The sequence below is a fragment of the Camelus ferus genome, chromosome 14 (genome assembly GCF_009834535.1).
Source record: "Camelus ferus isolate YT-003-E chromosome 14, BCGSAC_Cfer_1.0, whole genome shotgun sequence".
Classification (NCBI taxonomy): domain Eukaryota; kingdom Metazoa; phylum Chordata; class Mammalia; order Artiodactyla; family Camelidae; genus Camelus; species Camelus ferus.
In genome coordinates, this window is record NC_045709.1 from 13,215,311 (window position 1) to 13,287,399 (window position 72,089).

The window sequence follows — 72,089 nt, forward strand, 5'->3', positions numbered from 1 at the left end:
TAAGTTTTTATTAAATTGAAGTATAGATGATTTACCATGTTGTGTTGTTTTCAGATATACAACAGAGGGATTCGGTTATACATAAACATATATCTATTCTTTTTCAGATTCTTTTCCATTATGGGCTATTATAAGATATTGAGTGTAGTTCCCTGTGCTGTATAATAGGTCCTTGTTAGTTATATATTTTATATATAGTAGTGTGTAGATGTTAATCCCAAGTTTATCCCTCCCCCCTTCCCCCCTTGGTAAACATACGTTTGTTTTTTATGTCTGAATCTATTTTTGTTTTGTAAATAAGTTCATCAGTATCTTTTTTTTTAAGATTCTACATATAAACGATATGATGTTTGTCTTTCTCTGTCTGACTGACTTAGTATGATAATCTTTAGATCCATCTATGTTGCTGCAAATGGTATTATTTCATTTTTTATGGCTGAGTAATATTCCATTGTATGTATGCATACCACATCTTTTTTTATCTATTCATCTGTTGATAGATATTTAGGGTGCTTCCATGTCTTGGTTATTGTAAATAGTGTTGCTATGAACATTGGGGTGCATGTATCTTTTCAAATTACAGTTTTCTCTGAATATATGCCCAGTAATGGGATTGCTGGATCATATGGTAAGTTTATTCTTAGTTTTTAAGGAAACTCTCCATAGTGGCTGCACCAACTTACATTTATTTTTCTCCAAACCTTCTCTAGCATTTATTATTTGTAGACATTTCGATGATCCTTTAAGGTTTCAAAGCCACATTTCCACTTTGTTGTGAACTGCAAAAAAAACTTATGTGCCATAATTTAAATGTCACTAAATATAAACAACAGAATGTTTATTCATACGTTTATTTTTAAGTAATGCATAAAACTGTACAATAGTGTATAGTTGAAAGTGCAATATTTTGATAAAATATAGCTGTACATGTTTGTTTAAAATTTTAAAAAATCTGTTTGCACTAAATTAATTCTTCACCCCAATGCCAGATCATTGAAGTAAAAGCACTTCCCCAGTGTAACACATTGGTCTTGCAACAAGTACAAAAATTATTCAAATTGCCTAGCAGCCTTGAACATATAATTGAGTAGTCACATTCATGAAGTCCATTCATAAAAAAGACTTCTCATGTGATAGCCATAGATCTCTGGGACTCTGTGAATAAAGAAACTGCTTCTTCTGCCCACCCTTGTAACATATTAAGTACTCCCAATTTTTATACAAGTAGTGCTGTATTACCTACACCCTAAAACATGCTTGCTTTCTTTGATCTTTATTTTCTTGGTAATAACCCACTGTTTTCAAATCTTTAGTAGTTTATACCAAAAATACATATTCATGACAAACTTTGTGAAATGGGAAGAAGCAGAGAGGAAAAACAAAATGTGTCAACCAAAATTGCATCATCTAGACATAAGCAGTGGACAGTTACTTCCCTGCAGCAATTCTGTGCCATAGAAGTGGGGCAGGCATCTCCCATGGACAGCTGTCTCTGCCCTAATTGTCAACCTCTAATCTTATACCTAGCTAAAGTAACATGAAAAAATGAGGGGAAAATAAAGAATTTTTCAGGCAAACCAAAACTTGAGTTTATCCTTAAACCATACTGGAGGGACTTGTGTAAAATGTACCTTTGTAGGAAAGAAAATTATTTCAGATGGAAGATCTAAGGTGCAAAAGGGAGTGAACAAGAATAAATTTAATACATGTTTGGGAAAATATAATCATATACTGATTGTATATACAGCACTAATAATATCTACTTTTCCATGGGAAAAAACTGAGGTGAAATAAAAATGTTGCTTCTCATCTATAAACAAACAAACAAAAATAACAAGGATGAATTTCTAAAGCATTATGTTTTGTGAAAGAAGGCAAACACAAAAGGTTATGGTCATCCATTTTAAAAAATCCAAACTTGTAATGGCAGAAAGTGGATCAGTGGTTTCTAGTGGCCAGGATTGGCAGAAGGAGACTGACTACAAAGAGATGCAAGGAAACCTGGGATGATGGAAACGGTCTACATCTTGACAGGAGTAGGTTGCATGCCTGTATCGTGAAATACTAATTCACTGATCCTTCTCATTATGCAATGTTGCCTTACACCTTAACGCTACACTTTGTTTATAAGGTGGACTGTTCCTGGTGTGATAGAAATGCACGGTACTCATGAGGAAGATTAGGTAATCTTGCCTGTAATTTCTACTGATGAATGTTTGAGGCTACTCCTTCAGACTTGCAAATTGACACAACATTGCAAAATGCCTATAACTCAATAAAAAATGTTAAAAAAAATTGATAACACCAGTGATAGTTTCAACACATGCAAACCTGGGACCTAGATAACAATACATATGATGGGTCTCTGATTTTAGCTTTAGGAAGCAAAGCACAGCTATGACTACATTGTTTTTCATTTCAAGTTTGCAGTTTTCCAGGGTCATAGAAAGAATAGCATGACTCCAGATTCTTACTAAGTAAACAAATGTTCAAATATCGTAATAGAGAATACTGGCCAAAGTGTACTCTAGAAAGGCTCAAGTAATAAGATTTAAGTGAGTGAGATTTTAATGACAGTTTATTTTTATTTGATTGCCTTCATAAATCACTCAAACCATTAGTAAATAGTTGACAATGATTATTTGATTTTACTGCCCAGAAATAATATGTAGCCCTTTTTACATCTAAAAAAGTCTTACATTCATTTTTGGAGACACTCAGGGATCTGTTAGGCACTACTTCTATAAGCGGTAAAAGAAAAAAAAAAAATCTCTATTCAGGTTCTCTGGCTGTTTTAACCAAAGAATTTCTCACAACCAGGGTGACGGATGCTGTTTCAAACAGGAAATTGTGTGGGAAAAATAGAATATGTTGAAGTGGCCTCTTAGTCACCATCAAAAGAGTCACTTGGCCACTCTGAAGTCAGAGAAAAGAAAAAAAACTTCTAGATTGAAAAAAAAAAGCTCAGAAAATCTAGTATAGTGCAATACTATGAAATATTGCCATGAGCCCCCTCCAAAAATCTGTGCAATAAGAAAAGATGACCAAAAGAAGACATTACCTTCCTCAAACATTTGTCTTTTTTCCATCTTTCATTTTTTTTAAAAAATTCATTAATTTTTTTATTGAGGTATAGTTGATTTACATTATATCAGTTTCAGGTTCATAACACAATGATTCAACATTTTTATAGATTATACACCATTTAAAGTTATTATGATATATTGGCTGTATTCCCTGAGCTGTATAATATGTCCTTGTAGCTTATTTATTTTATGCCTGGTAGTCTGTACATCTTCTTCCTCAGATATTTTGTATTCCAACACAGAGAATACTATATGAAAAAGAGTAATGCACACACTCTATCAAAATATTTGTTCTGTCAATTATTTATTTTACACTTTTCCATGTTACAAGAAGAAGATGCTGACCAGGCTGAGATTAGGGGAAGATTATCTAACCAGAAATAAACAAAAATTTTCAGTTTTATTTTAATATAAAGTCTCAAACCATTTAAAATTTTAGTTCAATTCTGTTATTGTTCACTGAAGACTAGTAAAGAATGGAAGGATAATTTATGATTAAGAATTAAACCAGTTTTAGAGTTCATGGCATTGCTATGTATCTAGTTGACTCATTGCTGAGTTTGCTACGATGTTTGTTCATTTCCTCTACTTGATGCATTTGCTCATTTGCTGCCCCTTCTCAATGAGGAAAAAGGTTTTTAAAAGAATCACTTAATTGCTGAGAACCTTCTGAGATGAAAAAACAAATGGTAACTTCAGGAAAGGAAGTACTAAGTAAAAATCATCATGTATGTTTGCAATTTAAATCATCCCTATGAAATTGGACAAAATTTATTCAGGGAGAGATGGCATGGATCTGTAATATATACCCTACCAAAAGTTCTAAAGCCAAAGACTCTCCCCACAAGGAGTTTATCACACATAATCATTTATGTTCATTGCATATTTAATATGTGCCAGTCGACATGCTAAGCACTCTATAAGCATTATCTCATTTGATTCTCTCAGTAATCCAATGAGATTCATAGGACAATTTCCCCAGAATTACCGTTTAATATGATAGAAAGAAAATAAAGGCATTTAAGTCATCTGTATGCAAACCACATACACAGGCTAAAAATTAGGGTGAGGAGATTAAAAGATGGAACAGAGTAAAATTAGAGGGATTGTTATTAAGTCCAGAAGATGAGAACTGAAGTTTGTTACATATGGAAGGAAAAGCACACCGTTTCTCAGAGTCCATCATTTACAGACTATCTCATTCCCAGGCATCAGATGCAAGACTTAAAAATGTTAGCCTCATTGGCAAGGGCGGAATTTCACTTCTGAGGTGTTGTGACCTGCTAATCAGGATACCAAGACCTCTCAACTCATCAGCGAGTGAATTGATGGACTGCTTTCTCTTCATAATGTAAAATCCACTCAATTAGCACAAGTTAATGGGCAGTTTTATGATGAGATAAAATTCTCATTTCAGTTGGGGTAAGCCAAAGAACTTTCTCTGTCTTTACGAAAAAGAATAGATGGTAAGATCAGTCTCAGTTTAAATAAATTTACTAGAATCAGGGAGATTGCTCCAGCCCTGGGAAGACCGGTAAATCCTTTCTTCATTTTCTTTAGTGAAACATGTCAAGCGCTGTATATCCAGTGCTGGCAATGCCCCTGGGCAGAACAACCAGAGAATCTTAGGGAAAAAAAGCCTAAATGAAAATCCCTTTTCTCCCTGATGGCCATATTGTTTTGGTTCATCATTATTTGAAACTCCACCTTTGGATAAATTTTATCTTTTGAAATCTGTGTGTCAGAGTACCTGCTTTCCCTTGAATAATGAAAAAAGGTAAATGGAAATTTCCCCTAATCTCTAGCTAATGGTATTTCATACAACATAATTTTAGATGAAAGATTATAGAATTATTTTTATTAAATTGGATCACAGAGTGAATACCTAATGATGGATTCAAACCCTTTAACCAGCTGCAGCCTTGGCCAGGCAAAACTGGTAATATGGGAAGATTCATTTAAGATCTAAGAGGGAAAATAAATCTTTTTTATTTTTAAAATTAGAGTCAATTAGCAGAATGGAGGCAGAATTTCTGCCTCTAAGCTCCCCAGTAGGGGTAAATTGAAGCCGTGTCTCTTGAATCTCTGAGAAATTGGTGTGGATGGTGCACATCCCCGGCTGTGAAGCACAGCTTGGAGAGAGGGACTGTGTGCTGGCCTTGCCCACGTTCCCTACGGGAATGACGACAGACCCCATGTACGGGGTGAAGACAGGGTTGATAAAAATTCAAGACTTATAGTTGGTAGATTGCTCGGAGGGTAACTGTGAATCACACGTCTAGGCTCAAACTTGTATGTCTCACAACAGTGTGGTGATGCCTGCACACTCAGTCTTCACTGCTGTTTTCCAGACATTTGTTTCAAAATAGCTTTCATTTATTCAGCCAAGCCTTTAACGTTATGTTCTTTACTTACTTTGTCTCATTTAATCTTTCCACAACCACAGAGTATAATACCTCAGAGCAAGGTCAATTTCTAGAAATTGACATGTGACAGTGTAGACAGTGAACCTCACAGCTTAACGACTCCATCAGTTGAGAGTTGTGTTGTAAATATCTTGCTATTAGTTATAGTTGTAATGCTGGTTTGCATATAATTAATACTTATTGATTTATAATTTATATGTATTTAAGTGTACCCATTTTAAGTATAGAGTTCAATGGATTTTCATAAAAATATATACCTGGGTAACCCAAACTATTATTTATATACATAAAATATATTACATATATATAATTTTAAAAATATTTTACATTATTTATAAGATTATATATATTCATACATGTATATATAATATGTGTGAAATATATATATATATAATTTCCATCATCACAGGAAGTTCCTGAGTAGCTTTGTGGAACTGAACTCCTTACCCTCAGCCTAAAAGCAGTATCTCTTCTAATTTATAATATTATAGCTTAGTTTTGCCTGTTTTGGAATTTCATATAAATGGAATCACATATCCTCTCTTATGACTAGCTTCTTTTATTCAAGATTATATTTTTTGATATTCATTTCATGCTGAATGTTTTTGTATGAATATACCAAAATTTGTTCATTCTCTTGTTGATGGAAATTTGGATTGTTTCCAGTCTGGGTTCATTATGAAGGTATGTGTGTAATTCTTTGGTGACATGTATCTTTAGTTTAACTTAGGTAAGTGTCCAGGAGTCGAATTGCTAGATCATAGGGTAGTTAGGTCTTAGTTTAATTATATAAGCCACTGCCAAACTGTTTCCTAAAGTGTATCATTTTGTAGTCCCATCAGCAATGTGGGAGAATTCCATTTCCTCTATCCATGCCAACACCTGGTACTCAAGACTTTTTCATTTTAGTCCTCTCTGGTGTATGTGACATAGCATTTCATGGTAATTTTAATTCCCTTGATAACTAATGGTGTTGAGGATTTTTTCTTGTATTTATTGGTCATTACAATGTCTTTTTCACTTGAAGATTCTGTTCACAGCTTGCTTACAATCTGTGTAAGAAGATATCTATCCTTAAACCAGGGTCACACACATAGTCTCTATTTTTCCTACAAGCTTTACATTTAGCTTTACGTCTAGGTTTGTGATGTGCGTCAAGTTACTTTGTGTGAGGTGGTGTTGAGATTCAGCTTTACTCATGATTCTCCAGCCGTTCTAGCATCATTTGTTGAAAAGACAATTCATTACACATTGAATTACTTCGGTACCTTTGCTGAAAATCAGTTTACTACATATGTGTGGTTCTATTTTCAGATTCCATTGACTTCTTTGTCTGTCTTTGGGCCAAGACCACATCGTCCTGATTGTAATAACTTTATTATAAGTCTTGAAATCAGGTAATGAAAGCCTTCCAACTTAGTTTTATTTTTTTAAGATTGCTTTGGCTATTTTAGATCCTTTGCACCATTAGTATTCAGACAAATACTGAAATGTCCAACCAACATGAGCAGTCCAGTTCCCTTCCGTAACTCTTTTTCTCATCTGCAAATGTACCCCTGTCAACCATGCTCACCAGCTGGCTTTTCCTCAACCTGTAGACAAATTTGTTTCACAAGTCCTGGCTCAGTTGTGGACTGAGATTTGTACTCACTTCATGGATTTCACACGCAATTAGTTATCTTGGGCATTTCCAGAAATCATAGGACTTCTGGTTACTCACTAACTTGGGATTCAGCACACTGAGATTTGGGGCATTACTGTTAGTAGTAAATGTGGCCACCACTATACTTATGATCCAATGGTTCCTTGGGTATCTAACTTACATCTTTCCAGGACCACTGCATACTTTAGTCATCTCCAATCCTGCATCTTATACATAGTCAATCACAGATTCTCATAATTTAGGGTTTATTTCACTACATTCTGGAACAGTTTGGTATCTGGCACAGAAAATCTTGCCCATTTTCTTCCTTTTCTCTGAATGAGTATTCTTTTACATGAACTAAGCTAGATTTAAGGTCAGTTCTTAACAGTATTGCCTTTGAAGTTTTTCTTCTCATCAGCATAATGCTTTTACCTCAAAGATGCTTTTAAAGGTAATAGTTCCTATCCATTTGTGACACTACCTTGGGAACTGTCTTTGAAGCACCACAATATCAGCCTTCTATGTGAGAAATAATCAGAAGTTTTATAATTAAATTATTTAATCCCAAAAGTACAATGCAAAAAGATGTTGTTGTATATCAATATGAAAATAAATTAACGTGGATCCTTTGTTTGTGCGTGTGTGCATGTGTGCGTGCATGCTTGTGTGGGGATGGTGTGTGTGTGCATTTCACTTGATTTTGACTTTAAATAAGCCACCTCTCAAATTTCAAGCAAAACACAGTGGACTGAATAAATCCATTTCTCATACTTAAATTCTGTTATTCTAATACCACTTGAAAAATATGTGCCATTCACACAAACTAGAATTTTTATATTTTTCTTTCAGGTAAAAGACTAGATAGAGACTGGATAGATGCATATAAAATTAATATGGCTGTTTAGATATGTTTTATATTAGCTTTATATTAATTGATCTGACTATGTGTACACACATATTTAAAACATTTCTTCTGTCTTATTTTTATCAAGCTTTCTTAGTACAGCTTGAGTAGTGAAAGCATCATTTCAAATGTGACTGTTAGATGAATTAGTCAGTTAGATATACTGGTTGTTCTGCAGTTTTATCCAAGCAAAGTGCGGCTGTATTGTACATACTCATAGGGTTCCCTCTTTCAAAGAGTTGTAACCATGATGGAATCATTACAGGATTAAGTGGCTCCATGGATTTCTCACTGTGAGAATTTAAACCGCTAGAGTGTAGTGAGATGACAAATGGAATAATAGCTCGTGGATGACCAACTTCAAAGACACAGAAGGGCACTGGGGATCTAGGTGGCATAGCCATTATATGTTGGGAAAAACAGCAGTAGATAGACCTGTGGGACGGGGGATGACTTCATAGCCTGACAGTTGCTCTAAGGGCAAGATCAAGTCTATATGACCCCAAAATATCAGATAAGAATAATAAAAAAAAACAAAACAATCAAATATCCAGATGTTTAATTTACTGGAAACTGCAATTTCTGAATGTTTGTCCTTACAGAGAGTTACAGACTAAACATCTGGAAAAATTGTGCACTGGTTGTCTTTTTTATATATGTAATTTGGTGTCATGCCAGAGACGTAGGAGCGCCGTTAACATCATCTTTCTCCCAGATGGTGAACAATCACAACACATCTCTCTTGTTTCCTTTTCAGATAAGCTAGAATATGCACTCTCTGGTCACAGGCGGTAGTGACTCTCACTCAAATATCGTGTTAATTGGGAATGAAAACATGTACCAACTTTGCCAGTAGAGGCCAGCTCATTTTCTTGAGAACTGAAAATACCACATAGAATTTTGTTCTATTCTTACATGCAATTTCAGTTGTTTCCCTGAACAATTATTCTGTATTGTAGTGTCTTTAAGTGCTATCCTTGGACCAGTAGCATCTGTATTACTTAGGAACTTGTTAAGAAATTCGAATTCCAAGCCTCACTCCAGATCTACTGAATTAGAAACTCTGAGATTGGGAACCAGTCATCTGTGTTTTAATAGGCCCTCAGGTGACTCTGATGCACCCTAGAATATGAAGACCGTTGCTGCAATAAAAAAAGTCTGCACTCTCAGAGCTGCTTCTCGTCTTCACGTTAATTACACTTGTAACTTTTTGAACCAAGAAAAATCACTTATTTCTTTATTACCTCTTTTATGCCTCCAGACATAGGCTGTCAGGCTTTTTACCCAATTTAAACTTTTATGCCTGGCTAACAGCCACATAATAAGACGATTTTTTTCCCCTTTTCATTCATCAAGCATTTTACTTCCTTCCACAATTTTTGTTTTGTTTTCTCACATCTTTTGGACATTTGGGGAGTCTGGGCTTGAAAGTATAATTCCAAATGTAGGCTCTTGCTATAAGAAAGTGCTGAAATTCTGTCAAATATACTTCTATTTTCAGCAAATCTCTGAGTACTCTTTTAAACCAATTTTAATGTCAATATTTTACCTATCTCACTGTAAAAATGCTCAAGAAATCATCTTTCTCAGGGAAGAAGTTGAGAATTCTCATGCTGAATTTTGAGCCCCATTCTTGGCTAAATTATTCATAATTTCTAGAGTTGGTCTCAAAAAGATGGCCACACCAACTACAAGATGTAAATTCTTCTATCCCTCTAGAATTGTAGACTTACTCATCCTTGGTAGTCCCCCCAGATAGTATTTATTCAATCATTGAAAATAAATTAATCTTGATCTAAAATCTTGCCCTAGATAGAAGATATGTGTATTTCATATCTGAGTAATGATGTACTTAGTTCTTTCTTAATATGAATACAATTAAAAACACTGTAAGACTTCTGGTAGCACTCAAGAAAATAGCTTTGGATTTTACCTCCATAGACAGAGTATTCACAATAGCAGAACTGTTATTAGTTCTGTTATAAGATTATATTTAAACAAATCTGGCAAAATGAGGGCAAGCAGGCATAGTCTTGTGGTAGACACCATCACAGCTCTACATGATGAAAACCAAGGCTATGTCTCATCCCCTTTTGTTGTTACTGATATGACAACACACTGCAGTTTGACTGTGAGATAAGAAGCAAGACAGCCTGAGTTCCAGTCCCCGGCTTCTGACTTACTTGCTATGAGGTGTTACATGTAGCAGAGACCAGAAGTTGATCCTCAATAGAGATTCATTCTTGTTTTCATAGTAACAGAATCATTTTCAGCTAGATACACTGAGCCCAGAATAGGAAGACTTCTCAGCCCCTTTTCAGCCAGATGTGGACATATGTGATCTTATCAGCTGAAGTAGTGCATGATTTCCCAAAACTATTCTTCCCTTACTTTATTTTTCCTTCCAATTTTAAAATGTGATCATAATTGCTGGACCTCCAGCAGCCCCCTTTAACCATGAGGTAACCTTGAGACTAAAAGCCTTATATCATAGGGTAATAAGATACAAGGCTCTTGGATTCGTCACCTGTAAAGCTCTATAGCAGCCTTGGAATTGAAAGAAAAACATAACCATAAAGGCTTCAGAAAGAAAGGCATTTTATCTTGTTTAAGTCAAAGCATTTTGAGTTTCTCTTTCAGTCAATCCTAATCTCAACTAATAAACAAGGCATAGTATTTAATCACCTTGAGCCCCAGCAGTCTTACTTGTGAAATGCAAATAATATCTTATTCACAGAGTGATTTGGGGAGATATCACGATAACATATGTAAAAGCACTTCAAAGCAATACACAAATATACTTATAGTAGCAATTTGATTGTAGTAGAAATTCAAAGCACTGATACTTTTTTTTTAATGTTGGTAATCTTTTTACCTAAGTAGAAATATATGCAAGAAGATTCTTGGTCAATAATTGTTAGAGTGGTTTAACACAAAATACATTAGAATCACAGTCTTTTCATTTAATTCATGTTTTCCAACATTTCAGTGGACAGTTTTCATCAACTATTATCTAAAGGTAGGTTCTAAACATTTTATGAGATTAATTTTTTTGGATAACTTATCTGGGGATATTACAGACGCAATTCAAATCGTCTTTAGTGGCCCTGTTGATTTTTTTTTATGTCAAGGCTGTTAACTGATAACAAATGTTCTTAACATTTGGGGGCAAAAATATTTTATGCCATGATAACAGAACTTTGGGGTTTTGATTACACATTTCTTGAAGTGCTTGAGAAGAATCAAAGTCCATATGGGAGAAAACTCTGTATTTAACCAGAGGTACTCCTATGACCTACCCCTACCAAAACAATGCTTCTGTAGTTGGACTCCAGTTTTCATGAAACAGAATTTCATGCCCTACAAAGCTGCTTATGAAGCAGAGGAAGCTCTTAGTAATCAATAATGTAGCACACAGGCACTTATGGTATTCATCACAGAAATCATCTTTGATTTGATTGCAAAAATTTCTGACTCATTAAGCATATAAAATGCCCAGATTCATATCCTGTGACTTGCATTGCTGCATTCAGTGAGATCATAAGAGCGTGTAGGAAGAGGAAGAAGAATTTCATTGAGTTATGATCCAAGATTACAGTCTCTTTTTTGGGGGGGAACTTTTTTTTGACATTTGTGCTCTGTTTTGGTTACATCATTTTAAAAGATATTGCTCATTGTTTTATCAAGAATTCATGAGATAAATTTCTTATTACATTAACTGCTATAAAAGCATTTTTTCCTCAAGATAAGAATAGATGTATGTACCGATTTTATACTAAATATTGATTAAATACATATTTTAGTTATAAAAAAGGGAATTCAGCTTATTCAATACCTTTTCTTTATTCTTAGATGCCAGGAAACTCAGAAGTTGAGGTTTAATACTAAACTGACAAATAACTCATTTCAGTTTCTGAATAACATCTAATTTGCTGTTCCTTTAAATTAAATTTGCTTTCTTTTATAATGATGGTATAGTCTTATAACTTAATTAATTTTACCTATAATTTAAATGTCTTCTATAGACAGAATACTGATTAAAAATTATTTGTGACTGAAGTAGATTGAATAAAGATGTCATGCAGATTATTGACCTTGAAAAAAATATTGATAAGAAAAGGGCAGAGATCATTGGGATTTAGTTTCATCTGAAATTGAAAGGAATATAAATCTTAAAAAAAAAACAGAATTAAGTTCCTAATATAGAAACATATAACATTGCTTTGGTTTTACAAAGATAAAAATTTAAATGAAATATAAAATTCTCACCTAGGAGGAAAAAAAAGGAACTGACAAATCCTGACATATTTTCAACTAACTGTGTGACCCTGGGGATGCCAGATAAGCTCTCAGTTTCCCCAACTCCAAAATGAAGGGTTTGGACTAAATGATTTCTGATGATTTCTCTACCACCAAAATTCTCTAACTCCATTAGATTATGTATTTCTGTAAGTCCGTGATACAACAAACGTCTCTAATTCCATGACACAACAAAATTCTATAACTCATGATACAACAAACCAGAACTCCATGATACATACAATACACTTCCATAATAGCATAATTCAACAAAATCCTCTAACTGCAAGATACAAAACAATTCTAACACCCCATGCAAAAATAGCACTTACACAGGGATCCAACCAGATCAAGCGTTAATGTCTCTTTCCTGTAGAGATCTAGGTTTCTCCTAACGAAATGTACACAGTAAGTTGCTTCCCTACTCACCAGTATTTTGGTTAACTGCTGTTCATTGCCTTTGCTCATGTAATGATGAAAAAGAATTTTTCACACAGGGAAAATAAGATACAGTTATTTTCTAGTTTGAGCATTACTTGGAAATAATAGCTAATTAATCAGATTGTCCAAGATTAAACACTAGGAACAATGATTAGTCAGCCTGGATTAATTTAATTTTCTGTTTTTACTTCTGAAAGGTTGCACCTGTCATCATTTTACAACAGTCGCATAAAAATCCTCTTTCTCTAGATGGTGGAAAATGCATTCTTATATGTAATTCACTTATTTTTTACAGGGCAGAAAGATGGAAAGGGATCAAATAAGCACACACATCAAAAAAAATACTGTCTATAATAGAATTAATTTCAAATATTTAAGTTGAACTTTTAAATGGAGATTGAGAGCCTCACATTTAAGTTAATCTCTTTATTGTATTTTCTACAGTTGCTCCACCTCATACCCTTCTCTCTTTTGTTTAATGTTTGTTTCCCTTAAAATATAATCCACAGTGTTCAGCCTCCAATTACTCTCCAAGTGAATCACAGGGGTGGTTCTGATACCCCTGCTTTATTTATTTATTTATTTATCATTTATCGTGTACTAATTTAACAAATAATTACTGAGAATTTGATAGGACTTCAGAATATATGTGATAACAATGTATATTTTCCACGCTCACAAGTTCATAATTGTGTAGGCTTTGTATCTTAGAAAATATTGAGTTACTGTAAGCAGCTTTTATTTTTAATACAAAAACAAGAATACACATACATTATAGTGTCACAAAATGACTTAGCAAATAAGTCTTGCATATCAGTAAGGACTGCTAGTTTGTAGAATGATGAATAAATTATATAATAACTTCGAAGAATTGTTCATCAGTGAGTTTCAGATGTAAATTAATCACTTACATGCAAAATATAGTATAGTGTTACATATATTTAATTAGAAATTTACTTGCCAAACTTCCCATCCAGCAGTTCTATGTATAATGTAATCAGAAGTGGAGTTGGAGCCCTTTTTCTTAGGTGTCTTTCTTGTTCCTCTATACCCCAGTTAACACATTTTTAAAAAGCTTCATTGTTGCAAACAGACATTTCTTGTGGACATTGGGTTCACCTCAGTACAGTTCCCAAGTGGCAGAAACTCTGAGATCAAGCACACTTGCTTTGAACAGCAGCCTCTGCCCACCACACTCTGCTTCTCCTTCCAACACACCCTCCTCCAGGGCTCCATGACTTAGCCTCAGAAGACAGTTCCCTTATACAGAAGCCTAGAATTTAGTTGAAACATCTGAACAGGTAGAAATCAGAAAGCCTCATGCAAGTCCTGGTTTCCCCACTCAATTATTTTATGGATCTGGGTCCTGATTTACTCATTTGTGAAATAGAAATAGTCGTAGGGCTGTTTTGAAGATCGTGTGAAATAAGGTGTGTAAATACACTTTGAAAGACTATAAAGAACCCAGTGAAACTTCAGACAGTGCTGCTATTTGACCATCAGCTCCTAAGAGCCAGGGTCTACATTTTGTTCCATTTCTCTTTTATCTTCACAGCCTCAAGCACAACGCCTGGCCCAATATAAATGATTAGTAAGAGCTTCCTGAGGGAATGAATGACCTCCACAAATAGAATGGATTTCTCCAACTGGAGCTTCAGTCAAGAGAGATAAGGTCTTGCTGTGATGTGATATGATCCCAAAACTCTTAAGAGTTAAGCTAATGTGAGTCCATTTCTTTCTCTTGCAGAGCTTTCTGCTCATTGAGTGACTCAAAGATCGCTTTCCTCTGCTTGAGTGGCCTAGAAACCTATGCTGTTTATAGCTTGTGATTCCTCCATCTAACAAAGGCCTCCTCCTGAGAAAGAATGGCAGTCAAAGAGGGCTTTTTATGTGCCTCAGTTTGGAAGTGACAGTAACACATACCACTTCCACATATATACCACTAGACTGTAACTAAGTCACGTGGACCCGCATAACAGGACGGGGGTATAATGTCCTATATACCAAAGCAGAGAGGACTCACAGTGGTGAATAATTAGAAATGTCTGGCCACTAAGAATGATGTTCATGACAATTTGCTAGGAGTCTTTGGAAGAAAACACATGGAGTTATGAAGAGGCCTCGCTCCAATCAACCCTAGTTTCCTGGAATGATTGTTTTGTAGCTAAACATATTTCCACCATAACTGATAATACGTAGTTTCTTGGCTCCTGAGAATAGGGGACAGCATTTAAAAAAATCAAGTAGAAGAAATAAAAAGGGATAAAGTATTCGTCTCCTTAGCCAGGGAATGAAAAAATAGCATCCCAGAAAATTTAATGTGTGGTGCATAGTTTTTATGGGAGTGCAGACAGCAAAGGAATGAAAGCTGTTTATATGTTTTGAAATGAGAATATCAATGTCCAATTCTCTTTTGTTTTTACGAGACAATAAAAATGCAATCCTCGTTCATTTCGTGGGGAAGAAGATGGGGCAAGGAGAGACAATGTTAGGACAAAAATGCAAGTTAACTTTTACTGAGCACCTTTCCAGCTACTTCCACAAGTGCTGGTTTTTGCTCGGTGACATCATTTTTCATTTTATTTTCCTTCAGAAGAAACAAAAATAATCTAGGATTTGAATCCAAATCTGTCTTTCAATTACGCAACATTCTTTCTCCATAGAGGGTCTATGATGACATCTCCAGCCTGGAAAGTGACACTGATCTGGTAACAAGAATTGTCCTCCAAGTTTTGGAGACAGCTGAGTCATACATAGTTGGCCAAAAATCAAGGATATAATTCAAAGTAAAGACACCTTGGATCAATTGTACTCAGTAAAATTATAAAGGATAAATCAATATTTGGAATGAAGACTGATTTTTACAAAAGAAATTTGATTTTTATTTCTATATAAAATGCATGTGCAAATAATGTACAATCAAGGTAAAAAAAATTCACAAAAATACACAAAGCTGATAAATGCTCTGACAATCCCCCTTCAGCAAAAAGATAAAGCCATCCCAATCTGTCAATAAATCTGTAAGAGAAAGCAAAGATTCACAGTAGGGTCAAATGTTAACTGCTTCTGTCAAGTACATCTTAATAAAAATATGCCTTACTTCAAAAGCTAAGGCAACCAGATGTTCTCACCTTCTATTATAAATCACCGGACAGACAGGACAACCCGGGCTCATTTTAACATTTCACTTTTCTAACTACATGCTGATTAGTTCCAGAATATGGATTTTAATGTGAAGAATTTATTTGGGAATTCAATATACAAAGAGAATACAGAGCTAAAACTATTCAAAGACTGCCAGTATCTCTGTAGGCACTCATGTATTCCTGATGTGTATGTGTCGTATACACATGTATGAGTATCTGATAAAATTTTCGGATCATGAACTTAATGGTAGTCAATGCTGTCTCCTGTTTGAAATACTAAATACCATTTTTGGTAGTATGAGCCCATTTCAAAAGTCAAAGATACAGAACTCGATTCTTCACTTAACACTAGGAAAACTGTTCCCTAAAGACAGTCTTTCTAATACCATCCATTCCCAACCAATTTTTTTGATCTTTGGCCCAGACCAAAGTGAAGTTTTATCTTTGTTGTCATTCTTTGAGTAACTAGCATAAGAAATATTTTCCTTAAAAATTACACGGGAGAGTCCCATCTGTAGGGCCATAGCTAGAGATGGAGCATGAACTTCAGAATCATCAGTCTAATAGATAACGCTTCTGGTAGCCTTTAAAAACATTAGCAGGATTATTTCCACACCAGACAAAGATGGGTTCCCATCCCAGCCCAGATGAAGGAACGGGTGACAGTGATCCTTGCACTGAATGATCTTGCCAGATGAGTAAATCAGGACGGCAAACCATTGGCCGGCCAGCAAACCATTAAATTGCCTCTCTAGGAAGATTTCAGACCAAGAATTAGAGAGCAGAGAAGGGCAGGGTAGCATAGTGGCAAAGAACAGAAGCTCTGTTGTCAGAGTTCCTGGGTGCAAACCTTGACTCATGGTTAACATGCGGTGAGACCTTTAGCAGGTTATTTAATTAACTTTCTGTTCCTTAACTTCTTCATCTGTGAACCGTGGATAAACATAATATGTAGTGTGTCAAATGGTGAAGAGTTTGATAGTCAAATGGTGAATCTCAACCAATATCGGTTTTACTAATAAGGTAAAAGACAGAGGCGACAGAGAGCAAGCATGCATTCTCTCCAGGGAGATGTCTAGGACGGTCAGTGTCGAGTCCCAAGTGTCTTTTCTCTCCCATATATTTCAGATTTGTCATAGAAGTCACCACTGATTCATCTCGTTTTCTCAACAGATTCTGCTGGGTCTACATTTAACATATATTTAGAATAAGATCACTTCTCATCACCTTCATTTCCGATCCAAGTGACATCGTTTTGCCTGCACTGACGCAAGAGCCTCCCAGCTGGGCCTCTTCCCTCCTTATGCTCTTCCTCCTCTACATTCTAATCTCCACACGGCAACAAACACATTCTTTAAAAGTGCAAGTCAGATCACATCACTCTCCTACTAAATCCTCCAGTGCCTTCCTATAACACTGAAATGGAACCCAAAGAACTCAGGAAGCCCTCCCTGCCCTGGGTACCCAGCTCTGACCTCACTTTGTCCTGCTTTCATCCCTGTGCCCTCTCCTGCAGTACCCTGGCCCTTCTGTGGTCTACCAGCATGCCACATTTGTTTCTGCCTCATGGTCTTCGGATCTGTTTTTCATTCTGCCTGGCATGCTTGGCTCTCCATCATGAATGTGTATTTCCTTCATCTCATTCTTGTTTATGCTCATATGACACCTCCTCCAGGAAGCCATCCCTGACTACCTTAAGTAATACCGTCCTTCCCTTCACGTATTCTCCTGTCTTTCTGTATTGTTTGCTCCTAGCATTTACAACTCCCAAATATTATTTTGTGTACTTTAAATTTTTTTTTCTTTGTCACTCCACTGAAACAGAAAGTCTCTAAGAGTCAGGGATATACTTATTGCCAATGTCTTCTCAGTGCCTAGAGCAGGACTGAAAATATAGAGGTATTCAAAAAATATTTGTTAAAAAATAATTGTCAGTTTTTTGCAAAAACATAGAAAAATTTGAAAATAAACAAAACACTGCTAGCAAAATGACTTGCAATGAGTTCACAGGAAATTTATACTTTGTTCTTTACACATCTCAATATGTTTAAAAATTTATTTGAGCTTGTATTAGTTCATAATAAAGAATAATTCCTTGGTTAAAGGCCAAAAAAGAGGGAAAAAAAAAAAAGATCAAGTGGGATTTATCCCAGGAATGCAAGAATGGTTCAGCACCTGCAAATCAACGTGATTCACCACGTTAACAAAAAGGATACAAATCATATGATCATTTCAGTAAATGCAGGAAAAGCATTTGACAGAATTTAATATGCACTCATGATAAAAACTCCCAACAAACTGGGTTTAGAGGGAACGTACCACAACCTATAAAGGCCAGATATGACACACCCACAGCTAACTTCATACTCAATAGTGAGAAACTGAAAGCTTTTCCTCTAAAATCAGGGACAAGATAAGGATGCCCACTTCTACCACTTTTATTCTACATAGTACTGGAAGTCCTAGCCAAAGCAATTAGCCAAGAAAGAGAAATAAAGTCAATGGAATCAGGAAAAAAGAAATAAAAGGCTTATTTGCAGATGACAGAATGTTATATACAGAAAATCCTAAAAACTCCACCCAAAACTGTTAGAATTAATAACGAATCAGTAGTTACAGGATGCAAAATCAATCCAAAAATCAGTTGCATTTCTACACACTAATAACACACCATCAGAAAGAGTAATTAAGAAAACAATCCCATTTGCATCAAACAGAATAAAAATGCCTAAGAACTGAAAAAAAAAAAACCCCAAATGCATCTAGAAGTAGCTTTTGCCATAATGAAAAATACTAGCTGATTGGATACAGCTAGTTGTTCAGCAAACAACCGAAGCATTAGGGAGCGTGCAAAAAAAGGAGAAGAAAAGAGAGAACCTCTGATATTTTCCTCCTGAATAAATATGTATTAAAAATAACATTTCCCCCTGTCTAACAGATACTCCTGGAACTCGTGCTAAGGGGAGAATCAATGGCTCCAAAACAATTGCCAAAATTTCGGCTGATTTGATCACAAGCAATTCAGCAAATTTTGATCTCTGCCTGGATGCCAACTGCCACCCTGGGCACGAAGTGAGAACACATGGACCCTGAGCTCCAGTCACACTCAATGCACAGGGGGACGCAGGTGCATAAACAGCTATGAAATCCTGCTAAGGTTTGAGACATTCACCTGCTGGGTGGCTTCCCTGAGGAAGTGAGGGGACCCTTCCAATCCTTATTTTGCTCTGAAGATAGACATACACACTGTGCAGACATCACACAGACACCCATCACACAGACACCCATCGCACAGACACCCGTCACACAGACACACACCACACACATACCCACTCCTTACTGTTTACAGAAAAGGCAGCGTGGCAGGCAAAGATGGGAAGAGAGAACAGGACGGGTCTGTTAGAGTCATTATTTCCCTCATTAATTCCCCTTTGGAATTCACATTGCTGAGACATTGTTCGTGCAAATACAATTCTTTGCTTCCCAAGTTCTCTCTGGCCTCCTGCCACGCTAATCATACAGGAACACAGGCCAGGCTCAGCTGTGAGCTAATCATTCCATGTCCCACTGACTTCCGTGGAATTTCCAAAGAAGCGAACCAAGGGTACAGCTTGGCTAGTTGGCAGATGAAAAAATAATAACCATAAAGCTTGTTGCAGATGAAATGATGAAGTGGAGGCATCTTTGGCAAAATAAAAAATGACATTTAAATGCTTCCTAGAATTAAGATAACCATTTAGTGTTCAGAAGATAAGCAACATTTTTCCTGGAAAAGGTGGAGGCGCCTTCTTTTCTGACATGTTCTGGCCTTTGCAAGTTACCCTCATTTATGCAGATAATAGAACACACTCAGAGAGGCTACATGGCACAGGTAATTAAAGCAACACTGGAACTGAACCCAGATGTTAGGATCCTAAGGCTAGCGCTCACATCCTGCACATGCTGCCTCCCCACTTCAGTATATGAGGTACAGTTTTGATCTGCAGTCCACTTACCCAAGAAAAGGCATATGGGCCATACGGGGGTGTATTAGGTGGATGCTGGAAGCTGAGTGAGAGGCAGGGACTTCAGCGAGGTCTGGAGGGGAGAGTCCACAACAGTGATGTCCTGGTTCAGACAGGCCTGTCATCAGCATCATCGTCATCATCATCTACACACACTGCCACAGCCTCTGTCACTGTTGTAACCTTATTCTCCTCAGATCATCCACCCACAGGTGTGAAAGTGACACCTGTAGAACTCTTACTTGGCCGGGTCACCCCTTGTTTAAAACCCACTACCTACAAGATTAAATTGAAGCAAACTGACAGGGCTCCTCCGCGGTCGGCCCTTGCTTACTCTCCAGCCCCTCTTTCCACTGCCGCTTGCCTTGAACTTGATGCTCTAGGTTTAGTTCACCTTTGGAGGAGGCCTCCCTTATCCCCTTTGCTGTGGGACATGATGCAGAGGGCCGGTGACTCGGGTTGGTAAGATAATTTACCAGAGACTGACAGAGGTTCAGGAAGGTTTAATCAGGAAGGTTTAATTGCAGCTCTAGGCCACAGCGGACCACACAGAGGAGAGGTGCAGGCGTGAGCCCCGAGGGTGGGCGTGCAGGGCCTTTTATTGGGAGGAGGGACGGTGCACACCAGGAGCAGAGGGCGCACGAGCAATTCCCGCACAGGCACCTGGCTGTGAGATCCGCCAGGGCCCTCTCCGAGTACTAGGATTTACAGTGCTGATAAGGGCAGGGCGTGAGGCCTGTCGGCCTGGGGTGCTGTGAGACAATCTGTCTCCTGGGGCGGTGAGCCCTGCCAGGGTAGACACACACCAAGAGATTATTTTTATCTTGCAGAAATGCAGGTGTGCGAAGTGGTCCCACAGTGGGGAGTGGGGTTAAGGTGCCAACGGCTCCAGGCACACAGAGAGCCCAGGGGTGGGGGTCTTATGAACTTCAGAGCAGCTTCAGAGTGCCAGCGGGCTCCACATCCCCCCCTCCCCGACAGATGGGCAGTGACAAATCTTTGGAACATGGGCGAAGATCTTTCTTCTTAGCTGGGTTAAGTGACCATGTTCGGAGTTCCTGTATGTTACTCCATCACTATCCTTAACAAATGGCATTTATATCTTCTACAAATTAAAGTTTACAGTAAGTGATCACGACACGTTAGGAACAGCTACTGAATCTGGCAGTTAAAAGCATCAGACTCTGAAGCCAGACTCCCTGGGTTTGAATTACAGTCCTGACACCCATTAACTGCGTGACTACTGTGCAAGTTACTTAACCTCTCCATTCCTCAGTTTTTCTATCTATGAAATAGTAATATTCTATAGTGCTTTAGGGAGGGTTAAGTGAGTTAAATGACTGTGTTGGCTGTCAACCTGGAAATCTCATGGGTTGGAACAGACTGTTCATCTTTCTTGCTATAGATCACACTGGTTAGTGTCAAAATATCTTTGGATAGTATTTTATATGTATATAATACATACATACACACATAGCACTTAAAAGAAGAGTGGCTGGCAAATCTGTGTTATATAAGCTATAGAAATATTTGTGATTGTGACTATAATTAAAGGAACATATAACATGTATCTGACCTCAAGGAGCATTAAAAGAATTACTAAATAGCCAAAAAATATGTGTAATGAGAAAGGATAATAATTGAATTCAAACCACAATAGCACTAAACGTACAGACTAATAGATAAGAAGTCTTTCTGCATTCCCGAAAAGGGGCAGACCGTTTCAGATCCAAGGGTGCAAGACATCAAAAAGTTCCCGGAGGTGATGGGGCTGGAGGGATGAGCGAGATTCAGGGTCTGTGCTCTCGATGGGGCGCTACGGGCATCTGGCACAGAGCAGTCCTCTGTCCTCCGCCGGGTAGAGCTAGCCATACATCATGGCATTGCAGACTGGGAGCAGTCCCAACTCCCAGGCACTTGCTGCCAGTAGCACCCTAACTGTGACAACCATAAATGCTGTGCACATTTCCAAACACCCCCTAGCGGAGTGGCACTGCACCTGGTTAAGCCTTGTACATGGAGAATAAAAGAAATGGGCAATCCAGGCAAGAACAGCATGACCAAACGGACGAACATAAGAAGGTCTGCAAAGGGTTACAGATCAGGGGATAGCAGAGGTATACTCTGATGAAGACAGCAGGGACCAGGATGTGATTGTGGGTTGGGAAGTTAGCTTGGCGCGCTCTGCACATTCTCTGCCTGTCTCTCAGCGGCTGGAACTGAGTGGGAGGAATATAAGCTTTAGAGTCAAACCACCGTGGGCTTGAATCCTACTTCTACTGTTTTCTTGGTGTGTAAGTCGTTTCATCTCTCTCATCCATAAAATCAATGCATAAATAGATCAGCATGAAGAATTAAGAGGTACATGAGTTAAAGCTCTTAGCAAAGTGACTGGAACGTATGATGTGCACCAAAAATGTGAGTTTGCTTTCTGAAGTTCCCCTTGTTCCGCCATCACTCCAGGTTAATAACTTGCACCTGGATAACTTTCCTCTTCATTTTATTTTTACCTCTAACTACACACACCTAATTATCAAGTTTCGAGATGGGGAAAGGATGCATTTTGCCGAGAGTGTCTGCAACAAATTATAGTTTCAAGTCTGAATGGTAGACTCCTAGGGGGTGCTGCTCTTAAGGGGGCCGCTTGAGAGCAGTTTATTTAGAACACTCATGACAAAGCATCACGGAGAGGCAATTATCCTGCGCCTTGAGTCTGCTAAGAGGAAGAAAACGATTACTTTGGCAGTCTCTATTTTATATATGGCCTATCATAAATTTTTTTCCTTCAATTTCACTGAAAAGAAAATCTTGAGAGGCAGATTTTTAAAACCTTCTATTTTGAGGTCTTCTCAACAAGTAGAAATGTACCTATAATTGGCTGTGCAGCTTCCACCCCTCACTTAATGCGAAGCCTCCACCTCAAGTGCATCTCCCTGCTCCTAGTGCGTTCTTTTAGAGGATGCTTTGGGCGCCCACACTTTTCTTTGTATCAAAGGGAAGCTGAATGATGGGTACAGCTTGTTGAATTCTGTAAGCAGTGGAGGCAATGGAAAGCAACCTGGCTGCTGAAAAGAAAAACAGAAAACAGCTCTTTATGTATGTGAGGGATGCAGTTATATCCCAGCAAAATGTCCAAGGCTAAGAAGTCTAGGAACATAACCTTTCTGTCACTGTTGGAAACTCGAGCTGATGATTGTGTGGGGACTAATATTTCAGGTTTCTGAGTAAGTGGCTGGAACTTCTGTGCCTTTCAGCTGCCTGCCTGTAGGGTATCACTCTGCTCTTTGTGTTTCTAAAAAAGAGAAACTCAGTGTCATTTGCTCCTGAGCAGCACTGGGCAATGGGTTATTGGGAGAAGCTGAAGTGGAACTTGGGGATTAATAATGCCTTTCATTTTCCCTTCTGTTTAATCCAATTCATTCAACTGACTTATTTAAAATTGTGGAGCTTTGTTCATAAATTTCTGATTGGATTTGTGAATTGTATTCACACATGCAAAGCTTATTTCTAGGATACATTCTGTGATTCACATATTTCATCTATAGCTTTATCTGGAAAGCCACAACTCATTAATAGCAGCAAGTGCGCTGTTTTGGTTGAATTGTTTCCCCTGCAAAAACTAAGATATGTTGGAACCCTAACCTCTAGAACCTCAGAAGGTGAACTGATTCAGAAATTGGGTCACTGCAGATATAATTAGTTAAGATGAACTTTTTAGGGTGCGTCATAATCCAACATGACTGGTATCTTTATAAAAAGGGAAAATCTGAACAAAGAGGCAGACACACATAGAAAACAGAAGGCATTAAGAGATACAGGGAGATCACCATCTCTAAGCCAAGGAAAGAGCGCTGGGATGGATCCTACCTTCGTAGTCATCACAAGGAACCAACCCTACTGACACCTTGCTTTCCAGGCTCCAGAACCATGAAACAATGAGCTTCTGTTGTGTAAGCCACTCAGTTTCTGGTACAGCAGCCTTAGGAAATGAATACATAGGCTTATACTTTCAAATGGCTGTTTCTTTCTTTAGAAACCATATTGTATCATTGATACTGACTTTGTCACTATAGATACTTATTACAAGAACAGCTTCGGTTGAAAAATCAGAAGACACCATTATTCTACTGATAGCTTAATTTCAGTAGGTTTTAAAAGCAAAATTTTTGCCAGCATCTGTATCTGTTCTTACTGATCCTACACTGTACCACATTCAAACTGTTTAAGCATCTTCCTAATGTGGTTCTTTAGTTTCCACCAGGAGGCACTGAACAGATCAAGTCCTTCACTTCAGATTTCCTCCTGCTTCTTGGCTGGGACAGTAGTTGTGCCAAATTAGATTTCAGATTTCTGAGCACCCCTGAGATGCACCTGTAGCAATGTGCCCACCTCTCTTGCCAAACCTGACCCCAAAATACCCACCACGCCTTGACTTTTCTGTTACCCGTGAGATTCCTGACCAGTCTTCCAATTTAGGATTTTGAATTCCATCTTAATTCCTGAAATCTAAGCTCTACCTATTCATCCCTCTCCTTCGGGTCTACTTGCTTCTCCTTGCTTTTGCTTTACACACAGCTGATTTTATCTCCAGATTCACCAGTCTTGGCCTCAGGGATCCTCTCCTCTTGAGTAGGCACCATACAAATGATCCAAGGTAGGCTGAAGTTTGTGAGTAGAGAGCAGTAATGGGGGTTTGTCAGGCATTAAACAAGGGATGAGTATTTCCAATGAGACCTACAAAAGATGGTGGAAGGAGGTAGATACTGGCCAACACACCCTGCTTCCCATGCCTCAGAGCATGGAACTTAACTATGAAGGGCAGAAAGCAGGTCTAATTCATCTCTGTACCCTTAGTAGGTCAATGCCTGAATAAAGGATGGACGAATCTCAGATACACAGATATGAAGCAGAATGAAGAAACAGAAAGGGAACTGTAGACTCTTCCATTCCTGTCATCCTCCTTTCTTACTGGGTTTAAAATCTATGCAGGGTGAGACAAAGGTCATGATGAATATGGAAGTGGAGAGAGGCCAGAGAAGGTGGCACAGTGGTAGGTACCAGCTTTTTGGGTTTTGAACTAGACTGACTTCCCAGGGCCCCAGTTGGCAGTGTAGTGCTTCCTGGGACTTCCCAAGTATGGTTTGAGATACATACACCTTTGCTGCTTATTATTTGTGTAACCTCCAAAAACTTACCAAATCTCTTTGAAAGTTACAGCTTCTAAAATCTAATCTTCTTAATCTTCTTAATCTAAAGTTCCAGCTTCTGATGGAAAAATAGTCTTGCCTTCATAGACTATAATGAGGGCTAAATAAAAATGTAAAACTTAAAACATAGTGCCTGATACAAAGTAAAATCTCAATAAATGATCTGATGTCCATGTGCACTTTTTCAGGAACAAAGAAGTTAACAGGGTTCATTCCTTTACAAGACTTTAGGTTTAAGGCTCAAAGTGCCAGCTGAATCCCTCCCAAATATCAAAACAAACAATAAATTATTTACTTTTTCAATAAATATTTTTTTAAGCTGCTTCTAACACGATGCCAAAACTGAGAACGTTGAATAAAACAGTCTGGCAGGTAATATGGATTTCTTGCAGTGGTCACAAAGGATTAAGACCTCTGCAATTCACTCATTTGTTTAGTCATGATCTCTTATGTGTCATTCCTCCATAACGTGCACAGCTAAGGATAACTTAGAGCCCTAATCTGTCCATACACTTATCTAGAAAGTCACAGAAGTTAGCATCTCCACTTAAAACACCAAAATGTTTGTGGCGCTGACATCAGTTTTTTTTTTCCTCAAACAGCTCATCAGTTGTAAATTGTGCATTTAAGAATTTATTAAATCCAGGGTTACTCAGCCAAATACTGACATGGCGTATCATCATCATATGTGCTTAATAACAGCTTTACAATGCTAACAAGTTCTGCCAGAAAATCAGATTTATGCAAAAGGACTGCTCTCTGCATTTGTCTGCCAACCTTGGCCAGTGTTCTGCATCCAGACAAAATTACCACAACACCCGTCTATATAGCAAAGTTGGTAATAGGGCCATAAATCTGCTTTTCAAATGTTCACGATTCTCTTTGTAGTTCTAAGTACATATACTTACTAAAAGAGTCTAAGTGTGCTTATGTAGTTTATCTAATGCTCAGTTTTTCAAAGTGAGATTACAGAAATGTTCAACAGCAAGCCAGGAGACCCTTTCCAGAGATATCATTTTTTCTTTTTGGAAAAATATTCCAATATAATTCTAGGGAAAATGGTGGCCAACATGCAATGACTTGGTGTGGATTCCAGTCACCTAGATCTAGGAGCCAATCTCACTGTAACTCTGGACACATTAACTTAAATCTTGCCTCCACCCTAAACGGTATAAAGAGAAAAAATGAACATGGCAGTTTATGAAGACTAAGGATTAAGTGAGATAACATATGCAAATTTCCTAGCGCCACGCTCAACACTGAAGTTTTGACACGCATTTCACGTCCATGTAATTACGTCAGTTGGTAGATTTTGCTGTTTTTGAAATGTATAAATTTTAGAGAGCCCAAGGAAAAGAAATGACTCAATCACACCTCATCTCCAGTATTTACCATTATCCATAATATAGCTAAAGATTAATACGTATTTGTTAAAAAATTGGGATAATGTTTTACACTTACAAAAGTGATTAATTCATTTCTGAGACAGGGCAAATTCCCTGCTATAGGTGTGGTGAGGAATACGGGCATACTGGCTCACCCAACATGCTGGCTGAAAAAGTTACCAGGTACGAGAGACACAGAGTTGAAATTTTCGAAGTTTTCGTTCTTTCACAGTCTTTTAATTATACTTACTATCACAGGCAAGGCAATCTGGAAAGAAGCCCAGTTTCAGTCATGATCTTATGCTTTTGTAAAATTTACAGTTTAAATCAGAAATGTGATTCTGTGTTTAATAACTGCTCTAATGTACAAAATGCTTAGACAGCTGAACACCTAACTCTGCCTGGGAGGGGTGAGGAGAGGCTCAAAGGCTTTTACACTTGAACGAACCTGAGGTTTTGCAGGCAGAGAAACAGAAAGTGAAGACAAGGAGGCATAAGAACATGGTGCCTCTGAAAATGGACTGGCATTTGGAAATACATTCTCATTTCTAAGAGCTACAGCCATTAACCATCTTTGCCCTTTTTTGCTTTGTTTTTTGTTACATTTGTTATACACTCGCTCAACAGATGTGCTAATTAAGTGCTTTAATAATGAGTAGACAATAGGATTTATGGTAAAAGAAAATGTATTTTCATAAGATATTACGTATCAATAAAACATTTAAACTGAATACTTCAAAACGTTCTGCACAAAGTTACAGATCACATTTATTTAATAACAAAATGTCTAATTCTTTAGGGAAACGTTTTTAAGAACTTACCGCAATAAAATTTTCAAGCCAAAGAACAAAAACATTAAACAAATTACGGTACAGGACATCATAAACACAGTGGGGCAGGATTTTGTGCTAGAAACAGAATGGAGGGAAATCTAAATAAAGCATACAATTCAAGGAATGGATATTCATAAATTTCTGGTTAATGAATTTAATGTTGTGAAGGACCAGGGATCTTTAAGCATCAAATCTTGTATATAAAATTAAAAAGCTCCCCAAACATTAGCAGTATACTTTTCTTCCTCAGCACTTTTTTTTTTTGCTTACAATTCAGAATCCTGCTGTTCATCTGTCAAATATATGAACAATTCTAGTTAGTTTCTTAAACTTAACCATCACCCTCAGATACTGATTCTGCTGCATAATATTTTTTCCCAATGAACCAAGGGCCTATGCATGCTTAGATAAAAACTGATCTTAGAGATACTTTACTCATGAATAATTCAACAAGAATTTATCGAAAGCCTACATTAGCAGGCCTAGAAAGAGCCAGACAGACACAGGCCTGCCTCCACAGCTCACCATCTCGAATACGGCAAGTCAAGCACTGGTTCTGAATCACCGTGAGATGTTCGATTCACCTTTCAAGATTTGCAAAGATGCTGATGTCTTCTCTACGGGCACAGTCTTCCCTTATGCGTATCATTCTTTGGGTTCTCCTAAGGGGAGTTTTGAAATCTGTTGACAAGGCTTACGCTTCGCTTTCTCTCAGTGCCTTCTGCTCCTTATAACGACATCAAGAACTTTGCTGTCACTCAGTTCTTCCCAAAGCAGCCTTTGCATCTTCGCCTGCAGTCTGGCCTTTCCTGACACTGTTACAGTTTCCGGCTCCCCATCACTTCTGGTTTCTTTCTTTCCTTCCTACTAGAAGACTGGGCAGCTGGGCTTCCCCATCTTCCCTTCTGGCTTCTCATTCCTCCAGTAACTAATCTTAACGCCTCCTCAAATGTTGGGTCTGCACTAAGTGTGATTAGTTAGCACTTCAATTAGCACTGCCTTGAGCTCTGCTGTGAACTTCAGCTCCTCCTACAGTACCTCCTCCCTGAAAGTTATTTAGAAATATTATCCTCAAAGAGATGAAGGTTTCTTGAGGATTCCTGTTTTCAAATTATATCAAAAGAGATCGATAGAGGAATGCGTCATTCAGCAACCGACGCTTCTACTTTTACTTTCCATTCTCACCTTCACAAGCATTGTATTCTGCAAGATCACAGCTAAAGCTCTTCGGTGTGGGTATCAATTCTACACGTACGGGCCAGATCAAACACTCAATTCTTGGCTCTTAGATATGAAATTAAAATTTATATGAACACATGACATTTGAAACTTAAAAACAAGATAAATGATAAAAACTTAACATTGTTAAGTATTCACTGACACAATCCTTTATCATCAACGATATATAATGAAGAATCAACTATTTTTGCGTAAGTCAGATGCTCTCAAGCAAAATGCCCTGTGCAGATCCATAATCTTTTCACATTTTTAACTCAAAGACAAATGGAATAATATTCAGTAAATTTTAATTTTCAAATTTTCTCCAAAACAATTTATCAGATGCATCCTCCAGTTATGAAACACAGCTGGATAACCCACTTCCCCCCAGTGAACAACCTGCGTGTGCTGCGAGGCAGCAACGAAAGCCCATGCTCTCCTGCGGCGATGACACCTCGGTGCCGACGTGTCTCCTCTTCACGCGAGGAGTGTGAATCACAAGAAGGGACGGAGAGTCACCCTGCATTCCTGCATCTACTACTGGTGTTTCCACAGTGCTTTAAATCCTGATTCCAATTTTACAATGATAATAACACCAATATTTATTTGGAAAGGTAACTGTATATTCCAAGCAGCAGATATTAACAACTTCCAACACGATCTCTAGGAATTATTCGCAGTTCTGAACCATGCTTTAGAAAAACATTTCCTATACAAACAAATGAAACAAAAAGTTAGGTATTTAAAAAGTGACATGTTATCTTAACATTCCAACAATGATTATACAAAAAAACACAGGAGTGTAAAGTAGGTACAAAGCTCAAATACCATTAAAACCCAACTGCAGGCTTCTTAAGTCTTGTTCCTATTTCTCTCACGTAGTCAACAAGCCAACAAATGTCTGAAAATTTTAAATAAGAACACTACCCAAGGAAATACTAACAAATATAATCATCAAATGACAACATAAATTACTTTAACCATCAGTCCTTGTTTTCCATACACAATGAAATACTCAAGGACAGAAAAAATAATAAATCTAAATTACCACAAGTGACAACAGTTGAGAAACCCTGAGCTATTTTGGGTCTGGATTCTTCATACCCCATGATGCACACAATTCCATTTTCAAGGGTAATACAACAGGCATCATGTTAAAGTCAGCAGTAATTCAAATTAATACAGACTTCTGAACACTTCTAGAATAAGAAAAGGCAAGACCTATGAAGCTAAGTTTAAAGACATCTATACAACAAAATGGCTCATAATTTTCAAAAAATAGCCCTTTGTATTTAATAAAATTATATATTTTAAAACCACCAATTAATGTGAACAAAAATTATCATCTGAAATCCCTCTTTATTTGCTCTGTGGCTAACTTTCAATCTCAGGACCTAAGAGGACAATATAACTTTGTAGAAGTATTTTAAAATACAGTAACTTAAAAATAACTACTTCTCAAGATTGAGGTAACATAATATTAAACCATGCTTACTTTCAAAATATTATAATCGGATTATAAGCTACGGAAGGTACATCTAAAGGAAATACACAACTAGCTGTTAAAAAGGTTAAGACTGCTTTCCCCCTTCCTGCTTGTTAGCACTGTATCATGTTAACAGTTTGAAACGCTGAGTATAGACTAAGCCCCTTGAAGTTTAAATGACTGTGCTTCTTTAAAATACTACTAGCTAGCACTTACTGAATGCTGACTGTGAGTAATGCCAACTCTGAAACACTTCTCAGTCCTACCTCACAACTACCTTACGAGGGAGGTCAAAATCATTCCTGTAAGAGCACATCTTACCTTCAGACTTTTTGTTACAAGTACTAATACCTTTAATGTTTGTTAGTTAGGTTTTCTCTTTCTCGTAGCCAAAAGCATACATAACTGATACATACAATGAAACAAATTATTCAAACACATTTGTAAACACTGCTATGTAATGTCTCAAACTCGGCTGTTATCCTGGCAAAATCCTACCAAGTCTAATAAGGATGAATTAAATATTTAGTATTAACTGACATACAGCCTCACCCATACCTTCCACGGGCTTCAGACACTCACCGGCAGTCTGTGCAGGATTTATTCCTATTCCATCTAGAAAATATGTTGTAAAATCATCTAAGTTATTTCTGAAGCTAAAATGCTTTAATAGTAACAAGAAATGGGCCAAAATAGTGATACTGTGTATACAGGCACAAGCTAAACAATTCAACTGAGAACATGAATGACAATCTTTCAGGTAAGTTATGCTGAAACCTCTATTGCACATTTACACACATTGCTGAATTAGACAAGGACATCTGTCAACACAATGATCTTGACAGAAGGTAGTTTTTTATTCTTTTAGGCCACCCCAGTGAAAAATGAAGCCAAAACACCTTAGGTATATCATTAATCATTTAAATATTGTTTTGAAGCATTGAATCTTAAAGCTGGAGAGCCCACAAAGTCATTAACTTTCACTGACACTTGATACAAATTTACAAAGCACTTTCCCAACAACTATCCGTTTGTGAATCTAAAACTTTCCAGAAAAGTAGGCTAGCTCTCTTCCAAACAGAGACACACTTCAGTGTGACAGCTAGCACGCAGAATGTCGGAGAATTCCGGGACACTCTGATACGTCTAAACAAACCCACACTACTGCCCATTTAAGGCCGTCTTCTTTCCTTAGTCCACCTTAACTGAACGTGAACCACTCGCCAGGACCTGTGAATACTGCTTTGTGTTCTTGAACGACAGTTAAGCCCTCCCTGCAATCTTTATTCCTTGTCTTACTTCAGTATCTTCTCACAGGGCTAGCACCATCACACCTAAGTAGTAGTAGTATCGTAAGATATTCAGAATTTAATGTATAAAATACTCATTATTGCAAGCCTATAAGAAATTGTTTTCTATCAGGAAAGCAATAAGACAAGTACAGCAAAGGTACATTCCTGCTTACCTGCCTATATTCTAAAAGCATTTACCAATATAATTTATTAAAAAACAAAACAAAACCCGTTACATAAAAGTCATTATTTTCAGTAATAACTTGACATGAAGTTATAAGGACACAAGATATTATAAAGTGCTGTACTATATACTAAAAGCATCCCCCCCTCCCCAAAAAACAACAACAAAACTGAAAGACAATTATGGACAATAACCCTGCCTCAGTGTTTACAATTGTGTGTAACATTTACGGTGAAATAAATTTTGGCCTTTTTGTATTTAAATCAGTTTTAACTGATTTGCTTTCTTTGAAACAATTTCTGTAACTCTAAGGTAAGAAACAGTTTTAAAATGAATTCTTACCATTGGTAATAATTGCACTTGTTGCTGCAGGAACTTTAAACTAGAGTAAAAGAAAAAAAAATATACAATAATGCTAATTACAAAAGATGGTCAGCAAGGATAGGGCACATATAATCAATTCTCTAATTCTAAAGGTGATTAATCTTTTAGGATAAGTAGCATCATCAAAGAAAGTACTATTAATTTGCTTTATTTTAAAAAACATTGTTCTCTAAATATGGCATTTCATTGCATCTTGGACACCACAGATTATAAAACGGATTTATTTTATGTACTGCAAAAAGAGAAAAATGGTCAATAAATCTCTGACTCAATGTTTACTCTTTCATACTTAAGACATGATTTACTTTTGTCGTATATAATGCTCAGGCGTAAGCAAAAATAAAAGCAAAAAGCTGCTTAGAATATTCCTAAAATTTCTTTGTAGAAATAGTACTGTTCAAATGTTCTCTCGTGTTTAATAAGAGGCCAACCAAGGCTCATACTCCTTCCTCAAATTCTCAAATGCTATGTTGACTTAAATCTCGTAGGACTGTAACAGTCCAATTATGCCACCAGGAAATAACTCCAAGTACGAGTGGGTGCAGGTGATGTCAACCAGACAGTTATGTGACGGCCACAGTGCCAGTCCTGATGGGAAGCCCATCTGCTTTCAGAGGTGTAAAAAGCAGTGCTTTGTGAATCAATGAAACGTGTTATGGGACTTATTGGAAGCTAAAAGGTGGAATTCTCTTAATGCTCTAGCAACTGGCAGTTGTCAAAGTGTGTTCATGTCCTCGTTAGTTCATTCAATTACTTGTTGCAGGCTCAGGTACCTAAAACACAAATAATTTTACTGTCCATATGACACATTTTTAACTGTGTCTTCTTACAGTTTTAAAAATTTTAAATAAACCTAAAGTAACTTCAAAATGTACTTTAATAAATAAATTTGAAAATACTTCAAAGATCTTATAGAGGTTATAATACTTATGAAAACTCTAATTAAACACCTAAATTAATTATAGGAAATCTCAGATTTCTAAAATTTGAGTATTACAAGGTTTCTAGTTGTTACTCTTAGTTATGTCCATTTTAAGATAAACTGTGCATTTTCTTATTGGCAACGTATCTTATGACATTAAAAATCAAAAGCAACTGTAGACAACTTTTTCCTTAACCAGCAGGGAGAATCAATGGTCAAACTGAAATGCGGGGAAGCATCACTAGTGATGTCCATGCAGTAGCCGCTACTTCTGTCCTATGTCCAGTACTGACAAGCTTGCTCCTGGACGCAAGTATACTGGGTGCTCCTCAGTTTTCATTTATTTCTACCTCAAATCCCATGTGTCTTACAATTTAGGAGATTAAGAGGCTCTTCTCAGGCTTTGACAACTCATTATTTAAATAAATGCCCAGTCATGTTTTGGGGAATTTTATTTTACTTTTTATTCAGAGAATTTTATTGGGGATTTTAGCCACAGACTTTTGGTTTCTCGTCAACTCCTGTTCTTACTAGAAGATTCTACAATGTCATCTTTGAAAGGCCTTCTCACTGTTGCGTTAAAGTCAGAACCTTTCTAAGTTTGTTAACACTCGTGACTTATTATAATTAATAAGGTGCGTTAAAATCTTAATCGATACATGTGGTTGTATGAAATTCGTTCATTTTCCATTGCACGTCTGTTAGGATTTTCATAGGTTTTTACTAGAAGAACAAGATCACAATGCTTTTGCCTTATAAAGGACACACTACAAAATAATTACAAAATTTAATAATAAATATTAATTACAGCATAAATGGATCTCCTTCTTCAATTGGAATCTGTGCGATCTGCTGGGCCCCAAACCAGGGTATTTCAACCAAGTGATCCCAGTAGCAAAAAGTTATGATGATGCTGGAAAGAGATTTGTTCTCCATCTCTTTTTACTTATTCTTTCTGCATGAAGGATAGATCGAAACTGACAATAAAGCAAATGATACCACTTTTCAGTTTAATCCTGAACGAGTGATGAATGATGTGAGTGGCCCCTGACAATAGTTTACAAGGAGCTATGAACACGGGCTAGCTATTTTTCCATTAATCCCTTCAAGACAGAGCAGGATTCTGGGTTAAGCTGGTTTCTTAAGTATTTAATTACATCTTTTCTATCGACTATAAACTTTTCTGAAGATTTCGAACGAAAGTATTTGGAGTTGGGTTACTCTGCACTGTATTGTGCTTTTAACTCCACAGCATTTTACTAAATGTTTATATATTTTTACTCAAAATCACTTAATCATACAGGAAGGGCAGGCATTAATTACTTCCATTTTAAAGATTAAGAAATTTAAGGAAGAGAGAAATTGAGGGGCTTGCCCATGTTACACAGATAATTATGACAGTTAAAAGAGGTACCCTAAGTCCAAAGTCACAGTTTTGGTGCCATTTCCACCAGGCCAAGCGTCTCTTCTAATTGTCATGTCCAAAGAGTTACTTTATAGATGCCTCTGATGAAAATTTTAGATGGAAAAATTTTATTTCTTAAAAACAGAAACCCAAATGTATTTTTAAAAACACTTTTAAAAACAATGGATTTTACTGACTGTCCAAATGCTTATGGAGAAAAAAATGAAAAATGATAAATATATAATAAATTCTAGGATCAAAGCTAGTAAAAATATAAGCATACAGAATACAGTGTGATATAATGTTGTTTTTGAAAAACTTTATGTATTACCACCTTTTCATTTTCAATAAAAATTCCCCTTATAGTTTTTAATGGTTACATAAATTCATGTGTCAACTTGTTTAATTCACGCTTATCTCTGTGAGCCTCAACTTACTTTTATCTATAAAGTAAGGCTTAACTTTTTGACAGTGTTCATCTAGTAATGAGCCCACTTGGAAGTGGTGGGTCAGGATGCATGCAGATTTCTGAGGTACACTGCCAGAGCGCATTCTCTACAGGCTGTTCCAATTGCTATACTTACTTCTTCTGCTGCAAACTTTAAGACTGCTGTGAAAGGTGTACTTTCGGGAACACTGAGTCTGCAAGAATTAAAAAGAATTTTTCAAAAGGCTGATATTTTACAAAATCTTTTGTTACTTATTTCAGCTATTGTAGCAGACCTTGGCAAAGCGGTCTTTTGAGTCTGAGGTTGGCTATTTTGATTGCACACTATGTTCATTACCTCTTAAAAAAATAAATAAGCAATTAGCCTTATAGCCGAGAAGGTGCCCACAACTCCACCTGAAAATGAATAACCTATACACGTGTGGATTTGCACAAGTTTAACACTTTGATACAAATAGGTCTAGTGTGTAGGTTGCTACTTGTTTCCAGAGATGGCTTTCATTGCAGCCTTCAGTGCACTCTGCCACCTCCAGTTCCAACGCCTTTTCATCCCATAAGGAATGTGACCGTTTTCATTAGAAGAGGCTACTTGGGGAGCATCATTGAATCATAAGCCTCTTTATGAAGCTGTGTACAGTAGTCCAAGTTGATGTAACATTTCCCTTTGAAACTTTCCTGTCATCACTGTATATTCTTTAATGATTTAATCCCAACTACTACTGTGTAACATCTACTACTAGGTACCACCTCTTCACTTAAGTGTAAAAATTGATTACTGAATGTAAAAATCATTATATCTGACAGCACATTACAAGGGCTTTCAGTAAGAAAAGTGTGACTACATTTCTTGGCTGCCCTACTCCACTCCCCCAAAATATTGTTAAAGAATAAAAATGGACACCATTTTTTCCCTTTCCTTTTTCATAAGAATAAAAAGAGAAAAACAAAATTCTATAGGATAGCCATTTGTTTAAAAATTATCTAATAAACTGGCAATATGAAAGTTTACAAAAGCAGGGAATAGTACTTTGCAAGTATTTCTGCAGTTTATCTAGTTTAGAACCTGAGAGTCATTGTCCTAAAACCTGCATCTAAAGGAGATCTTTGAAAACCGTGGGGTTTCAATTCACTTTTGGACTAGAGGTCAGAAACGTCCTTGTATTATATAATTAAATGCCATCTTGATATTCATAAACATTGTTATCTACCTGTATATTAAGTTTGTGACTGTCCAAAGAAAATCCAATACAACATAAAATAAAAACATATAGTGCATGTTATAATTGGCAGAAAGTTTCAGAGGGACTGGGAGTTAGTGCAACACCAGAGGCCTTGTCTAGATTTGAAGTTCTTGTGTTACCAGTCACATCATTTTGTAAAACTAGCACTTACATATTGGTGTTTTGAAAAAATGGGAACTAGCCTGTATATCAAAGTGATTAAAGTAGATAACTGGCAAAATATTTTTAAAGAAATATTTCACATAAATGGAACTATGGCATAACTTGACAAGTGTTGTAAAGAACAAAAACGTTTCTGTAAGACAGGAGAGAAGGGTGAGATGAAATTCCTAGACCAGCACAGAAATTTTCAGAGTTGAAATTCTGGTTATTAAAGGATGCTGTCAAGAAGTGGAAGTCACAAAACTGTATTCCAAGCACAAAACAGAACGTGTGCTAGAGCTGGGAGGATTTAAAAGCCTCGCTTGTTGATCTGGGGAAAGGATGGCTGAAACCTCAATTAATTGATGGCGGTAGTACGGAAAGGGGGAGAAGTGGGAAGCGAGGAAGATGAGAATTAGACTGAAAGAGTCACAGGTCTTTTTAATGTATTCTGTATATAAAAGAAAATGTTTGATTTCATCATTTCTATAACCAAAGAGCAATAGCGACAAACAACAAAACAAAAACAAGGACATCCTCCAGAATAAACCTAGAACTGAAATATACTTTCTGGAATTTAACTATTAGTAGCTCCAGGGAAGTTTCTCTATCAAAGTACATGTTTACCTGCCTGACAAACGAAAAGTGGCCTCAAAACGTTGAAGCAGGCTTTCCCACAAATCTCAGCTGCTTTTACCAGTACCCAAGGACTGGTTTCCATTACTTAGAACAGGAAACATAATTATCCTTACACAAACATGTTTTGCATATTTTATATACACAAACCCACATACAGATTATACATACACAGAATTACACACACACTGAACCACAGGTGTGGCTACTAAATTCAGTCATCACAAACGAAGTGAACTGAGAGAAGGCCCCAGGCACTCTTAGAGCCGCCGCCGCCCTACTCCTTCCTCTTTCTCCCTCCCTCCTTCTCAGTCTTTCTTTCTAGAGCCAGCTGACATATTGATGGGAATAATCCAGTGTAAAGGAAGAAGTCAGAGATGAAAAGACGGGGATAATCTCTTCACTTTGGGAAGCCAAACTATCGCGTGAATCACACTCAACAAGAATCAGGTGTCCGACGGTAACAAGCGTTCTAGTAATGACGGAACCTGGGCTGGAACGCTTACCTTCCTTCCTCTAACAGCTGGTCCAAATGGTGAAAGGCTTTTCTCGTCACGAACAGATACAGACTGTTTTAAGCACCCCAGCAAACCACCAGAGCCTGGTCCCCACGTCCTCCCGCTCCATCACCCCCCAATGAGCTCCGACGGGAGAGCAGCAGCAACGTTCCCGTCACACACCCCCGCACACCCCGCGCCCGGGTCAGCTGACACTCAGAGGATCTGTCAGATCGGGTGGGATGGGGGAGAGGCTCCGGGGAGACAGGAAAGGAATGCGGGCCGCAGAGGAGGACGCTGTTTGGAAGGCTCGGCCCGCCCAGCCCATAGGAAGCCCCCGCGGCCGAGCTACTTACACTTTGTACGGCAGCCGCGGGTCCGACGTCAGTGTGATCTTAAAGGAAACCTTCGACCTGGGGAAGAGAACGAGAGAGTTAAGGTCGGGCTGCGGGCCCGGGACGCGGGCGGGTGGAAAGCAAACACTTACATGATGGACCAGGTCCGGACCGAGACCGCACGCCAATGCCGCCCAGCCACCCCACTTCCTCCGCGGCGCTCTGCGCGTCTGAGCTCCACGTCTCCCTCCGCAAGCCGGGGCCCTCCCAGGTTGCTGTTGTCCAAAGTAGTGCCTGAAAATCGGGCCCAGATGCGCATGCTAGGCGGAGCCTACAAGTTACAAATAGCTGCTGCTTTTGCAGTTATATCTCTAAAATAAAATTACAGGTCGTATGGTAAGAATAGTTTTCTAACTGCAGTTATTTTCTTCCGTAGTTTTAGTCAGGCAGCGCAAGCGCAGGCATAGATAGTAGGATGCCAGGTCCCAGCTGGCAGCTTGAGGCGGAAGCAAGGGCCCCGGGAGGCGGGAGAAGAGCGAAGCGGAAGTGGGCGGGGCGATGAGCGGGGCTGGAGGCGGGCGCTCTCCTAACTCGCTGAGGAAACCTGCGCGCGAAGCTTGATTGACGCTCAAGAAGTTGGAATCTTCACTGAGCTTTAGCGTCAGTGTTTTCTGCGTGTCCTGCAAAGTAATTCTGTTATTTCTCGTACTTTTTTCTTTCACATTTTAAATTTCGACAGAGACTTACCAAGTTGATTCTCGTCCTTTTTTTCTTTCACATTTTAAATTTCGACAGATAGGACACTTACCAAGTTGGTGAGAAAGACAAGATCCCAGCACTTGAGGAACTTGGCATCCAGTTGAGAAGTGGAATCCGTGAACAGATTTCAGCAGTTTGGTAAGTGGTGTAATAGAATTAAACCATGGAACTAGGTTGCCGATTATCGGCCACATCTATTCAGTTTAATAACAAACTTTGTGTCAGGCACTAAAGCTAAACCCTGGGTGTGCCGGGATGAGGAAGACAGGTAGGTGCCAACCCTCTAGGATCTAACAGTCCGAAGTTCTAGTGCGGGAAGAAGACTGTATGTCCTCTAAATTTTATTACAAGTCTAAGCACCTGCGTTTGGAGAATAAACATCCTCTTATGTTTATTAAGGTCTGTCATGCCGTTTTTAAGAAACAGTGCAGGGCATAGACAAAATGGAAAACAGGTAGGCCCTAAAATAGGGAGGAATGGTTAATATTTGGAATATTGTGTTTATTACGGAGAGATACCTAGAAAGGGAGTAGGGAAGCAGCTGTAGTGGGAGTGCAGAATACCAGTTTCATTTGCCATAATTTTGTGGCAGACTCCTCTTCTATGGTGACATCTCCACGCAATAGAGTGATGATTCTGACTGTAGGAAAGTAAGGCCTCAAAGTTCTCATAACAGTCGTCGTCTTACTCAATTTAAAAAATGTAGGTCTTGCCATATACAGAGAGAGGTAAAATTAAGTGGTTGGTAGTTTTGGGGATGGAGTTATAGTAATAGCTGGAACTGTGGGATTTGTTGTTATCACTAAGAATTTCGAGACTAGCAATAAGGAGAAAACTACTGATGGGCCTAGGGGTGAGCCAGAGGACTGCACTCAACTTTGAAGTCAATAGAGAGCCCCTGAAGTAATTGTCTATTGTTGTCTTGTTTAGCAACTCTAAGAGAGAACCTGGTGTCAGCTAGCCAAACAATAGATTTAGAGTGTAAGCCTACAGTCTCTATTTCTAAGAATATATATTATGTGTTTTTAAACAATATTTGCATCTTGATATTTATAGTTTTGTTTCTGTTTATGTATAAAAACTTGTGGAAAAATCCTGAAAAGAAGAGCATGTTTTGATTAGCATTTTTATGGTATGTATAAAAAGTAATGAAGACAGGAGTCAGTAGAACTTCAGTACTCACATAATGCTGCCTCTCAGAAAATATATTGATATAATATATTATATCAAAAGAACACTAGGAAAACATTGTGTTCCCAAAAGATATTGAACATCTATTCCTAAATGTTTAGAATTTGTTCTCACCTCTCTCCTCTCACTCTTCCCCATCAGTTAGCCTCCTAAGAGTCATGGTAAAATTTTTTTTTTTTTAATTGAAGTATAGTCTGTTTACAATGTTGTGTCAATTTCTGGTGTACAGCATAATGTTTCAATCATACATATACATACACATATTTTTTTCATGTTCTTTTTCATTATAGGTTACTACAAGATATTGAATTTAGTTCCCTGTACTATACAGTTTGTTTATCTATTTTATATATAGTAGTTAGTATTTGCAAATCTCTAACTCCAAATTTATCCCTTTCCACCCACTTCCGCCCAGCCTGGTAACCATAAGATTGCTTTCTGTGTCTGTGAGCCTGTTTCTGTTTTGTAAATAAGTTCATTTGTATCTTCTTTTTTTTTAGATTCCACATATGAGTGATATCATATATTGTTTTTCTTTCTCTTTCTGCCTTACTTGTTAGAATGACATACTCCAGGTCCACGCATGTTGCTTCAAATGGCATTATTTTATTATTTTTCATTACTGAGTAGTATTCCATTGTATAAATATACTACAGCTTCTTTATCCAGTCATCTGTTGATGGACATTTAGGTTGTTTCCATGTTGCCTATTGTAAATAGTGCTGGTATAAACATTGGGTGCATGCATCTTTTTTGAATTAAGTTTCCCTCCAGATAGATGCCCAGGAGTGGGATTGCTGATCGTATGGTAAGTGTATTTTTAGTTTTTTTTGAGGAATCTCCATACTATTTTCCATAATGGCTGCACCAACCTACATTCCCACCCAAAGTATAGGAGGGTTCCCTTTTCTCCACAGCCTCTCCAGCATTTATGGTTTGTGGACTTTTTAATGATAGCCATTCTGACTGGTATGAGTTGATACCTCATTGTAGTTTTGATTTGCATTTTTTTGATAGTGATATTGAACTCTTTTTTTTTTTATGTGCCTAATGGCCATTTTTATGTCTTCATTGGAGAATTGCTTGTTTAGATCTTCTGTCTACTTCTCCTTATTTTTGGATTGGGTGTTTGTTTTTTTGTTATTAAGTTGTATGTGCTGTTTATATATTCTGGAAATTAACCCCTTGTCACTTGCATCATTTGCAAATATTTTCTCCCATTCTGTAGGTTGTCGTTTTGTTTTACTTATGGTTTCCTTTGCTGTGCAAAAGCTTATAAGTTTAATTAGGTCCCATTTGTTTATTTTTGCTTTTATTTCTATTGCTTGGATAGACTGCCCTAGGAGAACATTGGTAAGGTTTGTCAGAGAATGTTTTGCCTGTGTTTTCTTCTGGATGCTTTATGGTGTCTTGTCTTATATTTAAGTCCTTAAGCCATTTTGAGTTGATTTCTGTGTATGGTGTGAGGGAGTGTTCTAACTTGATTGATTTACATGCTGCTGTCCAGTTTTCCCAACACCACTTGCTGAAGAGACTGTCTTTTCTCCATTGTATATTCTTGCCTCCTTTATTGAAGATTAATTGACTGTAGGTCTGTGGGTTTATATCTGGGCTCTCTACTCTGCTCCATTGATCCATATGTCTGTTTTTATGCCAATACCATGCTGCTTTGATTACTGTAGCTCTGTAGTAATTGTCTGAAGTCTGGGACGGTTATTCCTCCAGCTTCTTTCTTTTTCTTCTGTATTGCTTTGGCAATTCTGGGCCTTTGGTGATTCCATATAAATTTTAGGATTATTTATTCTAGTTCTGTGAAAAATGTCCTGGGTAGTTTGATAGAGATCACATTAAATCTGTAAATTGTTTTGGGTAGTATGGCCATTTTAACAATATTAATTCTTCCAATCCAAGAGCATGGAATATCTTTCCATTTATTTAAGTCATATTTAATTTCATTAATCAATGTTTTGTAGTTCTCTGCATGTAAGTCTTTCACCTCCTTGGTCAGATTTATTCCTAAGTGCTTTATTTTTTTGGATTTAATTTTAAAAGGAATTGTTTCTTTGCTGTTTTTCCCCTGATATTTCATTGTTAGTATGAAAAAGATGCGGTCACCGAGATAAGGAAACAACGTAAGTATTTGTCAGTGGATGAATGGATAAAGAAATTGTGAAATGTATGAATGGGTATGTATCTATATCTCACAACTATATATGTAACTATATATAGTTGTATATTTATAACATAACATATATAAAAACTATGTGATATGTTAATTAGCTTGACTGTACTAATCATTTTACTGTGTATATGTATATCAAATCATCATGTTGCTCACCTCATATATTCAATTTTTATTAAATTAAAAAATTTAACCACCCAGAGTGCTCATGAAATCTCCTGACTCCTAAAAGCCCACAGCAGACCAATTAAATTAAATCTCTGAGGACACAGGTCAGGTTAAAATAAAAGAATTGCATCCTAACTTGCCATATTATGAGTACATTACTCAGTTACCATTAAAATGTCAGTTATTTTCAATTTGATATTGTTGTTATTTGATATGTTAAAAATTATTTATAGCTCTCCATCATGCCTAACCAAAGCAAGAAATAGTCAATGATAATATCTCTTATATTTTTATAGCATTTTGTTCTTTTTAAAGTGTTTTACATTCACTGTCTTATTTGATGTCTAAGATAAAACATACAAAGCACTCAGGATGTGTATTATTCTCCTTGTAAAAAGTGAGAAAATGCCCAAAATAGATTTTGAATATTGACAAAACATAGTTATTGGTGTTTCTTTGCAAAATTTACCTAATTTGATCCTATACAAAATTTACTTTTAGTATTTACTGTTTAAAATGCAGATAATTGAGTGATAAATTCATTTGTTGAGCATCACAAGGAGTTCTTACTCAGGTTTTATTTCCCGGCATCTAGAACACTGCCTGGCCTGTAGCAGGTACTTAGTCAAAATTTGTTGAATGAATTAATGTTACTTTAAAAATGTTAGAGATTGGTAATGCTTCCAAATTGCAGTACTGTTTTTACATTCCATTAACTGCGGTCATAAGTGTTCTTAATGCAGTAGATTATACAGTTTGATTCTTGCTTTGTTCTTGTTTTAAGGCTTATCTACTCAAATGACAGACTGCTTGCTCAATTTACTGCTGCTAGTGAAAGCAGAGGTTAGAAAGGCTAATTAAAGATTCTTATCAAATATTATTAAATAAAGAAGCCATTTAAATAAAAAATGATGTGGCTCTCCTCACATGTTCCCATACCATTACTTCTGTCACGTATTTATTCTGAATCAGAGACCCTGCAGTAGAAATCTCATTAGTGATTTTTCTAAAATTATTTAATTCTTAGGGATGAGGAATTGCTCGTTGATACTAACTTTTCTTGTATGATGATGGTGTGTAAAGCAGACGTTGTGAACTGGTGACACGTGGCCCTGGGGAGTTGGGGTTGGTTCTGTACGGTGCAGCTAAGTGACTGTTACATTTGGTGTAGATACAAATGGTTCAGCACCTGTTGTCCTAATCACACTTTTGTGTTTTCCTTTGCTCCCCTGCAGTCATTTGAGCTTATGACCCTTTGTGTAAATGCTATGATTTAGGGAAAGCAACCCAGATGCCAGGCAAGCAGAGACCACCCCTGTAGCCCAAAGCACACCAGAATTATTGAAAGTAGCCAGTTTGGTAGTATGCCATTTCCCCAGTACTGCCTTGCCTTTCCCGCAGAAATCCCAACAAAGGCTCTGGCCAGGGCTTTCTCCCTCACTCCTCCTCCTGCCTCTTGACCAAAACCTGGTGCTTTCCACTTGGCTCTGTGTGGTTTGTGTGCCCCCTTCTATTGAGAAATGTATGTAATAAAAATCTTTCAATGGCATTAGACTCTTCATGTCGTCACTCAGTCATCTCTATAGATTTAAATCCCGTGGATACCACTTACATTATTTGGTAAATAGGTGAATTTATATTGTCTTTAGTAAAGGAATAACATAATTGATTACCTGGTAAAATTACCAAAATGGCTTTCTGGGTTAAGAAGGCATAATGTCAATAATCTCTAAGGCAGCCTCTAAATTTCCTTTGAAAACACTGATGAAGGCATTAAGCAAAGCATGAACAATGACTGCACAGTGGTAGGAATAAGCAAACTTAGCCTCCCAAGAATCTGAAGAACTAGATTAAACAAAAATGTCATTTTAGCCCTGAAAAGAAGATAATGCATTATGAAAAGGGGAAATTTTGAAAAAGAAAAATGATAAATTCTGAAAATAAAAATATAATGATTAAATTGAAATTTTAAAGGGCATGAAAAATAGAAATAGAAGCAGTTGGAATCATAATTAGTAAGCTAGAACTTCTGAGCATAATGGAACAACAGAAACCAGATCTACTCCCTTGCATTCCATGACTAGAAAACTAGATAAAATGTATGAGACAACTATTTTCAGGTATTGAAAAAAGGAGCAACTGAGAAAAGAAAAACAAATGAGATGAGTTCTATGAGTGCCACACCTTACTGCTCATGGGCCAGAGCACATGGAGAGGAACTCAAGCAGAACCCAGTGATTTCACTGGGCTCAGGAGACCAGAGATCAGAATTTAAGGAGTCACAGAGGAATAGAACTTTCAGGGCAGAAATCAGAGAGGGGAGAGCTGCAAAGAGAAAGTCTCTGAGATAGTCAGAGTCTTTCATTGAGTTTGATTTGCACACGTGTGAGAGGAAATTCCTGAAGGCTAGGGATAGAGGCAGAAGGGGTTGGAGCTGAAAAGCAGTAAAACCTGACAACCGCCAATGCACACGAAGAGCTGGAAATAATTTGTGTTTCCACCCACCAAGTGGGAAGCCCTTAATACACAGAACATCAGTTAGAATCTTCTAATGTGTTTATGCCTTAGTAGTAGTTCTATATTAACTATAGACTAGCTAGTGTACTTTATCCACACCAGCAAGCCTGAAAAGCAAGCCTTAAAACTTTCAACCTGATCCCAAGTAATTTAATTATGTATCATAATGTCACCCTTTATTATCTAAAGGAGCACAACAAAATCTAGCACCCAGAAGGTTCAGCATCCAATAAAAAACAGGCATTCAAAGAAGCAGAAGGAAAAATCAGTCATTAAAAACAGATCAAAATGACAGACATAATGGATTTGGCAGATGGTGATCTTAAACAGTTTTTATAATTATCTCTAAGTACAAGAGGATGGAGGAAAATATGAACATGATGGGAAGAGAAATGGAATATATAAAAAAGACCCAGAGGGAACATCTGGATGAAAATGATAATATCTAAAATGAAAATCTTACCAGTAATAATTAACTGATTAGACACTGCAGAAAATTTAGCAATAAAAACTCCCAAACGAAACACAGAAAAAAATGAATAAAACTCCAATGACCTCAGGGAAAATATTGAATATATTTGATTTATTAGAGAGAGGAGGATATGCAGAAGGTGATGGACACAAATATGTATTTGAAGAAATCATGACTGAAAAATGTTTCAAATTTGATGGCAAATTTAAGTACAGAAATTCAAGAGGTTTAATCAACCCAAGTAGAAGAAACATTAAAAAAAAATTCAACAAGGTACATAAAAATCAAATTGCTGAAAACCACTAATAAAGAAAAAAAATCATAAAAGTAATCAGAGGGGGGGAAAGGCACATTATATTCTGAGGAACAAGGACAAGACAGACAGCCCACTTCTTATCTGAAAGTCTGCAAGCCGGAAACTAGTAGAATGACATTTTTAATGTTCTGGAAGAAAAAAATCTGTCAGTCTAGAATTCTATAACTATAAACAGTATCTTTTCAAAAATGAAGATGAAGTAAAGATTTTTTGCAGATAAACAAAAGAGCTTTTGTGGCCAACAGTCCTGAATTAGAAGAAATAATAAAGTTCTTAATGGGCCAAAGTGAAAACATACCAGATACCAGAATGAAATTTGCATCTACACAACGGAATGAAAGTGCCAGCAGTGGTGATTATGCCAATAAATACACAAGACAGTTCATCTAATTTTTTAAAAGCTCTTTAAAAGATAATTATTCAAAGCAAAAATAATAAAAATGTCTTGTGGTGCTAAAACATATACAGAAATTATGTGTATGATAGCGCTAGGACAATGAGCATGAAGTTGGTGGGGAGCAGAAATGTTAATTGTAAGTCTCTTTCAATATAAGTAAATGATACAATATTAGTTTAAAGTAGACTATAAGTAAAAGATAAATATTGCAAACTTTAGAGTAGCCACTAAAACATAAAATAATTTTAATAATAAACGAATAATGGATATAAATAAAATAAAAATTCAGTCTGTCCCAAAGGAGGCAGGAAAAGAGGGGGAAAAAAAAATAAAGGACAGAAGTGACAAATGAAAAACAAGCAATAAGATGGTAGATTTACCCATTTTACCATGTTGATAATTACATTGAATGTAAATGTTCTAAACACATCAATAACCATGCAGAGATGAAGATAACCCTTCAATGAGAATAAAATGCAAAATTTTGGGCTAACTATACAGAAACTTGCTTAAGAGAATATATATTTCTTCATGTAAAGGAATTGCTAAATTCATGTGTAAGACTATATAGCCCCAAAACATGCCATTTAGCTCATGAATATGGTTTAAGCTTTTATTTGGGAAGAATTTACACAAATGTTAGAGAGTAAGAAATCTGAAAATTTGGAAGGAGTGAAGTTGTTATTTTGTTTTGTTATGATTTTCAGGATCATAATCTGTTAAGAATTGGGTGGTAATCATTTTTACAATTTTAGATTTTGCCTGTCGCTAAGCAGGAGAAAAAAGAAATAGTTCATCTGTTCCATTATTGGGATACTTTCCAGATACATTGAATTCCCAAGGCAAAGCTGTTGACTGAGAATAGCTTCTAAAATAGAAGTTTTTTGGACTATTGAGCATTTCTTGACCAGCTGCTTGGCAGCTAATGGGTGATAAATTCAAAGATTTGAGGATTTTTCCAAAGGACTTTTTTTGTAGCAAAGTAAACAGATTTAAACATTTGGCTTAATAGTGTAATTTAGACTAAATATATATGACACAAAATGAATTTTAATTGATTTTATATTCCACGGGCTGTGGAAGTGTGGTCTAGCAGTCTGAGATTAGAAATGCAAGCCAAAATTATTGAAATTCTTTGGCTATACACATTAATTGCTTTGCCTTCTAACACTTTTATTATTTTCTTTAAAAAATTTTTATCTTTCCTGAATATTACAGAATTTAATTTCTCAGTAGTTTATCTGCCCTGAAAATAGTCACCGTTCATAAAACACATGCATGGTTGTTTTCTCTCATATTGTAAATGATATCCTCAATGTAATTCTTACTTGATTTTTTTGTTCTTCCAGAAAGCATAAGAAGTTAGAAAACTTTAAATATTTTAGATGTCTTCTGTGATTTCTTCTTTCTCTCTCTTTTACAAATTTAAATATCAGTGTTTCTGATAAGTTCAGATCAAAGAAGGAAGAACGGAAACAGGACAGGAAGCCATCATTAAAGATACAAAATACAAATAGATTTAAATGAGTAGCGACTAGCATAATTATTTGCTAACTTTTCCCCTAACTGCTAACAAGGCATAATGGCTAGTGAGTGTTTGTCTTCCAAAAACACTCTTACTATTTCTTAGTACATGAGAAATTCTGGCTTGAAGTTTCTGACTTCTGTTTAATGTCTAGTTATGGCTGAATTAAAGAATAAAGTTGCTAAATTTCTCTTCCATGCTGTACTGAATATGACCTTTGGAGCCAGACAACTAGTTTTCAAGTCCTATCTCGAGTGCAGGAGTTTTCAAAATGTACTAGCAGTCACATGAAACCTATCTAAGAATAATGCTGTAAGAAAAATGTTGAAGACATTTAGATATGGGCAAGGTAAAGTTAATTTTATTTACTTTGTTGATTCATAATTTACATGTGAAATGTATAGATTTTAAGTGTACAATTCAATTAGTTTTGGTAAATATATACATGAAACTAGCGCTCATATAGGGATATAGAAAATTTCCATCACTCCGGAAACTTCCTTTGTTTTCCTTTTCAGCCAATTCATCTCACCCAGAAGCAAACATTAACATTTTGAGATCATCAGCATAGCTTAGCCTCTGTTGTTGTAAAATTCATATAATTGGAAATATAATAAGTTATCTTTTGTGTCTGGTTTCTTTTGTTCTGTATAATGATTAATCCATGTTATCAGCGTATTGCTGAGTAGTATTCCATTGTTTGGATATACATGATTTGTTTATTTTTTTGTTCATTTGGGTTGCTTCCATTTTTTTGACTATTATAAGTAAGGCTGCTATAAACATTTTTTTACAAGTCACTTTGGTTGTATATATTTTATATATCCTGAATTGGAATTGCTGGATAGCTGTATGTTTAGGCTTAAAATAAATTGCCTAAGAGAATTCCAGAGTGATACTACGTTTTACAATTCCATTAGCAACATATGAAGTTCCAACTGTTTCTTCCCCTCCTAAATACGTGGCATTGTCATTAAAAAGAAACTAGCCATTCTAGTGGTTGCATAGTGGTAACTTACAGTGGTTTTAATTTGTATTTTCAGGATGACTTATGGTGCTTAGCATTTTTTCATGTGCTTATTTTCAGTTACATATCCACATTAGTGAAATGTCTTTTCAGATCTTTTGCCTATTACTTTGTTGGGTTATTCAAGTCCATTTTTTTCCTTATTTTAGCACTTTTTAACCTGGTATAAGAAATCATTGCCTAATCCAAAGTCATGAGGATGTTCTCTTGTATTTCCTTAGAAGCCTAATAATTTTAGCTTTTACATTTAGGACCATAATCAGTCTCAAAGCAATTTTTGTAAGTGGCTTAAGGCCAAAGTCTAGGTTAGATGTTTTTACATAGAGATATCAAATTGTTCTAGCAAGATTTGCTGAAAACAAAACAAATGAAAAGAAAAAAAAAAAAAAAGCCAGCCTTCCCCCATTGTACTACCTTGGCAACATGGTTGAAGATCAGTTGAGTACATGTGGAGGTCTCCTTGAGGTCTCTCTAGCCCGTTCATTTGCCTTTGTATCTGTCCTGATGCCAGAGCCACACAGCCTTGATTACTATAGCTTTAGAGTAATTCCCAAAATCAGGTGATGTAAGTATTCCAGTTTTCTTTTTTTCTTTTTCAAAATTGTGTTGTCTATTCTAAATACTTCGGATGTAAATTTTTGAATTAGCTTGGATATTTCAACAAATTTTCGCTGGGGTTGTGTAGTTGCTAGAAGAATGAAGGAAGGCTTGCATCTTAATAATATTGAGTCTTCCAATCCATGAACATGGTATAGTTCTCCATTTGTCCATATTTACAATTTCTCTGAGAATTATTTTGTAGTTTTCAGTATAGAGAGCTTTCACATTTTTGTTAATTTATTCCTAGATATTTTGTTTTGCTGTTGTTTTATATTTTATTAGTTTAATTTAATTTCTGGGTGTTTTTTGCTAGCAAATAAAAATACGATTGTTCTTTGTATACTGTGACTTTGCTAAAGTTGCCTGTTAGTTCTAGTAGTGTTTGGTTTTTGTTTTTTTTTTTGATAGGTTCCTTGTGATTATTTTTATAAACACCAAGTTCTTTTGTGAATATAGTTTTGCTTCTTACCTTATGACTTTTATGCCTTTTTTTTTCTTTTTGAAAAATTTTATTGGCTAGGACCTTCCATAACATGGTAAATAAAAATACTAATGGTGGGCTTTCTCACCTTGTTCTCAGTCTTAGGGGGAAAAAGTCAGTATTTCACCATGAACTTTAATATCAGCTATAAGCATTTTGCAGATATATATATTATATATATATATAATACATATTTTTTTTTTACCTGAAACAGCTGTATGTTTTTAATCTAAAGATTAGGCATACAGAAAACATTTATTCCCATTTAAAAAATAACCCAATTGATGACATTTCCCCTTCTGTTCCTATGTGAGGAAATTTTTTTTCTTGAATAGGTGTTGCTTTTTCTGCCTCCACTGAGATAATCCAGTGATTTTTCTTTTGTTCTATTAAGCTGCTGAATTATATTAATTTTCTAATGTTGAATCTGTTTCTCATTCCTAAGAAAACCTCTACTTGGTTATGAGGTAGCACTCATTTTATTATTGTTTGATTCAGCTTGCTCACATTTTGTTAAGGATAACTGCGTTCTTGTTCATAAAGTAAATTGGTTAGTAATTTTCTCTTCTTACAATGTTCTTGTTAGGTTTGGTGTCAGAACTTTTCTGGCACTCACAAAACGAGTTAAGAAGTGAGAGTGCACGTTAAACATTGAGGTAGTGGTAACAAAGCCACATATATGTCTTATTGGACATCCAATTCATTTTGGTTTTGTATTTTGATGATTATGTGTTTTGAAAATCCAAAATTTCAAAGATACATTAAGTAAACTCTTTATATTGTGCAATATAATCCAAACACTTTTTTCTCTAGTATAAACAAATATCTTTTTTTTTAACTATTAAGAAGTTAGGTGTTGTTTAAGAAAACAAATACATTTGAACACTGTCTGAAATATGATGACATCTGAAAACATGCCTTGGACTGCTGTTTAATATGTAAATCTTAATCTGTGAGTTTTCTGAATATAATAATATTAGATTGATAAGAACTAGGCAGCGAGAGGATTTATGACAGAGCAGATTCACGGACTCTGCATTCATTTCAATGTGTGTTCCATCCTGGCACCTCCCCTGACCAACTGGATTGAGAGCTAGCATTTTAAGTACTCTTAATTCATATAGTCCTGTAGTAAATAGATACCTGCACCTCTCTTCATCCAAAATGGCAGTCTGGGAATCTGAAGATAAATACAGAATGTCGGTAATAAGGATGAATATGGCAGATGTAAAACAGATACTATATATATATGTGTGTGTGTGTGTATATGTATGTATATGTATATATATATATACACACACACACATAGAAGTGTAGACATTATAGAAGCAAGCCAATTTGAAGTTTTAAATAGAAGCAGTTAACATAGTGAGATTCTACATTGCTTATTGATGGAAAATGCCTAGTTTTGCTTTAATATACTCTGAATAAGCCATACATAGTTTATAAAAAAGAACCAGAATTTGAAGTTTTCGATATCCAGGGAAAAGCAAATGAGAGAACTGACTGTGTGACTTAATCATTCATATTCAATCACATTATTCCTTTGTTTTTCTCATTCAAACAATAAATAGCATGTGAACACTTGCTATGCTCAGTTTCTGGGCTGCAATTATTAAAACACACAAACACACAAATAGAAACAACACAAACTTCTCTTTATTTTAGGTTCCTATCAAGGAAGTTCTTGAGCAAACTCACTACTTGGCTTCCTATACATTTGGAATAAGATGTTATAAAAGAGTTTTATATGCGAAGAGGGTGGAGAGAACAGAAAAGTTCTGACAGAGAAAGAAACTTATGTCCAGAAGCTTTGATTTTTCATCATTGCACTGAATGTAGGAGTATTATTAATTCTTCACCTGTTAATGTAATTGTATTGGATAGAGTATATATACTGTTACAGTATAGTTTTTTCTAGTCTTTCAGATCATAGACCCTAAAAAGAATGTTAAAACTATGTATTACACATCTGTTTGTAGCATGATTCTCAAATGAAAATCAGAATGTTTTAGGTAAGGTTCCTGGCCTTAAAAAATTACTACTAGTTAAAGATTCAAAACATACACCTTAAATGTAGAATAAAACATGGCTTTTAAAATGATGAGCTAGTTATCATAGTTTGACATTAGAGTATCTCCCTCACCTTTTCCCACTTCCTGAATTGCCTTTTTTCCCTTTCTGTTCACATTTACTTGTGAAATTGTTTCCATCAATCAAATTGAGAAAGGTGACTGTCACTCTGAAAACGGTTCTAGTGCCTTCTATCAGAAGTTGCTGCCTCCAAAAAAAGCCTTTCTTGACAATATAAATGTAAGTGCATCCATCTCCCTTTCTTTTCTGCACCTTCAGTCTCATTTTTTTTCCAGTCCCTATCCTCAGTCTGCAAGTGTTCTCAGATCTCTTTTGTTCTTAAAATTTTTTTGTTCCTAAGAAAAAAATTTGTTCTTGAAAAAACTCCCAGAACATGCTTTTTGCTTGCTTTCTCCTTACAATTTCTCCCACTTATTGCCCAAAGTCTTTAAAGAGTGCCATATTCTTGCTAGTTCCATTTTCTCTCTCTTCGTTAATTATTCAGCAAGTGTGTGAATTTCATTCTAGCCACTGTGTTGAAACTCTTCTCTTGAAGTACAATGATCTATTTTACTTACGACTTCTGCAGGTACAAGTGACAGAAGCTATATTCATCCTAGACAGAAACTATATTCATTTGTTGCAAATAAAAAGTATATTTACCTTAAAAAACAAATAAAGCAAACAAACAAACAAATTAAAAAAAAAACAACCTACAAAGCTGAAGTTACCATCAGAGTTAAAATGTGTCCCTCTCAGAAAATCTTTCTGCTGTGGCAGGGTGACCCCTGCCATATCACAATTTACAAGTCTTTTTGCAATTTTCAAGTCCCAGAGAATGAAGAAGTCTCATTCCTGATAGCTACTGCTATCATGTATGAGGGAGAATCCCATTGGTTCAACTCAGATTGTGTGTGCTTCTGAATAAATTGCTGGGACCAGTGGCATGCTTTTAGGGTTGAAGTGAGAGATGGAGTAACTCCTACTTAGAACCACATGGATCGATCAGAATCACTATGTCATGTGGGTCACCGAAGAAAGCGATATGTGGTAGGGGTGGGGAATTTATGTCTCGTATTCCTACTGAGAGCCCAGGTCTCAGCGTCACCTTTAATCTCTGTCCAGCACTCAAACCATTGACCAAATTTACCTTCTTGGAAACATTCTCCATTTGTTTCTATGACAAGAAGATTTTTGGTTTTCTTCCTCTTTAACACATAGAAAATATCTGAGGGTTTATTTGTACATTCTCTATTTTTTTTTTGTCTCTGTCTAAAGTTATCTACACCACATTTCTATTATCAACTCAATGTAATTAACTGCCAAATTTGAACAATTCTGTGTTTGCCAAAGGCTAGAAAGTCTCCTAGGCTCTTCAAACCCAGAGTTATCAAAACAAAATTCAGAATCTCTTCTAATGTTTGCCTCTTTTCTATATTTTCTTATCTTATTGAGAAGAGTTTCCAAACATTCAGTAAGAAATTTTCAAGCAGTCTTAGGAATACTCTTCCTTTACTTTGAGGTCATTAACCTTATACATCTGTGCCTAGCAATGTTACATGAGCTTTTTTTTTTAAATAGAAGGATAAGTAGTTTTTAAAACATATAAAAGCGATTTGTGACAAGGAGTGGAGGATGTTCTAGGCAAACTAATCAGCATGGATAAAGATACTGAATTATTCATTATGCTCAGAGAATTACAATTACTCCATATGACTAAATCATGGGCTGCTTGTGGTTGAGGCCAAAAAGACAGGCATGGAGCTAAACTGATGATCCGTGCCTGTTACACTAATGAGGCTGAGGTTTATTCTGCAGGCAGTACAGGATGAATGTGATAAGAAAGTGTTATTTAGATTTCATCTCTTAGGATACCTTATAACAGCCTTATAACAGAGTATGACTCCCGATTACTCCCTCCCATCCTGTGGAGCATTGATGTCATTCATTTCACCTCTCCATATTCCATAATTACCTAATACATTGTTATTTTTCTCTGTTACTTTACACAGTTATTTTTAGATCAGTGAAGAATAAAGAGATGCTATTTTTGCCTTTTCCAGTATGCTTCCGTTCTTTATAAAGATCAAAGTTTTTGACCAAGTTTTCCTTCTGCCTGAAGAATTTCTTTGCACATTTCTTGTGGAGCAGGTTTTGAGTAATGAATTTCCAAGAAAGTCTTTATTGTCCTTCATTTTGGGAAAAATAATTTCCATGAGTATAGAATTCTAGGCTATTGATTTTTTTCTTTAATGCTTCAAATGTTTTGTTTATTTTCTTCTTGTTGGCGTGGCTTCTGCTAAGAAATTGGCTGTAATTTTTGACCCTTGTTTTTATTTACATGAAGTATTTTTCTTCTCTGGTTTCTTTCAATATTTTACCTTGCCTTTGATTTTCTGCTATTTGATTCTGATATGTTTAGGTGTTTAAAATTTTTTGTTTGTTTATTTTGTATTTGTCTTGCTTGGTGTTTTCTGTATTTCTTAGATCTGTGGTTTGGTGTCTGTCATTGAGTTTTGGAAAGTTCTCAGCCATTATTGCTTCAACTCTTTCTTTCACTCTGTGCTCTCTTTCTTCTCCTGGTATTCTGGCATTCTAATTATATCTATGGTATGTATATCTTTTGAAATTACAAATCTTGGCTCTTGGATGGTCTGTTCTGTTTTCATTATTTTCTTTTTGCGTTGACCTATCTTCAAGCTCACTGGTTTTTTTTTCCTCTGGTGAATCTACTGCTAAACCCATAAAAAGCATTCTGCACTTCTGTTACAATGTTTTAATTTTGAATATTTTCTTTGATTTTTCTCTTAGAGTTACCATTTCTGTTTACTTTACCCATATGTTCTTGCACATTGTACTTTTGTGTTTGCGATCTAAATTTGGAAGTCAATATGAATAGTGTGAAAGTCAAGGAGGTAGATAAGTTTTGTTAGGACAAGAGTGAAGACAGAGAGAAGAGGACTTAGAACAAAGCAATGCAACCTATCACATTTAGAGATCAGACAGAAGAGAAGCTGCCTGAAGGTACTGAGCGGAGATATTTAGAGAGGTGGTGGGAGAATGACTCAAGCTGGGTGCCACAGAAGTCAAGCTAAAGGCAGGAAAATATTGACAAATATGTCAAATGTTGTTAATAAGTTCAGAAGAGATTTGTAAGTGCTTCACTGAATGGCAGCTTGAAGATCATTGGTGAGGCTAACAAGAGATGTTCCAGTGGAACGGTGGGATCAAAAGTCACATCGGAGAAGACTGAAGAGCAAATGAGATGCGAGAAAAGGAAGGAAAAACAGTAACTGTGCAGCCAACTCCAAAAGTTCTCCTTTGGAGGGGAGTAGAAAGGTAGGAAAATAGCGAGGAATGTATATGGGCTCATGAATTTTGTTTAAAGAGGGAAGTGTTACAGAATTTCTGAATCCTGGAAGGGATCAAGTAAAGAGGAAGAACTTAAGAAGCAAGACAAAAATATGTGGGCTCTTGAGAGAGAATGAGATTATGGAACCAAAGATGGCAGGTGGAGAGATTTTCTTTTGATGGAAAGAATACTAATAAAAACATCATAATTAATGGAACAAAATTGATTACAGTTTGCAGGGTTCAGTATACTCTAAAAATAGTTCATATTCCTTAAGGAAGGAGGTTGGATGGGGGCTAGCTTGTTGTAAGGAAGCCAGTCATAGTTAAAGAGCTGAGATAGTTGTGCTCCTGAACTAGAAATCGAGAAATTTGGAAATTTAAAATTTATTATGACATCAGGACTTCAGTGTTCGATGTTTCTACTTCATCTCAACACCGGGAGTTCTTTAGTATTTTTTGAGCATCTGCTGTATGCCCCATCTTGGATGATAGCTAGATACTTATTTTGGCCTGCTTACAGCTTACAGCAGCCAGAAAGCAGAGCTATTGATCACCTTATTTTATGGAAGAACAAAATGTGGTAAAGAGACAATAAGTTACCTAAGGTTGTCGGGTTAAAAGGAGGCCAAGAGGATCTAAAAATGAATGTGTGCATGATTTCAGCTCCCCTTCTGGATTGCAGGAGTGTTGAAAAACAGAAATATATCATAATCAGTCAAGTGCTTTGCACTCTTTTCTGAATAAAGTCCCATTATGTGTTTAGGATGATTTTTTAAAATATGATAATAGTGGAGCTATCATATATATCTTGAAAATTTATGTAACTGGAAACAGGAGTAAAAAAGAAATTTATCTGCAAATATTCAGTATTTCTCACAGAATTTGCATGGATCCAACTTTATTTTCCAGAGCCATCCCTCCTCCTGTTCACAGCCATCTGGTTTCCTTCTACATGCTGCTATCTCAGTAAAGCTAAAGGAACACACTGAGCTTCTGGGAGCAAATCAATGTCTCATTATCCTTAATGTGTGAAGACGAGACTACTGACAACGATCGCAGTCTTTGTCTGCTGAGAGGGTTGAAAACTCGTGTTTACATAACAGAAAATGTTTTCATATAGAAGAGAAGCGATGGGCGTACATGGCTGTGGATGCTGTGTCTTAAGATGGGAACTACACTTCCTCTCAACATGTAAACTTAGCATTTCTGTATGTAGAGGGCTGGGGGTCTGTTGCTGAGAATATGGGGGGAATTGAAAGAGGTGTGTATTTATCAAATTCTTCAGAGTGTTTGATAGAATCTGGGGGAATTTATAGATAGGAAAATAAAAGCAAGGAGGGAAAGATGTGCACAGAGTAAGTCCCACTTTTCCTTCCTCCCTTCCTCCCTCCCTTCCTCCCTTCCTTCCTTCCTTCCTTCCTTCCTTCCTTCCTTCCTTCCTTCCTTCCTTCCTTCCTTCCTTCTATCAGTACCCACTATGCCAGGCACTGTTGAAGATACCATTGCTAGACCAGTGGAAAAAAGAGATAAGGTTCCTGTTCTCCTAGAATATACATTCTAGTGGAGGAAGACATAATAAAAAAATTTTTAAAAATGAGAAGATGCTGGTGGTAAGTACCATGCGGAGAGGCAAAGTAAGTCACTGTGATTGAGTATGACTGGGTGACTATGCTATTTTGATGGTTAAGAAAGACTTCTCTGAGGAGGTGACATTTAAGTAAAGAATGCACTTACAGGAATACCTCAGCTATGCACAAATTAGGTGGAAGAGTGTTTCAGGCAGAGAAAAGCACCAGTGCAAAATTCTGAACAAATTTTGGAGCTGGGAAGGATAGAGAAGATAAGTGAAGATGCCCATAGCTTGTAGATACTGGGTAGATGGGATGAGATGAAGTTAGAAACGTTGGCAGGGACCAGATCTCATGGGGCTCTACAGGACAGAGTAAGATGTCTGCTTTTTTTTTTTTTTCTCTGTGTGCATAACAAACCTATTGGACAGTTATAAGTAGTCAAAGAAGGTAATCTGATTAACTCTGGGAGATATATGTAGAATGAGTTCTTAGGAAGCAGGAATAAAAGCAAAAAGAACCTAGGAAAGTCTCACACACTTACCTTCATATAGTGGAACTGTATGTAAATTTTTACAGAAATTTTTTGAAAAGATTATTCTGCTAAAGATAAAACATGGTCACAAAAAAATCACAATTCTGGTCTATATCAACAGTATATAAAATTATTAAAACATTGATCAGGCCACCCAAATATGTCCTGCTTTGCATTCCCATGGGTGTCTAAGTAGTTCTCAGGATCAGATACATGAATATTTGCTAAGTTGGTCCACAGTATTCACACTGTTATCATAAAATCTCCAGTTCTCTGTATTTCTTAGATGCATCATAAATTTCCATTTGTTCCCTTGCCTGAGGCTGTTAATACTTTAGTGACATGATTTTAAGAATGTCAGTGTGCAGTACACACTGTATGGCCTCAGGAAATTGTGCCCAGCTGTAAAAAGGTGTAGGCTATTACATTTTTGTAATTCATAGTGAGACTCTTCTATTTTGTAAGAATGCCTACCGAGAAATGTCTTTGTTTAAGACACATGGACACCTGGAGTTTGAAAAAACATAACAAATCTGGAAACTGGAGCCAGAAGAAAATATGTTTTGGATATTGTTAGAATTATATAATAATTGTAAGAGATGAAAAATATTTTTAGGCTTTTCTTTTATGTTTATCCTTGACAATCAGCAAACATTTAATCATTGCCAACTATAATAATAAGCAAACATTTACTGAATATTCACTATGTACCAGACACTGGTTTTGTAGTCATTATCCTAATTAATTTTCCTAACATTGTGCTTCTAACCACTATTCTAATCCCGGTCTGCCAATCATGTGCTGTATGCTCTAAGATGTCAAGAATAAATGAAGTTGTCAACCTTACTGAGCTCATACTCCGTCAAACAGATGATAATTACATTGCATTTTGCAAATACTCTAATAGCTTTCTATAGCAAGGATCTGGGTTTGAGTTTAGTATATTCCATGGCTGGTTCATGAATGTTTGAAAAATCTGGGAAAATAGAACAAATCTGACAGAAGTTACTATGCATGGGAGATTTGGGATTTTTAACCTAGGGAGGACAGAAGCATGTGTGCGTGGATGCTTGTAGGAAAGAATAGAGCAGTAGAGTGGGATAGTCTAGTGTGTGTTCAACATCCAACATCATGAGTTAGAGATGAGCTTTGTGGAGAGACATGTCATAGACAGAGGGAAAAATCTACATTAACAAGGAGCTTAATGAGCCAGGAACAAAGAAGGGAAGCTTTTGAGTCGAATGACAAAGATATTTGAATACACAAAGGCTGTTGGTAGACCCCATGCTCAAGGCTGCTGCTAAGAATTAGAAGAGAGAACTCTTGAAGGACTTAGATGCAGTAGAACTATCCCTGTTCAACTTTCTTCCCATCCTTGATCACATAATTAGGGAAGGCAGGAAGGGAACCTTGTGAATCACACATCGGCTTTCTGGGAAAGCAGTGTTTGCTGTTAGAAAGTGGTCACTAACTTTCTCTTTTCTCCTTGTGGGAAGGGAGGAAGAAAGGGATACTTTTTTCCATCTTAGCAATTCCACACTCTCCTCCCAAGCCAAGCACAGGACGCTTCTAGTTAATCATTCACAGATTTGGGGAGTTTGTGTGAAAATCTGCAGGTCCATTCTGGAAGAGAGGGTACTTATGGGAATGACAGCTAATCCAGGCAGAGGATAGAGGTGAAAGAAGGGAATCTGGTAAGGTTTCATGGATAATATGCCTAAACTCCTCTTGAAACGCGAGTTTAAGGTGTCCGGGTGATAAACAGAGAGGACATATCCAGCAGGGAGAATGGTTTGGCTACAGCAGTGAAATTACCGGGCAGTTAATCTCCAGGAATTTAATGTAGATCAAAAGAGAAGAAAGGATGGGTGGCAAATCAGAGACTGAAGAATGAGGGGTGTTCACATCATGACAGACCTTACATGCTGCACCAAAAGTTTTGAATTTTCTCATACAGAATAGGGTCACAACAGATTTCCTTCTTTGTAATTATTTTGGCAGAAGTTTTGAGACTAGGTTAGTGTAGGAACTATTAACCCAGGGTCCAGGAACTGCTAGGAGGATTAAGAATGGGATTCATGGATATATGATTATTTTTAAATCGTAGGCAAATTGTCCTGTGTAAGAGCATATGTACATTTTTTGTAGACCGAGTAAATGTTCCTATGCTCATCAGAGAAAAAGACTCACTGGATTAAGGTGAATGCTTTGAGAGTCAAGGAGACACTTTAGGTGGCTGTTACCATAATAGAAGAAATAAATGATCAGGGTCTAAACTAAACAAATGAAAATATGGAGTGCCTTTTTGGGGGAGAGAGACTTGACAAGGTAGCAGATGAAGGATGCCAGTTTTGACACACTGAATTTGAAATTCCTGGTGAGGTCTGCTATTAGAATATTCAGTTAGCACTTGGATTTATCCCTTGGAGTCATTTACAGGGAGATCTAGATCGGGAAAATATATTTTGGATTTATGAGAATATCCAAAAAGTTGGGCATGCGAAAAATAAGTGATACAAATGATCTGATATTATATCCGAGGTGCTTTGTTAGGCAAACGTATTGTTTTCTTCTGCTTCCCTCTTAAGAGCTGGTCGTATTCCGGGCCGTATCTTGTCCCTTCCTCTCCTTCCCCACCCTGCAGATTTTTACTTTTAAGTCTCAACTTAAGACTTATGTCCTTTATTGATGTTCCTTTCTCTCAAAGTAGATGAAGCCTGAAGAAAATAAATTTTATTTTCCAGAGTACCTTGGGATTTATTTATTAACTTCTTACTTTGACAATAGCATTGAAGTTCTCACTTGCTTTTGCAGCTGACATGTGAAACTGAGCATGAACATCTCCAAATACCCCTCTTTAGAGATGTGAGAGAGAGTCCAGATTCCCCCAGAGAGCTCATCTGCAGAAAATTGTTTGCCACCTCTGAATAAGTTTTGTGAGCACACATAATACAGATTTATTATTGATTTTTTTTGTTCATTATTGCACAAGGATACATTTCTTAAAAGGGCATGAAAGAAGAAAACATGTGCATATTTCTTTAGAATTTTGCAACAAGAAGTTTCAAGAGAAAATAAATATAAATGATTGAGTAATTTGACAGCAATGACTAAGAAAACATTTTAAAAATTAAAACATAGATATATACCTGATTTTTAGTACCCCTTCATGTCTTGGCAGTAAAATTGAGTGGTATATAAAATATTTGGTTAGGATCATAACTTGAAGCACCAATTTTTAGATCTCACTTTGCTCCCTGCCTTGGGACCATTTCTTACCAGATCACACAGGGCAGAGACACTAGATTACCAAGACAAGGCTAATTGGGGATCTTCCTAAGGGTGATGAAACTTGAGTTGGAAGATCTAGATGGTCTCTTTCTACCCACAAGTCAGTAGAAAAAGTCACTTGTCCTTTTCTTCTTATTTCTTATTTGTCCTTGTACCCATATTTTTTATATTTATATAGATGAGGGAGATTCAATATGTTTTCCCATGATAGAGAATCCCCAATATAATCCGTAATAAAGATGAGTGGTATCTTCCCTTCTCATTTCAAGCGTGCTGAGTGGCAGAACTGAGAAATACATTTGAAATTGCTATGTGTTGCGAGCAACTGAAGAGATATGACAACACAGCACAGGAAATCAGGAAAGACTATGAATTATCTTCTTATTTTATTTGATATTTGGGATTTTTGATTTCTTCTGCTCTTACTCATAACTATAAATGGAGTATAACCTTTAAAAATTGTGAATCACTGTATTGTACACCTGTAACATATTTTACAACTCTCAATACAAAAGAAAAATAAATTAAAAATAGAAAATATTTTCAATATATCTTTGTCATTAAAATATTTACTTTTATCTCATGGTTTAAATACATTTTAATAGACCCTCAGAGCTACAGACATGTCTCATTTTATTTATAGAAAATACCTACCATATAATCCAAGCAGGCAAATAATTATTTTCTGAAATAAAAAGATAATTGCTTTTACCATCACAAATAAACATGTTCATACAATTTCAATAAATACTATAAAAACACTAAAACCTAAACTATGATATAAGTCTTTTGTAGGAGAGATTACCAAAAGCAGTTGGGATTAAAATTTTACAAATCTAATCTAATCTATTACCCATTTTGTAAGTTATAAAAGGTAAATTCATATGATTTTTTTCTCATTATTTAATTTTTAAAACCATATAGTATGTATCTAAAAATAGTAGTTAATAAAGCTAATAGCATGATAAAAGGCATGATATTACTTCATTAAGCATGTATAAGAGTGTGTGTGTGTGTGTGCGTGTGTATGTGTGTGAAAGCATGTGTTCTGCATTTGAGAAAAATGGAAACAATTATGTATTAAAATTAGGAATAACTGTAATATTTTGTTAAATATAAAATTTCCCTCTGTGTTTAATGAAATGTATATATCTTTACACATATACACATATAATATACGTATATTGCATATGGATATATTGTTACTAAAACTAATTGACCCATAAGCTATAATGTGACCTTTATTTTGTTACACATTTACAGAAAACATTAAACATTTTATAAGAAATGAGATTAAAATTTGACTACAGTTGGAATTAATACTTCATAATATGATTTACTAAAAATAGGTTTTAACTGTCTCATTGAGTAATGCACATCAAATGTGAACAGTAGTCAGAATAGCTGAAAATAATTGCATATATTTAAATGTGTTTTAAAAATCAGTTTTAATGTTTGATGGTTTTACCCATGCTTTCTTTGTTTTGCACTCTTGGGGCTTTTTTTTCCTTCAATATTGGTACACAATCTGATCAGGCAGTTGAATAGGCTATGTCATTAAGTCCATCCTTTCATTTGACATTTTGCCATCTTCCCACTCTCCACTCTGTCTGAATTCATAACATACCAACAATAGTTAAAATTTGCTATCTCGTGATAAGTTTCCATCTTTAACAGAATATTTATTAGAATGATTTATTTTATGGCTTGTGTTCAATCTGTTCAACATGACTCATCTTCTCATGACCTCAACCAACATGTGGAGAATGCATTAAAAACACAAATGCTAGAAATAAATTCCTGAACTCCTCCCCTTCAATTACTATGCCCTCCTTCACACCACCTCAGCCGTTCACCCCCATAGCAATGTTCTTGCACAGACCCCGTCATGACCGGTGAGTGCGACTGCTTCATAATCTGAAGGGGTCATTCATTGATCTCATTATCTTTTCACTCCTCACTTCCTTGATATTTTCTTTGCCTTCCTATCTGACTCAAATCCCACTGTCCATCATAATAGTGGTTTCACTGAGTTACTGCTCAATTCCCTTGATGTCTTTCCCTTCATTAGACTTGCTTGTCAAAATCACAACCCTAGTTAAACCCTATTTTGCATTTGCACCCAAACAACTGAGTGTGACTGGAGAAAAGCACACAACCACAATGACCTTTCTCAGCTCAAATCCATCACTATAGACATCTAATGGGATCTTTATGTCCCAGACAATTATTCTAAATTTCCTAGTCCATTGACTCTCCATTTTTCTTAAAGAACTATTTCAAAGCCACTCTTCATATGTCATTTACAACACCATCTCCCCAGTCCTCACTCAGCTCATGATCTTTCTTCTTACTTTACCCAGAAAATATAAGCAATTAGAAGACAACACTGACCTATGAACATTTGCACATATATTCTCTGTCTTCCTGCCTACTTTCACTAGAGGTGAAAAGATTCATGATTCTATTCAAAATCAATTCTCACATTTTGCTCTGAGCTCTGGTACCCTACTGCATTCAAGAACATCAGTCCAGCAATCCTCCCGTTTTTCTCCTAATATTAACTCTCTAGTGTTGGATTAGTCCATTAGTATAAAAATATGCTGTTATCTCTCCATGTTAAATAGAACCTTCTCTTGACCTCACTTCTCATACCAGCTGTTGCCTCATGTGCTCCAGCCACACAGGTTTTCTGTTCCTCAAACAAAACAAGCCAATCTTTAAATTAGGGCTTTGGCACTAACTGTTCTCTCTACCTTGAATTCTCTTCCCCTACAGTTTACAATGTTTGACTCTTTCTAATCATTTAGATATGCATTCATTTTAAAGGTTATGTCAGTAGAGAGGCCAGTCATAACCTTCCTAATTTAAAGCACCCTCTCTGTTAATCTATTAAAACTCTATTTATACACCCTTTTTAATTTGGGACATTTTCCACTATCTTATGTTGCTTGTAGAGTCGTGTATTGGTCTGTCTTCTCTCTCTACAACATCTGCTGAAGTAGGTATTTTATCTGGCTGTTCTCTACTGTGTGTCTAGTATAGTGTCTCCCAACTTTTAAAAATTACACTCCATGTAGAGTCTTTAAAGATATTTTTCCTTAGTCATCTACACCCTGTGAAATTTTAATACTTCAATGTATTATGGCCCTTTGGAGGTTTACAAACTGCATTAACGCCTGTTTCCCCCTCCTTTGGACCAAATTTGTCTCCTTGGGGGCAATATTGCCTTCCTTGAGCATGTATGATCTAGAAGAATGTCTGATATGTGCTTTGGTGTATATAGTCTATACACACACAGACACACAATGTATTTTGCATATTGTATGTATCTTACATATTTCATATGTAAATATACATACAAAATCCATTAAATTAATTTTTAAAAAACATTCCCTTGAAAGAAGGGAACTCATTTCAAAAGCAAATAAATAAAGGATAATTCATTAAAGCATTATTGAACAATTATAATGGATATAGTACTGAGGAGTAGGGGCAGGAATGCAAACAGTAAGGCAGAAATTTTGTGGGAGAGAAGTGTGCACAAGCAACTGAGTGCAGTACAGGGTAGGATAAAATGAATGCACAGTAGAGGCTGAAACACGGTTCTGAGGGACCACTGGGGAAGAAGTGATTGACTTAGAAGGATAGGGAAATACCCACTGGAGGGAAGATTTCAGCAGACAAGAAAATGGACTTTGCCTAGACAAGAAAAAGAATCCTGAGGTCCTTAGATTCTTGCTTGAGAAACTCTGTACCAGCAAATAATCCTGGAAAAGAGAATGGAGGATTAGTGATGGCAAGGATCTTTTTTTGAATGTTATTCTGTTGGCATTAGTAAGTCTTTGAAAGTTAAACTACACAAAGATTCAAAAAATAAAAGGAGAAATTATCACTCTAGTTTTTCTAGCTTCTTTTAGAAGGAGAAAATCTGTTGCTGTTTAGCATTTCATATTTAGGTTTCCACGTTGCCACCAGATTAATTTACCTAAAATGCACATCCAACTATGGCAGTTCTCTATTTAAAAGGATTCAGTGACTTCACAGCACATGCCAGATAAAGCATTAGTTCCTGAGTTGAGAAGAGGTTCTTGATCTCCATAATCAAGTTGAATCTTATCTCTTATCATTTCCTGCCTCAAATGCTATTCACCAGGAAACACTAATTTCTTGTAGTTTGCAACATTGGAGCTTGCTGATTTCCATCTAATTTTCCAGGAATGACAGCTCTGGTAAGATCTATTTAATACGGAAAATCAGTATTTCCTTCTGGACAAATCTTCAATACAGTCCTTCTCCAAATAGTAACTTTGGTAACAAGAAGACATTTTATAACTATATCAGAGAATTGGAATAAAGATTAATACCTGTTCTCTGATTCACACTGGAATAGCTTTCAAAGACATTCAAATTTTTCTTTCATATGCCACTAAGATGTAATTTTTGCTTTGAAAATGTATAAAGTATGACTATTTTTGTAGAAGATTGTTTACTTTCTTAACATTGTTTTTAACAGTGAAATATACCATACTTGTGAAAAAGTAAACAGTACTCGAACACTTTAAAGAACAATTAAAATGCTACTAAAACCACCACCAAGGTTGGTAATTAACATCATACTAGCACTTTTGAGCACACTGAGTCTCCCTCCTTAAACATCTTGGATGTTATAATATTTCATTTAATTTTCTTCAAGATTTTGGTTTCAGTGTGTGAACATGTAAATATATACTGTTTAGTTTTGCTGGATTTTGCAGCTCATATTTGCAGTCATGTAATAAGTACTCCCTTGTGTTGGGTTCCTCTTGTTCAATATTATGTTTATGACACTCATCCTGTTACATGTTTGTGCTGTTTCCTGTAACTGTGTCCATTCATTCTCAATGCTCTGCAGTATTCTGTTGTGTGAATATACCATAATTTATTTATGTATATTACTGTGGATGAATTTTCGTGTTATTTCTAGTCTTTGGCTATTATAAATAGTGCTTAATGACATTTGCCTATGCTTTTGTAGGGAAATGTAAATATGCATTTTTGCTTGATACTTACATTGGAGTGAAATTTTCCGGATCATGGGGCATGCCTTAGTAGGTGCTGTCAAACAACTTCCCACAGCTGTTGAACCAATTCCAGTACTCCACATGGTCAAAATTAGGTACTATTGCCTGCATTTTTTATTTCAGTTATTCTTATCAGTATGTGGTTATATCACATTGTGGTTTTAATTGAATTTCACTCGACTAAAAAAGTTGAGAAACTATTTATATTTATGGGCTATTTAGATATACTTTTTGAAGTTCCAGTTCAGGCCTTTTGTTATTTTTTCATATTGAGTGTATGTCTTATTTTCTCTATTGTATGCTTGTTATTTTTATTAATTTGCTTTGCCATTCTCTACTATTTCCTGTTTTTATTTATTTTTTTGAGTTGAAATTGCTATACTTTGACTGTACTTTTTACAATGGAAGCTTCTATCACTGATTTTCAACATTTCTTCTTTATAAAATATCCTTTTATTTTTGAGTACTCCTTTAGATACATTCCACAATATTTCCTTTCCTATATTTTTATTATAATGCAATCGCAATATTTTCTTCTATCTATTGAGATAACTCTTTGTGACCTATTACTTATTCAGAAATGTGTTATTTGACTTACAAATATTTAGGGATTTTCTAGTTGTCTTTCTATTCTTTACTTCTAGATTAATTCCAATGTTGTCAGAAATTTCAGTTGTTCAAAATACATTGTCTTGCTTTATTGCCCAGCTTGTGGTCTATTTTGGTCTATGTTTCATGTACACTTGAGATTGTTGCTTCTTTAGAGGTGAAATGTCTTTTTTTCTGTTTGTAAATAAGATTTTCTCTTTATCTTTGTCATTAAGTGTTTTGCTATGATGAAATTTATTGTCATGTTTAGATTTATTGAGATTTTTGAACCTGTTTATTGGTGTATTTAATCAATTTTGAGAAATTATTGCCCAATATGTAATCAATATCGCTCATGCACCATTCTGTCTTGTCTTTCCTTCTGGGATTTCAGTTACACATATATTAGACTTTTTGACTATATCTCACAAATCTCTTAGGCTATATTCTGTCTTCTTTATAATTTTCTTTATTTTTCAGTTTTTATATTTTCTCTTAACTAGTATCTGATTTCACTTCTTCTGTTTTTTGCTGTGTTCAATCTGCTGATTTTAACTCTAAGTATTGTTTATAGTTTCAGATTGCCAATTTGATGCTATTTTAGAGATTCTTACCTTCTGTTTAGTCTCATTTTTTTTTATTAATTTCATCCACCTCTTCCTCTATTTACTTTAATGTATTAATCATATTTATTTTAAAAATCCTATTCTTCTAACACAACATTTGATATTCTGTGGGTCTGTTTCTGTTTTCTCTTCTTTTTCCTTTTTCTTGTCCCTTCAACCTGACCTGTTAAATATATATATTTAACACATGCCACACATATTGTTTAAGGAATTACAGAGACAGTAGTCAATGTTATTTTCCCCTAGAAATAGTTCACAGCTTCCTCTGTTAAGCAGATATAATATTGTGATTACATCAGTGCCATTATAATTGAACTGAGTCGGGGCTAGGTGGTAGCTTTGGTTAGACTCAGATGATACCTGTCTTTATTTGCCTCACGTCCCTCCATCTGGCAAGAATTTGTCTCCTAAGAAGTGCAAGATTGTGAGAAATTTTATTCTGTTTTTCCTGCCCAGCCCCAGCTTGGTCATGGCCCTCATGGGCTTCATAGAAAAAACAGAAGTTCCTGCCTCTTCCACCATGAAACTTGTGATCTTTGGCTATTTTAAGTTAACTTTTAATACAGTCACACATGTGAATTCAAAATGGGACAAATATCTTGATGGAGAGAACTCTCGTGTATTCGTTGCCTTTCACGCTGGCGTAACTTTGTCTCAGTAGCATGCCCAGACTGTGCCAAAGGACTTCTTTTTTTGCTGTAATACCTGTAATATTTCATGCTGTTAGAGAGATCTATGGCATATAAAGAAAAAGTAGTGAATCTCTGGAAGTACTTAGAAGACAATTGCAGCACAGACACCTAGAATCCTGCTGAAAGCTCATGCCTCATGACTGTGAGAAATTTGGTCCTTCCCTTTTAGGCTCAAATTCCCAGTCTCCTGTGATGCCTCAGATTCAGCAAATGTCCCAGTTGATGAAACAGACAATGTATTTGATCATCCACCAAATTTCAGCACAAATGGCCATTGAAATCTCTCCTGGTTTGTTTTCTTTTTAGAGCTTTTCTCTGTCCACAAAAAGCTTGATTAAAGCTCGTGTCCAGGAATGGCAAGTCTGCTCAAGAAATAAAAGGGCCAGCAGTTACCTGCTCATATAGGGAAATGTTTTCCCTGTTTGGTATTTGGAATCATCTAGTGCTTTGTGACTTCACAGCTTTATGATGGCTTTAAAAATAATATTAATTAATTAATTATGTTTTTAACTGTATACAAATTCTGTACAAGTTTGTTGTTACTAATGGGAAGGCTGCCACCGTCAAATATATTTTACCAAGAAAGTGAAATTCTAGGCCATTTACAGTTTTAAGCTTTTTACTTAAAATAATTTTAGACTTACAAATAGCTGGAGATGGTGTGCATAGTTGTCTTACCTCTTACCCATGTTTCTCTAACGGTAACGTCTTACATGACTACAGTAAAATGATCTAAACCAGGGAATTAACATTAATCGGTGTATTAATAACTACTCTATAGTCTTCAGATTTTGTCAGTTGTCCTACAAATGCATTTTCTTGTCCAGCATCCGGAACTTGAAAGGCAGTTGTAAGATTTCCTAGTTTCCTCAAGTCTGTGACAGTTCTTGAGAGTAACTCTGACATTCATGGTCTTGATATTTTGAGGTGTTATTTTGTAGTAGGTCCCTCAACTTGTCATTATGTTTTCTCATGATTAGATTAAGGTAACACACTTGGGAAGAAAGCTACAGATATGACGTACTCTTTTCGGAGCATCATACCCAGAAGTGCATTCCCTTAAAATGAAAGTTTTTCTTTGTTTAGTCAGGTTTATAGAAGTATAATTTACACAAAGTAGAACTCACCCTCTTTAGTAGCGTACAATTCTCTGACCTTTGACAAATGTATACCATTGGGCAGCCAGCACCACTTTCCAGATTTAGAACAATTTTACCATCTCCCAAAAATTCTCTGTGTCCCTCTATCGCCAAATACTTGACCTCACCCTGTATTCCCTAGCAACCATTGATATGTTTTCTGATCCCATGTCTTGCCTTTTCTATGATGTAATATAAATGGGATCATAAAGCATGTAGCATTTAGGTTTTGCTGCTTTCATTTTGCATATTGTCTTGTAGATTTATCTGTGTTGTGTATATCACTAGTTTGTTCCTTTTTATGGCTGAATACTATTCCATTATGTTGCTGTACCATTGTGTATTTATTTGTTGACTAGTTTTTGACTAGTTGAAAACCTTTCAGTTGTTCCAGTTTTTGTTGATTATAATAAAGCTGCTGTAAACCTTTGTATATATCAGATTTAAATTTAAAATATAAACGTTCATTTTTTTTTACTTTGAATGATTCTACTGAAGTTATTTGTCATTTCTACAAAGGACATTTTCTCTAGCAGACTTAGAGATCTAATTCATGAGTGCATAACAGATGACATCTCTTTCTTATACAGATCTGTGCAGTCATGCAATTGAAATCAACTTAGAGTTATGTTAATCATATCCATAACTTGTAACAAAATACTATTAAATGATTTCACTGGGATACAAGACATATAAAGCAAATTTTTCATGATAATATTGCTTTTAGGGACCCCATTGAATAATCTGAGAACCACTGCCAGAGAAAGAAAAGTGAAAAAATAGTACTAAAGTTGATGAACTGAAAATCAACAATTTAAAGAGCTATATATTGGTTCTCTGGAATTAGACTGATATCCAGAAGGTGACATTTAAATTGTTTTGTGACTGTTCTAGTTAAGAAAAGTATATCTATGTTCTTTTGTAAAGTGGGTAAGTACTTCATCCTAAATTAAGAAAAATGCATTCTTTGGATAATTTATATTCATAAAACATTTATAAGTGAAGCATAGAAACTAGAATTATGGATGAAAATAAATAACACATTGTATCAAATCTCTGAAATAGACATTGTATTTGAGATTTTATCAAAACTTTTGATAAAATCGAATAAAAGGCATCAGATGAGTAGCAGGGTACTTACCCCTGTGATGCTCAAGTTATACTTGGAAGTTTGTCACCATTAAAGCCATTTTACTAATTTTAAGCAGTGATTTCACATTTTTCTAAATATAAGCCAGTATTTATGATAGGTCATCAAAACTATTCTTTTCAAAATATTGCTTATGGAATGAAATCTTTTTCCTTTGTTTGTTAAAAATAAAAACGTGACTTCATAGATTCTTGACCTAATCAGCTCATTTACCTGCCCTCTATTTCATTTCACCCTCCAATTTTATTACAATAACATATTTATTACCATATGAAGGTGTTTCACATGTAGGATATCAATCTCCACCCACAAGATCTTCAGATTTTTTGCTTTCCAATTCCTTCTTTCTCCTCTTGCTGTCTTCTGACATCTTAGGTTGGCTTGGTCATACTCTCTGCCCAGTTGGCAGTTTTTGAAATTTCAACTGATTTCAAATGTAGCATTTGATATAATAAGTATTAATAGGCAGCGAGTATAGTTCAGTTTGACATTTACTAAAATCTCAGAATTCCTTATTCCCTGAAGTTATAATGTGCTACACCTGGATTATCTGTCATCTGCTTTGTCTGCTTTGCTAAACACAATCCTGAAGTCAGAAGGAGTACCTTGCCTGTGAGAGTCATCCCATGCTATCAGACCTAAGGTAAACTCTTAGTGAACTTCAGTAATCCTTAAAATCACATATTATTATTCATCCTTCTCTCTATTGAAGTTATTCCAAATCTCCCACTCTTCTTGCACCCTCAGTTCCACCTATGACCTGTTTCTCTTGGTCCATGACTCCACATACTGCTGATAAGAACTTTTTCAATTTACCTTTAACTAGAGCAACAACTTAGGTCCTACTCACAACAGAGATACATCTTGTTATGTAAGATATAATACAAGAAAATGGGCATTTGTTATCAGACCGATCTGATCTGAATGTGATCATACACTCTGATCCTTACTTCCTAAATACTTTGTCAGGTTGCTTAATCAATAACAATTATGATATATTTCAGTAACAAATCAAAATTTAATCAATAAAGATAATCTGCATTTGGTAACTAGAGGGAAACTCAAATTGCACTATCCTTACTGGTGAAGGTAATTATCAAATGGACAAAATATATTTTAAAAAACAACGTTTGAAGACAATGAGGAGCAAGAAACACAAGTAAGATTTGAGTGATTAGAGTCCTTGAGTGAAGGACAGTGTACCATGTCATTTCCATATCTATCTAAGTTTTTTCCCTTAGGGAAATTTCTAGTTTACCCACTGGGAGAAGAAATGTACCATGCAGCAATCAAGAGCCCTACTTAGCTGAGAGGAAAGAGATTGGAGTTTGAGGCTTTCAGATTGGCTGAAAGTAAAGCAACAGAATTCTGGAGAGAAGGGGATTGCAGAGAAATAAACACCAAAATCTGTATAGAATTGTTCTTAAGTCTAAGGTTGATCCTCAGTTGTGCATCCATAGAGAAAAACCCTAGGAAACTCAGCAAAGAAAAACAGCTGGACAGCTGTAAGAGTTGGACTGAGATTTTAGCAGCTGTATGGTCCATCTTTGACTTTAGACATCAGACAAAACTTAAAGTAAGTGCCATGGTCTAAAAGTATGACAGCCTAGAAGTAAATATAAACCTAAAGTATGTATCAGCTATTACAAAGCTCAAATTGATGCCGATTCATTGTTTATCTGCCTACCAAAAGAAAAATTTAAGTTTTTTGGAAGTAGTTAACATCATCCAGCATTTCTGTGGTATTATACACAGAATGCTCATCTTATCCAAAATTACAAGGCACAATAAAGCACAACAAGCAAACATACAGGATCACTGACTGAAAATGAAGAAAAAACAGATAAAAGAAACTGCCTGACTCGTGGTTGAGATTTTGAGTTACCAACAGGGATGTTAAAATAATTTTGATTAATATGTACAAGATCATAGAGAAAATTATGGAGGATTTCAGTAAAGATCCCAAAATTCACACACACACAAAAGAATAAAATGGTAGAAGTCAAAAAAATAATAATAATCAAAGTTAAGAATTCAACAGCAGTAATGAAAGGTTAAAAACATCAGAAGACAGAATCAGTGATCTGTTAGCTAGATCAATAAAAAAGTATCAATATGATGCCAAGAGAGAGAAACGAGATCTACCAAAGAACATAAGAGACATGCAGATCATTGTAAAAAGTTTTAACAGTGAGCAATGAGTTCCAGAAGAAGAAGAGAGAGAAAATTGAGTAGAAACCATATTTGAAAATATATTGGGTGAGAATTTCCATAAATGAATGAACACTATCAACATATATTTAAGAAGCTTTATGATTGCATATTTAGAAACTCCAAAAGAATTTACAAATAAATTATTAGCATTATTAAGTGAATTAAATAGAGTTATTGGACACAAGTCAATATACAGAAATCTACTCAATGTATTTCTCGATGTTATTTTAAGGAATAGAATTTATATTGAAGTGATTTTCCTAAAGCCCTATTTAACTTTTCCCCTTTTTTAACACCTACTGTCCCCTGATCCTTATTCTTCCTCTTTTCCTCCTTTTTCTTTCCCTCCATATCTGTCTTTTTCTTTCTTTTTTCCCTTTTCTTTCTTTCTTCCTCCCTTCCTTCATTTGAAATTGACTGAAAATGTTAAAGTTCTACTTAGACATTTATTTAGTCTTATAACATGTCTTGATTAGATAATTGCTAACCTATTATCTTAATTGAACTCTGATTGTCACCCTTAACCTTACAGATTATTTTTAACCTATTTAATTCTTACAATGGATAATTGAAAGATTCTTATGTAACCTTAAATG

General features: G+C 36.1%; 1 protein-coding gene and 1 long non-coding RNA gene across 3 annotated transcripts; one reads left to right on the forward strand and one right to left on the reverse strand.

The window, feature by feature from the left end:
• Positions 1-27,211: 27,211 nt before the first annotated feature.
• UFM1 (ubiquitin fold modifier 1) lies at positions 27,212-37,899 on the reverse strand. 2 transcript variants are annotated; one of them, XM_014557554.2, is made up of 6 exons: positions 37,718-37,899; positions 37,587-37,643; positions 34,852-34,909; positions 31,899-31,938; positions 30,663-30,695; positions 27,212-29,303 (listed from the first exon to the last, which is right to left on the reverse strand). In XM_014557554.2, the coding sequence occupies exons 1-6, from the start codon at positions 37,882-37,884 to the stop codon at positions 29,236-29,238; spliced, it is 423 nt and encodes a 140-aa protein (XP_014413040.2). In that variant the 5' UTR covers positions 37,885-37,899; the 3' UTR covers positions 27,212-29,235. The 2 variants fall into 2 exon arrangements, with proteins under 2 accessions (XP_014413040.2, XP_014413039.2); XM_014557553.2 differs by having other exon boundaries at positions 30,639-30,695.
• Positions 37,900-38,141: 242 nt separating this feature from the next.
• On the forward strand, positions 38,142-58,665 carry LOC116668555. The gene is made up of 3 exons (XR_004325691.1): positions 38,142-38,252; positions 38,361-38,462; positions 55,537-58,665. It is a non-coding gene; the product is annotated as an uncharacterized LOC116668555 (long non-coding RNA).
• The last annotated feature ends 13,424 nt before the right edge of the window (positions 58,666-72,089 follow it).

Excerpts from the sequence above, each read along its gene's own strand:
- UFM1 (XM_014557553.2), bottom strand. The coding sequence starts at position 37,884 with ATGCGCATCTGGGCCCGATTTTCAGGCACTACTTTGGACAACAGCAAC. Across the intron at positions 37,644-37,717 it reads GTCCGGACCTGGTCCATCAT|GTCGAAGGTTTCCTTTAAGA; the intron begins GTAAGTGTTTGC and ends TCTCTTCCCCAG. Across the intron at positions 34,910-37,586 it reads CCGCGGCTGCCGTACAAAGT|ACTCAGTGTTCCCGAAAGTA; the intron begins GTAAGTAGCTCG and ends TAATTCTTGCAG.